Source organism: Gracilinanus agilis, chromosome 2, assembly GCF_016433145.1.
Source record: "Gracilinanus agilis isolate LMUSP501 chromosome 2, AgileGrace, whole genome shotgun sequence".
NCBI lineage: Eukaryota > Metazoa > Chordata > Mammalia > Didelphimorphia > Didelphidae > Gracilinanus > Gracilinanus agilis.
Window position 1 is genome coordinate 593981130 of NC_058131.1, and position 72089 is coordinate 594053218.

General features: G+C 38.4%; 1 protein-coding gene across 2 annotated transcripts; it reads left to right on the forward strand.

The window, feature by feature from the left end:
- Positions 1-5398: 5398 nt before the first annotated feature.
- On the forward strand, positions 5399-41860 carry FAM174B (family with sequence similarity 174 member B). Of its 2 annotated transcripts, none has more exons than XM_044662466.1 (3): positions 5399-5770; positions 27047-27190; positions 40902-41860. In XM_044662466.1, the coding sequence occupies exons 1-3, from the start codon at positions 5451-5453 to the stop codon at positions 40903-40905; spliced, it is 468 nt and encodes a 155-aa protein (XP_044518401.1). In that variant the 5' UTR covers positions 5399-5450; the 3' UTR covers positions 40906-41860. The 2 variants fall into 2 exon arrangements, with proteins under 2 accessions (XP_044518401.1, XP_044518402.1); XM_044662467.1 differs by having other exon boundaries at positions 27047-27178.
- The last annotated feature ends 30229 nt before the right edge of the window (positions 41861-72089 follow it).

Here is a 72089-nt window from a genome sequence, read left to right on the forward strand (position 1 = left end):
TAGAGTCCATACTAAGTATTGGTTCCAATATAGAAGAACAGTAAGGGCCAGGCAATTGGGGCAAAATGACTTGCCCAGAATCATACAGTTAGGAAGAATCTGAGACTACATTTGAATCCAGGACCTCTCATCTCTACATCTAGTTCTCTATCCACTGAGCCCTTAGCTGCCCCTAGGAAATGCTTTTTGATTCATTTATTTATTCTCTCATTAGAGAAGTACAGATTCTAGGTGTGGAGTAGTGCATATGCTATAAGACACAGTTGGGTTGTCGGTTTTGTTTAATTGTTTTTCTTTGATACAAGGGAATGCTCAGTGTTTAGAGATATTCAAGGAAATAATTATGATGTTAAAAAGGCATTAATAAGGCAAACAGAAAAGATGGGATAGTCAGATGGATTTAGAACTAGCCCTATGAATGGATCTTAAAAGTACTATTTATTAGCTTGACATCAACACAGAGAGAGGGATCTTGGAGTGTCCCAGGGATTTGTCCTTGGTTCTCTGTTTTAATCAATCAGTCATCAAGTATTTCTTAAATGCTTACTTTGGGCCAGGCACTATGCCGGTGCTGGGGATCCATTGTCAAAAGTGGGATAATTCTTGCCTTCAAGAAGCTTACATTTGGGTCATGACTTGCAAGAAGGCATAGAGAACATGGGAGTGGAACTTCCAGTTGATTGAAAGTTAGAGGGAAGAGAAATGGATTGGATGGGGGCAGGTGTGTGGCTTAGTAGATAGAGATCCAGGCCTAGAGATAGGAGGTCCTGAGTTTATATATGGCCTTGATCCTGGGCAAGTCACTTAATCCTAATTGCCTAGCACTCTTCTGTCTTGGGACTCATACTTAGCATTGATTCTGAGATTTTAAAAGGTTTAAAAAACAAAACAAAACACATTGTATGACTGAGTAAGGAGCCATAAAGATCTCAACCGGCTAGCAAGATGGGCCAAATCTACTTAGAAAAAAAGGTAATAAGGATTAATATAAAGTTTTATACTTACATTAAATGAATCATTTGTACAAATATAGGATGGGAAAGATATGATTAAAACGGTTTGTATGAAAAAATATTTTAATGGACTTTCAGGCTTAATATGAGTGAGCAGTTAAATGAAGGAAGATTTTAGGCTACATTATTAGAGACACAGCATATACCACATAAGGGAATGTTTGGCTCAGTTCTGGGTATCACGTTTTGAGGACTTTGCAAAGCTAGAGTATATCCGGGGTGGTTGGTCAGAACAGGAAAGCATACCATACAAAGTTAGATTAAGATTACTGGGGATGCTAAGCCTAGAAGAAAGAAGACTTGGGGGGAATCAGAGAGCTATCTTCAAGTATCTGAAGGATTGTCATGTGGAAGAGGGATTTAGGGTTCTTTGGTTTATGCTAAGAGGGAAGAGTTAGAAGTAATAGGTAAAAGTGTCATAAAGCCAAGCTGTGACTTAGGATACTCATCCCTATAAATCTTCAGTTGAAGGCTGGATAACTTCTTGTTGTGGATGACTCCAGGTCAAGGATGGGTTAGAATGGAGGGCCTCTGGGGGGTCACTGTCAACTCTAAGGTTTACGAAGCTAAAATACAGAATCCCAAGTGCCACTTAAATGGAAGTTACTGTTTTCCATAATAATAATAATAATTAGATAGTCCACCTATACCAAATATACTCTGGTCTGTTTCACTTCTGGGACTTCCTTCCTTTTCTGCTCTAAATGTTCACTCTAATCTGATTTCACTTGTACTGGAAAATGGACACACTGATCTGTCTTAATCCTAGACCCCTTTAGGGGATATTTCTACACTCAAACGAAGGGGGCTAGGGTCAAGGAGATAGTTTCTAATGATCTAGCACAGAGTAGAACAGTGATGGTGAATCTTTTAGAGACCTCAGAGACCAAATACCCAAACTGCAACCCTCATGCTGCATGTGAGCCCCCTGCCTTACCCCCAGACAGGAGAGGAAGTGCTCCCATTGGGCTGCTGGGCAGAGGGACCAGTGATGTGAGAAATGTCCTCAGGTATGTGTGGAGAGGGATAGGGGAGCAGTCTCCTCCAGCATGCTTTGGTATCTTGCCTTAGTCTCGACAAAGGGGAGTAGAAGATGTCCCTGGATGAAAGCCATAGGATGTTGTAGCCTAGGAACTTTGGTATGTGATCCTTTAACATCTCAGTTATCCAGCAAATAAAATCCTTGAGAGCAAGGGCTCTTTTTGTGATAAAAAAATCTTTGTATTCCATTTCCATCTGACTTTTAGTATTAGAGAGTTGTTTAGAGTACTAAGAAAATAAAAGACTTTTCTAGGGATTCATAGCCAATTTTTTTCAGAAAGGGAACTTGGACCCAGGTCTTCTTGGATTGGAAGGTGGTGATGGGGGGGGGGGCAGGGTATAACATGGTATAATATGAAATAAGACTGGAAAGGTAGATGGAAACCGAACTGTGGAGGGCTTGAGATTGTGGTAAATGTTTAACAACTGTAATGGAAAATGTATACAGTGCAATCTGTGTTGACCCTGTACCCCTTCTGGTGATACCATTACACTCAAGCAAAGAGGCTGTGGTCTGTGTGGAGAAGATGGTTTCTTATGATCTGACATAGAGTAGAAGATATCTCTGGATGAAATTATATACTAGTTGTAGAATTCACCCTCTAGAAAAAAAACTAGTATGTAGGGCATACTTTTCAGTTTGTCATTTATTAACATTTCCCCTAACACTTCTGTAAGTATAAATAATCAATAAAACAATAAATCAAGACCTGATTTATAGCATTTGTTGAACAATTGTTTCTTTGAAACCAGTTTGAGTTGGCTCTAGTACATCCTTGGCTTTAAATGCCAGACTGAGGATATTATACTATGTTTTAGAGGAAATAGGAAGCTATTGGGGATTTTTGAATGTATGTGTATGTTTATCTGTGTGAGATGTGGCCAGATGTAGGTTGTCAGTGTCAATTTAGCATCTGTGTGGAGTATAGATTAGAAAGGGAAGATACTGAATGTAGAGAAACCAATTAGATGTTATTGTTGGTAGTTCAGTTGAGAGATAATGAGGGCATGAACTAGGGTAGAGGTTCTGTGTGTATGTGTTGAAATGGAAATGAGAGATGCTGAGAACAAGACTTGGCCACTGATTATATGTATGTAGTGAAAGTCAAGGATGACTCCAAAGTTGTAAACTTGGATGACCAGGAGGATGATACCTCCATTATTATAAATCCGAAAAATTGGAGGATGAATGGATGGATTTTGGAGAAAAATGAGTTCTGTTTTTTGAGTTTGTGATGATATCCAGGAGGAGATATCTAGCAATTAACTATGCATGTTTAATAAATAATTAATTATAATTAAAAATAAAAACAAATAAACAAACCCAAGTTTAATAGTTTAATAATAAAGTTGCCAATAAAGGAGTAGATGGAGTTGAAGAAAGAAATTGGGTAAAGATACATAGATTAGAGGTGTGCAAGCAGAATCTCTATGTAGCTCCCTTGGGAGCTAATGAAATCTTTGAAGAAAAGATTGTAAAGAAAATGGACCAGGACAAGCGTTGGAGAACTCCTAGATTTAATGTCCAGGTAGATGATAATAATCAAAGGATATTGAGATAGAATAGTCAGACAGCTAGGAGAATGAATACAAGTTCCTTGAGGGCAAAGACCATTTTGTCTTTGTATCCCCAGCACCTAATACAGTGTTTGGCACTGTGACAAGTATTTACTACAGTAATTGAGGCTTGCTGAATTGCATCAAAACAAGAGAGATCAATGTCATAGAAGGCAAAGAAAATGTAGAAGATAAGGGGATATTTAACAGTGCCAAACACAGTACAGAGATGAAGAACAAGAACTAAGGAAAGACCATTGGATTAAGCACCTGAAATCATTGGTAGTTTTGGAAGGATCAATTTCAGTTTGGTAAGTGGGGTAGGTAGGAATCTAAAATGCAAAGGATCATCAAGGGTTGGGGAGAAGGTGTATCACTGAGAAAATGGTGGCATCAAGTGTAGACAAGCCTTTCTAGCAGTTTGGTTGTGGAAGGGAGTTAAGTCCAATTTCTTTCTTGGTTCTTTGGCTGCCTTCTAAAATAAGGGAAGGTATTATAAGCAGTCTGTCTCAGTTTGTACACTTGGTAAAAGAAGTTAATTGCTGGATTTTTGTGTCCACAAAATCTAAATTTTAATGAGAAAGCAGCATTCAAGAACCAAATTTGTTTTACCCCATTAGGATGTAGCCAGAAGTACCAAAATTTCAGGGATGTGATCAATGCTTGAGAAAAACAGCCCTGCCAAATGTGGTAATGAAAATTACAAAAATTTCTTAAGGGAAAGATAGATGTTTTCCCCCCCAAATAATACACATTCAGGAAGGAGCTGTGATTTCAGCAGTAGGGGATTCCCAATGTTGGAAATTCTATCAAAGTTCAAATCTCAACCCTTTTGTGACTATGCGTAGCCTTTAGTGGGAAGAAAAGTTAGTGTCAGTGATGGGGTTTGAACTCAAATCTGCCTGACTCCAAATACTCTACTCGAGCCACTCTGACAGGCTGTTTTATTTTTACAAGAAATATTATTTATTTTATAATAAATAATACTAAAAATTTAAGACGTCTTTCAAAAGATAAGGCTACGGTCATCCAAAGGTCGTTAGTTCAAGCTGTGTTTTTGGTTTTCGACTATGGGTGATATAGGTCGGTTGCTGGTGTAAGGTATAAGCATTTCCTTGTTTTTGAGGAAGACCCAAGAAAAATACAATTAAGCCTGGCCCATGAATAACATAGATTACTTTACTCTTCCAGTTTTTTTTTTATTCGTTCTGCATTTTTTCTTCTCCAGCAAAGAGGAAAAAAATAGGCAAAATAGGTCATTTACCTCAAAGTAGTACTCTGGGGCTCAGCTCAGACGTAGATATACCTTAATGTTATAATTATTATTACTAACAGTTATCGGCGTTCTGGGCTGGTTGAGAAAAAAGCTGGCCAAGCTAGGACCGAAATAACTTTCTCCAGGGTCCCCATGGGAATTTGGGAGGAAGAAAAGGCGTCTGGAAGCTCCGGCAGGGCGAAGAGCAGTGGCCAGGGGAGTGCCCGCATCGCCGGCACAAGCCCAGCCTTCCCCCTCGCTCAGTTTCGAAGGGAGCCGGGGCGGGGGGACCCGGACCAAGCCGATGCGCAGCTCCCCGCCCCTGCCTCGCCTCCCTTCTCCGCGTCTCTAAACCCGGACCCGCCCACGTGGGGCCGCAGCCCATCGAATGGCTCGGTGCAACGTGTTGGCGGCGGCTGCGCGGGCTCTTCCGGCCTCTGCCGCTTCCTGCAAAGCAGAACCCCCCACCCCTTGCCCGGCCCCTTGTCTCCTCCAGCCTCCGACCCCCGCAGCTCCCGCCGGCCCAGCCCAGCGCTTCCCCGGCTAAGCGCGAGGCTCTCTGGTTAGCTGCGACGGAGAGCATCATGCGAGCGCTGCCTTTCCCGGTGCTGCTCTTATTCCTGCTGGCTGCTGGAGCCTGGGCTAGCATATCCATTCCTTCTCCCAAGCAGCAGCCGCAGCCGCAGCCGCCAGTGCCGCCGGAGGTAAGCCCCAGGTTGGGGCCGGACAATGCCACCCAGCTGGAAGGAGAGGGGGCGGTGGGCGGCAGCGCCAACCGGAGCGAAACCTTGGTCACCCGCATCTCCAGCCTGCTCCGGGACCTGCCCACCCTTAAGGCGGCTGTGATCGTGGCGTGCGCCTTCACCTCTTTCCTCATCGCCTGCCTGCTGCTCCGGGTGTTCAGGTAGCTTAGCCTCGGCCCGTGCTCTAGCTGGCTCTCTCCCGCTCCCTTCTTCTCTCCTCCGACCCCCCTTCTCTTCTCCCGACAAGCAATGAGGTGTCTTCTAACAGAGGGCCTTGGAAAGCACCAGCAGGGTCGTGTCCTTGATCCCGGAGATGCTCATGGGCCACTAAGAGCCGGGCAGCAGCTGTCATAGTTCATTTGAAACTCATCGTATCATGTACTTGATTTTCTAAGGAAATCTTGATTCTTTCCTCCAGGGTAACTGCAGCAAATTGGGATCCCCTTTCCCGGTGGGGTGGATGTTATGTTGTGGTGGTGTCTCGATTTTTTTTTTTTTTTAACCCCTTTCCTCCTATCCTAGAGACAATACCGTGTATTGGTTCCAAGGCATAAGAACAGTAAGGGCTAGGCAATATGGGTTAAGCAACTTGCCCAGGGTCACACAGCTAGGAAATGTCTGAGGCCGGATTTGAACCTAGGACCTCTCATGTCAAGGTCTAGCTCTCTAACTACTGAGCCACCTAGCTGCCGTGTCTCAATTTTTATACGTTTTGGCAGGAACTTTAGGACTGCTCCTTGGACATCTCCATCTTTTTTTTTTTTTTTTTTTTCCTCAGTTCCCTCCTGAAGGAAATGGCTGGGATCTTCAAGGTTCCTTCAGGCTCTGAAATTCAATGATTGTGATCCTTTGCTTTCTGTCTCCTCTCCACCCTCAGTTTTAGTGTTCCTCTCTTTAGTTTCATTTGATGTCCTTCTTCAACCAAAACAAAATCCAACCAAAACAAAACAAAACAAAACCCTTTGTCTTTCAGGCTTTTCCTTTTAGCTACCATTGTCCCTGCCTTTGGTCTCTGATGTCTTTTCTTCTGGTCCACTTTTTTATCCTCTGAGAAGCGTTGGGGAATTAAGGTACCCAGGTGCTACTACTACAGGCTGGGGGATACTGGGGTTAGAGCACTATCCCAAGAGTCTTGAGATTTCTGTGTTCTAGTCGTGGCTTTGACATTGGTTTTTTGTGTGTGACTGGGCAGCTCTTTTTTTCTGTGTAAACAATCCCTTTGTCCCTCAGCTTCCCCATTCCCCTGCTCTTTCCCTCTTCCCCAATACATTTTTAGGAAGCAGTAGGAAGAGCAATCATAATAGCTAGTATTGATATGGCACTTTGTGACTGCTGTAATTATCCTCATTTGGGGATGAGAAAAACTGAGGCAGAGGTTGAGTGACTTGCCTCAGGTGACACAGTTGGTGCTGAGGCTAGACTTGAACTTTCCACAGGAGGACTATTGCTCCATCTGCTACACTATTGCTTAGGTCAGAAGACCTGCATTTGGAACTTAAGATGTTTTGCTTAGTAGCTTTCTGTAACACTTGGAACTTTTCTGAGCTCATTTCCTCATCTGTAAAGTGAGGATAATAGTATGTGTGCTACATATATCACAGTTTTTTTTTTTTTTTGGTTTTTTTTCCTCTACCTGTGATTTCATCTGTGTACAGAACTCACCTTGCAGATTAGCAAATCATTTGTCAAGTGAATTGCCCAAGAGGACTAAGAGAGGGTGACTTGCCCAAGATCACACAGCTAGTATGTGTCAGAGAAAAGACTTACTTAGGGCTTTCTGATTCCAAAACCAGTTCTCTGCTACGCTCTGATGACCTCTCATAATTGGGGGACCATCGATTTAGAAAGTGAAGGGTCCTTATTTTACATTTAAGGAAACTGAGGCCCAAAGTGGTTAATGACTTAACTAGGGTCACTCCCAGGGTGAAACTATTAAGTAACAGCTAGGATTAGAATTCAAGTTCTTCCCTTCCAAATTTAGTGCTCTTTCTGGAGACAAAGATATTGGCAGTAAAAGCACTTTGTGACCACACAATACTACATAAATATAAGCTATTATTTTATTTATAATAGAGTAGAAAAATTGGGATATAAATATAAAAAAATTAAGCAAAAGTTGAGTAAATGAAATAGGCTTGTGCGCTAAGGAACTTTTAAATTAAACTTTTATAGATTTTAGGGCCAAGGTAATGGGTTGATTACATTTCAGGCCACATAGGTGGTGTTGGGAGGGATGCTGAAGGGGCTGGGGGGCTTGTGCCTGAGAGCTTTTGGAAGGGTTTAATGTTCACCAAGGGAAATGTGTATCTGTGTGTGGCCACACAATAATGCGCTGAAGTAGCATTTTGTGTAATGGCTGCAAGATGTTGATTCTGCATGAAGCGTAACAAATGTATGTCTTATTGCCCAGCTGAGTTTAGCTGCCGTTAACCTGTAGGGAGTCAGTGTTTCATGGGTCATGTACCTCCCTCCCTGGGCTATCAAACCAACTCTTTGATGTCTGTTGTATTCATAGAAGCAGGCACGAAACCAGCAGCTTACTACCTAAGACTATGAGCTCTGCCAAAAGAGGAAGAACCATAGGTAGAAATTTGGGGTTCTTGATGAAGAATTATGTGATTTGGTGCTGTAGAACTTTGGGTAAAGGATTTTCCATATGTAGAAATGAAAATAAACAGCACACACCCAGAAGTGAGGGGGCTATGAAAAACAAGAGATGGGAACCCAAGAATCCCAGAATCCTGCAGGCTTTCCAGTTGGAGAAGACTTAAGTGGTTAGAGAAGCAATTGCTTGGAGATTTCAATCACTAGGTTGGGCCAGAACATGAAACCAAAGCCATAAAACTAAGAAAAAAAATTTAAAGAAAATATTTTAACTCTTTAACCAGCATGTTCCTTGTTATTGCCCCAAGAATAGGAAATAGAATATAAACCAGCATGGTTCCAGATGTGAGAGGACTGCCCTGCATATTTGAGTCATGCAGCTTACTCTACCAGCTAGGAAGGGGGTGGATTCTTGTTTACTTGGGAGTGGAATGATAAAAAAGAGATTAGTTTTGCTGAGAAACAGCTGTCATGGCAAACTGATTAGCATTCTCTCCTCCTTTAAACCATTTCTGAATAAGCTGCTGATTCTACACCTGTGGGCAGGAAGAGCTTAATTAGCTACCCATATTGGCAAAAAGGAAACTCACCATAGACTCAGTAAATCTAATACTTAGAAAAGTACTTCTTTTGGGAAATTCCTTTTAAATTTTCTTTGACTTGGATTCTCTAAGGATCGTTTTCATGGCTAGTTGTTAAAAAGCTGGATTAGAACTGATGACATCAATGAACCAGGTTTGTTTCTTTTGCCTTTTTTTTTTTAGAAGGTGATGAGTTTAGGGGTGAAGAGTGGTGGGAAATTCCTCTCCTAGCAAGATCAGAGGACCTCCTTTCCTGGTGTTTTCACTCTATTCCCTTCCCTTCATATAAGTAAATATTTCAGTCAAGCTTGATTGGTCATCATCCCCTATTCATGTCCTGCACTTTCCTGATGCTGTTTCAGTGAATTCTGTGGATCCTGTCAAAATCCTCTGCCTGGCCTTTAATGACCCAAATTATATCTTCTCCATGAAACCTTCTATGATCTTTTTTGCTCTTCTCTCCACGGGCTATGATCTCTTCCTCTTAACTCACTGTACTTTGTCTCTATCTTTACAAGTATCATATTCTATTTTGTTTTACAGATGTTTGACTAACTGCTATTTCCCCTACTAAATAGTAATCTTTTGAAGGCTTATTTCTTTTTATTTCACACACCTACAAGCACAGTGGCTTGTATATAGCAGGTAATGAAGTAATATCGAAAAACAGAGATGCTGTGAAACAAAAATGGAGACAAAATGTTTGAAAAAGTATCATGTACCTCCACTGAATGAATCATCCAATCCAAAAAAAAGGGCTTGGTAACTGAAGTGGAGGGAGATAAAAAGAGGGATTAAAAGAATTGACCAGGGGATAGCTAGGTGGCTTAGTGTATAGAGAGGCAGACCTGGAGATGGGAAGTCCTGGGTTCAAATGTGAACTTAGATGCCTCCTGTGTGACCCTGGGCAAGTCACTTAACCCCCCATGGCCTAGCCCTTACCCATCTTCTGCCTCGGAACCCATACAATGTATTGATTCTAAGATGGAAGGTAAAGTTTTAAAAAATTTTTGGCTAACTGGAGGCAGCAGTGCTTTTGTTTCTGATCTTAAGATCAAAATAGTAGTTCTTGAGTTGCCCCCTAGTTACTTTTCCTTGGACTTTTCCCTTAGTAATTCTCACGTTTTATTCCTTGCATCGAGATCATAGGTCAGAACTTTAGAACTGGAAGGTACTTCAGAGCTGGAGGAATGACTCTGGAATCAGGAGGACCTGAGTTCAAATCCTACCTCAGACTTTATTAGCTGTGTGACCCTGGGCAAGTCATTTAACTCTGTTTTGTTCCAGTTTCCTTATCTATAAAATAACCTGGACAAGGAAATGGCAAATCATTCCATTATCTTTGCCAACAAAACTCCAGATAGGGTCGGGGAAAAGTCAGATTCAACTAAATCAACAAAACAATAACATCCCTTGCTCTTCTAGCCTTACATGCTCAATATTTAATTTATGATAACATATATTAATAGGATGTCTTATTACATGATTATTATTTAATGTAAATTTATCATTTCTCCTGTTTTTCTCAAGATGATTCGACTAAAAGTTTTATGAATAAGGAGAGTATAGTCAGTCTCTGATTTACAAACACTCAGTTTACAAATTACCTATCTATAGCAATGTAGTACTGTTTTCCTTTTTCCATTCCTAGTTTTTCTCATTAGCAGATAAAGTGTGCATTCGGACACGGGCCAAGTGAAGGAGATGGCCGAGGTAAACTGACCTGGTGGCGGATTCTAAGTGAAAGTGGCTTGCCTAGAAATGACCCGTTTCCCTTCTGAAGAACCATCAATCTAGAGCTGGAAGGAGCCTCAGAGGCCAATTCCCTCCCCCCCCCCCTCATTTTACAGATGAAGAAATTGAGATCCAGGGAGCTAAAGTGAAAACAAAAACAACCTTTTATAGATGTGATAGCAAATATCATTATAACCAGTAAGGTTTACTTTATCACCATTTATATTTGATATAAATGGCTTTTGAAGCATAAAATGTCATCACTTGACTCGTCAGAATTTTTTGTCTCTTTGTTCCCATTTACTTTCTGCTTAAATTGCTGTATTTAATGTGTACTTTTGTTCTTGTTCAACCACTTCTTCAGAAGTTACTATAAATTCCTCCTATCTGAAAGGAGCGTTTTCTTTGGCACTTGTGGTTGGGGTGGGCTGGGCAATATAGGTCAGCCAATATTTCCCCAGATTGGATCTGTGGCAGAACTTCAAGGCAGGATTGATTCTTTCCTTGTGGAAGCTCCTAAGACCCTGAGAACTCTGTTTAGAGTGTGTATACCAGGCAGAAGCCAAACAGTAAATACCTCCCCCTCCCCAACCCCAACAGACTACTTTTGCTTATAATTGTAGGACTAATGTCATTTCGATTATATGGGGAAAAATCCCCCCTATATCTCTTTGGCAATGAAAAGGAGCTAAGTTGATTATTCTTACTACTTTAAAAGAGAATATCAACATTGCTTTGGTTTGATTATCATGATGAAAATGCTTTAGAACTGAAACTTTTATTGAGTGTTTTATGTTTCACAATGCAATAAAGTGACAAAGTGTCACCGTAGATAGATGGCTAGACTTGAATCAAGAAGATCTGAGTTTGAATCTTGCTTCAGACAGTAACTATGACCTTAGACAAGTCACTTAATCTTTCTCAGCTTCAGTTTTCTCACCTTCAGGGTAGGGATAATAATAACAACTACTTCCCGGGGACCTTGTTGGGATCAAATAAGATAATATGTGTCAAGTATTTTGCCAAAGCTTAGTTATCATTATTCTTGCTTAATGAGTAAAGGTATGTCCACCTAAATAAACTGGATAAAAATCAAAGTGAGAGTGTGCCTTTTTTAAATTAGAAGTCATAAGATTTAGAAATTACTTCCCACTTGCCTCTTACCCTGTGCCTTCTGCTCTGTTGTGTAGATATTTCACTTGATAAATAATCTGCTGAACTTTAAAATACTAAGTGCTACTCTAATGCATTTAAATTATGATTCAATTTATGAAAATTTAATTTATATTTGAGTTTTATGAAACAAATCTTTTTTAAATTGAGATATTCCTGTACCCAAAATATTTAGATCAGAGCATCTGCCTCCCTAGACTGTTGAACCCCAAGGGTCTAGATTTTTTCTTCCTTTTGAGACCTCACTGTACTTTCCTCTGCTTGGATATTGGATTTCTCCGTTACATCAATAACATGAATTGAGTTTTATGCCCTGTAGTTCTACTTCTTATGCTAAGCAGTGGGTCTGCAGGAAGTGCTGCTTTCTGCCAAGTGGAAAAAGAAAATCTTCCCTTTAATTTGTTTCTGAGCCTTTTGTTTTAATGTGTTTTTGTCTTTATACTATTCACACTGTAATGCTTTTGAGTTTTAAGGTCTCTGTAAGTGCTTGTCTTGTAGATACAACATGAAGTATTAAATAAATAAATACAATATTGTAAAAGGAAAGATGAAAGCGCTGATGGATACGTTTTGCAGTCTCCCCCAGAAATGACAAAATAAATGGAAATAAATTAAGGTTTTAGTGACATTTACTATGATCCAGTGAGATTATCCTCCTTGCTGTACCTCTTATGAGATACCCCGTCTCCCAACTCTAGATATTTTCACTGATTGTCCCTCATACCTGAAATTCTTTCTGTTCTCATTGCTCCCTTCGTTCTTCCCTGCCTTCTTTCAAGTTCTAGCTAAACTCATACCTTTCACAGGTAGCTTTTCCTGATCTCTATGAATTCTAGTGCCTTCTCTCTGTTGATTATATCCAATTTATCCTTTATATGGCTTGTTCATAATTATTTGCATGGCATCTCCCCCATTGAACTGTGAGCTCCATGACAGAAGGGGGCTACCTTTTGCTTTTTTTTTTTTTTTTGAATGCTAACATTGCAGCCCAGTGCCTGGCACATAGTAGGTACTTAACTGTTTATTGACTCACTCTGAAGGCTTAAGAAAGAAAACAAGGGTAGAAGGGCGTTACAGGCAAGGATAATGTTATGAGTAAAGGTTCAGACGTAGAAAGCATAAGACATTTCCAGAGGACAATGTATAGATCATTTTGACTGGAATGATGAGCTGGGGAAGATGGAAATAATGCTGGTAGATAGATGAAACAGATTTTAGACTAGATTATGGAGGGTCTTGAACTGGTTCTTTGATGGAGAACCACTAAAATTTTGAGCAGGGTAATAAATGAAATTGTAAAAGGTATGTATTAGGAGAATTAATCTAGTAATAATGTACTATATAACTTAGAAACTGGATGCAGTGAAAGAGCCTAGCAATACTCCAAAAATGGATGGAATTTGTTGAATTTGAATTTGTAGATGAAGGTAGTAAGGGAAAGAGAGGATTAAAAAGTGACTCTGAGGTGACAGGATGATGACATCCATTAAAGAATCAAGTCAAGAGAGAGCTAGTTTGAGATGTCTGACAATGAGCTAAGTTTTAGGTTTGAGTTTGAGGTGAGTGCAAATGTTGGAGATGTGAGACTAGAACCAGGAGACAGATAGGAAATCATAAATTTTTAGGAATTGACCTTTGAGGTAATCTGATTCAACTCCTTCATTTTATATCCACAGGAAGAGGTCAGAGGGATCAAGTGACTCCAAGGTCACATTGGTAGTAAATAGCAGAGCCAAGATTTGAACCTAGTCTGTGACTTCAAATCCAGTGCCCTTTCCACAGAATGGCGGCATTTTCATGGAGGTGATAGTTAAAGAATGGGGAAGTATGAAATATTCAGGTGTAAGAAGAGAAGAGGGTTAAGAGCAGAATTTTCTGAGGCTTTTCACAGAATCGGTGATGGAGTGGGAAGAGCAGGTTCATGATAAAGATGTTTCTACAGTAGTTTCCACTTTGCTATATGGTTTCTTATAAAGGGTGCAGTGCTCATGAGGTCATATTATATTGGTATATTGTCATAATATATTGTCATAGTATATTGGTCATAATGAATAGAGAACTGGCTTTACAATCAGGAGGATCTGTGTTCTCAAGTCTTGCCCCTAAAACACAGCTATGTGACTCTAGAGAGGTTACTTCATCTCTCAGTTTCCCTAGGAAACTCTCTAAGACTAAATTGCAGGGCAGATACCAAACTGCTTTGGTAGAGGAAGCTTCTGAGATTTCTCTATATTTATGAAATCCCTAAAATGAAAAGTCCAACACGGCAAATAATAAGATTATTACACCATGGAAGTTGATCGGTTTACCCTTTTTTTAGGGATGAGGGTGGTGAAAACTAACTCCTAATGATCCTGCTTTTTAAAATTCTCTTGAGAATGGCCTTCTCATTCTCCATTGGCATCACAAACCCTAATTTGTTTGGCTGAAAAAAAAAAGTACTCAGCCTCTTGTAAACATAAGTGAAAACCTGGAGAAACTTGTCTGACAGAATTTGTCGTCACTCTTTTCCCCAGTGACTCCTCTAACAGATTAAACATAGAGGGTCACTGAGACCTGGCATGATGATGAGGGGAGTTTGGAAAGTTTTCAGGAGAGCTCTGAGTAGTTACTTCCTGGAAGATTAATATGTAATTGTGTATCTGCCTTCCAAAGGTTAAAGGAAGGAGAGTAATGGGGACTATGTGTGTATGTTTGGGAGGAGGAAACCACGGAGTTACAAAGAAAACCTGAGATTTTAACTCTCCTCTCAAAAAAAAAAAAAGGGCTTTTATGTTTTAATTGTTCGAAGTTATTTTACCTATACTCTCTCCAAGACTGTGAGTAGTTGTGGACATATACTTGGCTTTCTCCATCTGTCTTCTGCCTTCCACTCCCCAAACCTACTGTTTCCTGGCATAGCACCACTTCCCTGGTACAGTAACTGGCACCCATAATAGTGTGCTCTGATAGACCAAAAAAAGTTAAGTGATAAAGGATGTGACCTGAAGGTTATAACACTGATGCAAACAGGTGGAAACCATGCAATTTTTGTGATCTAGGGAGACTTTGAAGCACAGAGATTTTCTTAGTATTCTTTTTGAAAGAATTCTTAAAAATTAATGTCATATAAGACAATTTTTGGAGGGTGGAGAGGAGAGGGAGCATGTACTAGTGATTTCATTGGTGTATGACTTCTAGGTTAGAACTTCCTCTATCACTTTAGAAGAACAGAGTTGCTTGGCGTTACTCAGAGGTTTATCAACTTGCTTTTGACTCCTAGGATCTTATAATTAAAGTTATGTAGTGTTTTAAATTTGGCAAAGTGATTTTTCATTTGAGCCTCACAAAAACTACTTTAAAAGAAGAACCTTTATTACCCCCTTTTACAGATGAGAAAGCTAAGGCTCTGAAAGGTTAAGGAGACTTGCCCAGGGTTTTATATCTCTCTCTCTCTCTCTCTCCTACAAATTGCCCCAATGAAGACAGGTTTTCTCCTTAAAATATAAAAATGTGGATAGGTCTGCAGAATTTCCGGAGAATCTTCTTTTTTTCTCTCTCATAAAACTTGGTGGGGAGCAGTTATAGCTTGATTGTTCCTTGTCTTTCTTCCCTAACCCTCAGGGTAGGAAGATCTCCGGTCCAATTCCAAAGTCAAAAATGTAAATAAGCCCGATTGCTAGGAAATTTATGCTCTCATAGCAGTGCCTTTTTGGTTGAATGGAATTTACTAACCCACCTGTCATTGTAGTCTTAAAGGCTCAGGTTCTGACTTTTGTGCATAGTGTATCAATAGCTGCCCTGGAGAATCTGACTGCAGTAACAAATTATTTCTTGAGCAGCATAGATTTGGGACACTTTCCCCCAGCCCTTATCAGATGTGCAGGAAATGGATGTGTTGGGCTTGACAACACTAGGCCATGGCATTCCATTTCCATACATATTCAGGCACTGCTCTCTTTCCTTTGTCACAGGCAGAGAGTTGAAAAGTCCCAGTAAAGTGACTTTGTTTTCAGCTTTTGAAAAAATCTGGCTTTAATCAGGGTAAGGTGAAACGGTGGAGCCCAGCTAAAGAAGAAAATGATTGACACCTTTTGAAAATAGTCTCTCTTTTTATAGTCACCTTCAGTTTTTTATTTATTGTTAACTGTACTGAGTGAATAACTAGCCAAGAGAATGTTATTATAGGCTTATATAGTCCTCTTCTAGGTAGTTTTCTTCTCTTTTCTAAAGCTTTACTTACACTACATGGTCCCATTATCAGCAGGTTGGAAGTATTTGACCTGAGTGTCAGCCACAGCGTAGGAATTGGGTAGTCAGTGATTCTAAGGTCTGTAGCACTTGGTAATTTCTCCTTTCTGTTTGGGGCTGTCTAATATTTCAAAATCTATCATAAGCCGTGTTATTCTGGTAACAGATTAGGTATTAATCACAATAATCATGCTTTACATTTTTAGAATTCCTTATGCCTTTTCAAAATACTTGAATCTATTATTCATTCAAGAGACATTACGTATCAACTGTGAAGATATTAAATTTCTACTGTGTACAAGACACTGTGGGAGGCTATAAAATTTGGAGATACAAACCCCTTTGGCGTCTACCTGCCACCAGATTCTCACTTATGGCTCCAAGAAGCTGTAGCATGCTACCCCCTGGTAAAACTGGCTTGGAAGATGGGCTGAATCAGGTTAAGGGTAAGTGACAGGTTTTCAGACTCATTAGTGAGTTAGATGGGGTGTCTGTGCCAGAAATGTGAAGTTTTCCCTTGGCAGAATGGGTTGATGAAGACATTTTGTTCCAATAGTCATGAAGACCGTTGAAGCTGGTACTATGAAGTGCTTAGAATCTGGGTCAGATATCAAAGCAGCCAAGGGTGTCCACTGCATCCCAGACCATCACCAGTCATCTTGATTTTTGTCTTGCTACAGGACTTTTTAGTTCAGTTACTTTGGAAAAGTGAGTGTGGCTGATGAATTTGTGCAATTCTGCTTCACTTAAATCAAATTCACCCTCAAGTCAGGACATCACCCTGTAATGTCATTGTTCTCCTTCAGAAATGAAGTCAACAACAGCAGCCTTGTCCTCTTTCAGTTTATAATCTAAAAGAAGAGATATATGACATAATACAAATATTACTACAATGCAGCACATTTATGTGACAAGTGCCTTTTAAGTGGTACTGGTGATAAATGCTTAGGGAAACTGAAGGGGTGGTATTAGATGACCTTTAAGACAGTCTCTGGCTCTAAAATTATGAGTCTACGAGTTCTGATGAGGAGAAGAGAACTTCTGGCAGAGGTGATGAGAGATTTCATGAAGTCTGTAGCATTTGAGCTCTCAGTCTTGTCAAGTAGACTTATGGCAAAATTTATTCCCATTTGGCAGATGAGGAAATTGAGGTTTAGACAGGCTGAGCAATTTGTCAAAAAATCATACAGCTAGTTATTAGAGAAGCCGAAAATACAACTTCCAGCCCAGTTTGCTAAACATCCCACTTCAGAATGAATCTTCAGACAAATAAAAACTGACTCGTGGTTGTATTTGTAAAGAGTGCCACTTTCTGAATTGGTTGACTGGTAAATTGTTCTCCTGATCCTTCTCCTTCTAATTTTAAAATCTCCACATTATTATAGGATTTTAGAATCAGAAGGGATTTTAGAGATCACTTAGGACAACCCTCTCATTTTAAAGATGCACAAACTCTGAGGCCCAGTGAGGTTAAATGATAGGACTAAAATCATATATGTCATAAATGTTAAATCTTAGCCAAGATTGGCTTACTAAATTCTCTGCTTACATATTTTCTTCAAGTAAAATTGTGACATTTTAAATTAGAAATAAATTAACTTAAGCTTCAAATATGAAAGAAGATCTTTGGTCATTTTCTATTTTTTATTTTTGCTTTCTTTTATGTACTTTTTTATGAGTTATGTGGCAGAGTCAAGTTTAAGTTGTAATATGAAGAGTGATAAAAGTGATTTTGGAGTAAGCTAGGTGACAGTGGGTAGAGCACCAGCCTTGGAGTTGGGAGGATCTGGGTTTAAATATGGCTTTATTTACTTTCCAGCTGTGTGTCCCTAGGCAAATCACTTAAATTCATAGTCTGCCTAGCTCTTTCCCTTCTGTCTTAAAGTTGTTACTAAGAAAGTAAGCATTAAAAAAATTTTTCAAATGATACAAATGTGAAGACAATACAGTAGTTTCTTGATAAAACCTGTGGGAACAGCAAGGTGGTACAGTGGATAGAAAGATTTCCTGGTCTGGTGCTCATCATGTGCCTGGAGTCAGGAAAATCTGAAGTTCAAATCCAACCTTCAATACTTCATTACTAGATGTGTGACCCTTAGCAAGTCATTTAATCTTTGTTTACTCATCTATAAGATGCAGTGATAATAGCACCTACCTCTCAGGATTGTTGAGAAGATCAAATGAGATAATATTTGTAAAGTAGTGTCTGGCACATAGTAAATACTACATAAATATTGGCCCTAATTGTTACTAAAACCAAGAGGTGAGAAATTCCAGGGAAGAGAGAGGCTTGAATTAGAAATGATTTAGGATACAAGGACAAAGCTGTGTTATCTGGTATCTCTCTCTCTTTCGTTATCTCAGCTTTGCAAAAATGAGCTTCATCTATAGCATCATCTTGCCAGTTTTGTGCATTATTTCTCTCTTAAATTTTTTTTAAAGCATATCAGGTAGATCGGAGAGCGTCTATTTGGTTTCTTTCCCCTACTTGTTCTATTTCTGCTTCCTCATCAATATGCCTAAATTTTGCTGATCTCTAGCCACATCTGTCCACTGGGGAACTCCACTAGATTATAGAACCACTCTGGAAATTAGGAAGACTGAAAATCGGTGAGGCTGGTTATAGGATGGCCAGGTGCAGGTACCATCTTGCTTTGGCTGTCAATGATTTCCTGGTCTGGTATTATCTGGCTCATCAGGACCAAGTCAGACCCATTTCTTGTGCTTGGATTTTTATTGGAAACCTTATTTCTGTCCCTTTGAAAAGAGGGGCTGGAAAAGGTCTTCTTTTCCTCTCTTCTAATTGGCAGCCAGCTGTTCAAGAAAAAAAACCACATATTTTTAATTTGAGAAATATTCGACAAGACTTCTGATCCCAGCTGGAATCTTGTCTCTTCCAGTGGATGCACAGCAGATTTTCCAATGTGGTCTTTCAATCCAACTTCTATTTTCACCCCTTGCTTGACATTACCTCCAGTTGAGCCACAGGCAAGAACTTGTCTAGATGTCATTAAAGACTTCACAAGTTTTAGTTTCACCTTATTAACACCCAGGACAGTTGAACAGCATAAAAATTGCTTCTTTTCCATTAGGTTTGGGAGAATCGGTGGTTAGAAATGTAATTTCTAAAGTTCATTACATCAAAATTGTTGTATAAATCTGCATGAGGGTTTTTTTCTAATAGCCGTTGGGATAATTTCAGTTTTAAATTATTCTCTTAATAGAGACAGCATGCTTAGAAAGAGCTGTCTCTACAGGTAGTGACTTTTCAAGCCCTCTGTGTTTCTCCCCCATTGGTTCTCCTGTGGACTTGGTTAATGTTTAGGGACCTTATTAAAGCTTTGCAGATGGTTTTATTGAGTGTTGTGACTGGGAAATTAATTGAGAAGATGGAAAACAAGTTTAGATTTCAGTCTGAGGCACTTTGCTCTTTTCTGAAGCCTTGGCTGAGCCTTGAGGGATCTCCTCAATGAGAAATTTAGAGGCTTTTTTGAAGCCTTTCCTCCAAGGTTAGCAAGTGGTTTTACCTAGGGGCCATTTACTCAAATAGATGTGAAGTTCCAAGTGTAGCATCATTTAGTGAGTGAGATTGCATTTTCTTGACCATGTGATGCTTTAAAAGCATTAGTAGCTGTATACGGTTCCTTGGACAAGTTTATACCATGACATCAATTAGTAGGCTCTCTCTAATCTCTGAATGCTAAGCCTTCTTTCTTGAGCCCTTGTTATTCCTACCCACTTCCTAAGATCTGTGCAAAGTTTTTTGAAGCTTGAAGACTTATTTTCAGGCTTGATTTGAGATTGATTTGAGAACCATTTTCCCCAAATACATGGGGTGATATAGCATCGAGGAGAGAGCGTTGACCTTTTGTTCTGAGAACTCTAGGAATAACTCTGACTCTCCCAGGGACTACCCAAAGTGATTTCTCAGGGCATATTATAGTGTGAAGGTAAGAGACTGGATTAGTAGTTTGATTTTGGAGATTAGAAATTAGGAATCTGGTAAATTAAAAAAAAATTTTTATTTAATTGATTAATTAAGAAAAATTTTCCATGGTTATACTGGGTTTTACATGTGTCATTGATCAAGACCTATTTCCATATTATTGTTATTTGCAGTAGGGTGAATGTTTAGAGTCTACATCCCCAATCACATCCCCATCGACCCATGTGATCAAGCAGTTGTTTTTTTTCTGTGATTCTTCTCCCATAGTTCTTTCTCTGGAGGTAAATGGCATTCTTTCTCAGAAGTCCCTCAGAATTGTCTTGGATCATTGCATTGCTGCTAGTGGAGAAGTCCATTACATTCAATTGTGACACAGTGTATCTGTCTCTGTGTATAAGGTTCTCCTTTCACTCTGCATCATTTTCCTGGAGGTTGTTCCAGTTCACATGGAATTCCTCCAGTTCATTATTCCTTTTAGCACAATAGTATTCCATCACCAACAGATACCAATATTTGTTCAGCCATTTCAAATTGAAGGACAACCCTTCATTTTTTGCCACTACAAAGAGCACGGCTATGAATATTTTTGTACGTCTTTTTCTTTATTATCTCTTTGGGAAATAAACCAAGCAGTGCTATGGCTGGATCAAAGAGCAGGCAGTCTTTTAAAGCCTTTTGAGCCTAGTTCCAAATTGCCATCCAGAATAGTTGGATCAATTTACAACTCCACCAGCAATGCATTAAAGTCCCTATTTTGCCACATCCCCTCTAACATTTATTACTTTCCTTTGCTGTCATGTTAGCCAGTCTACTAGGTGTGAAGTGGTACTTCAGAGTTGTTTTGATGTGCATTTCTCTAATTGTAAGAGATTTAGAACACTTTCTCATATACTTATTGATAGTTTTGATTTCTTTATCTGAAAATTGCCTATTCATGTCCCTTACCCATTTATCAATTGGGGAATGGCTTGATTTTTTTGTACAATTGATTTAACTCCTAATATATTTGAATAATTAGAACTTTGTCAGAGATTTTTGTTATAAAGATTTTTTCCCAATTTGTTGCTTCCCTTCTAATTTTGGTTGCATTGGTTTTGTTCATACAAAACCTTTTTAATTTAATGTAATCAAAATTATTTATTTTACATTTTATAATTTTTTCTAACTCTTGCTTGGTCTTAAAATCTTTCCTTTCCCAAAGATCTGACAGGTATACAATTCTGTTTGCCTAACTTACTTATAGTTTCCTTCTTTATATTCAAGTCATTCACCCATTCTGAATTTATCTTGGTGTAGGGTGTGAGATGTTGATTTAAACTGAATCTTTCCCATACTGTTTTCCAATTTTCTCAGCAGTTTTAGTCAAATAGTGGATTTTTGTCCCCAAAGCTGGGATCTTTGGGTTTATCATACACTGTCTTGTTGAGGTCATTTACCCCAAATCTATTCCACTGATCCTCCCTTCTGTCTCTTAACCAGTACAATATTGTTTTGATGACCACTGCTTTATAGTACAGTTTTAATATTTGGTACTGCTAGCCCCCCCCTTCACATTTTTTCATTATTTCCCTTGATATTCTTGATCTTTTGTTCTTCCATGTGAACTTTGTTATAGTTTTTCTAATTCAGTAAAAAAGTTTCTTGGTAGTTTGATAAGTATGGCACTGAATAAGTAAATTAATTTGATTAGGATTGTCATTTTTATTATGTTAGCTTCTCCTACCCATGAGCACTTAATGTTTTTCCAATTGTTTAGATCTAGTTTTAGTTGTGTGGAAAGTGTTTTGTAGTTGTGTTCGTGTAATTCCTGTCTTTGTCTTGGCAAATAAGAATATGCTAAATTTTAATGGTTCTTATTTTAACTCTTTCCTTGAGTCATTTTTTTTTAAAAAACCTCTTACCTTTTGTCTTAGAATTTAATACTGTGTATGGTTCCAAGGCAGAAGAGCAGGAAGGGCTAGGCAATGGAGGTTAAGTGACTTGCCCATAGTCATATAACTGGGAAGTATCTGGGGTCAGATTTGAACCCAAGATCTCCTGTCTCTAGGTCTAGCCCTCAATTCACTGAGCTACCCAGCTGCCCTACCCCCCACCTTAAGTAATTTTTTTTGGACAGAACTTTATTAAAGTTTTTACTTGGGGAGGCTAGGCTAGTGATGGTGGTGGTGGAGGGGAAGAGTCAGAGTTTGAGATGATTCTGTTCTTGCCCTCAAGGAGCATTCTAGTTAGGGTGAGAGGGATGTGGCACAAAGTTATTCTTCTGTTACTCTCTATGCAAAGGGCAGCTATAGAGTGCCAAGCTTGGAGTTGGGAGGAGCTGGGTTCAAATCTGGATTTAGATATTAACTAGCTATGTGACCCTAGGGAAGTCACTTAAACCTAGCTGCCTAGCCCTTACCGCTCTTCTGTCTTAAAAATGATACTAAGATAGAAGGTAAGCATTTACCCAAACCAACAAAAAACAGCACTGTATGTCTGAGAAAGGCATACGAAATACTAGATGAAGTTCAAGGAGAGACTGTTGGCGATGGGGGGGAATCAGGAAAGGATTTATGGATAAAATGATATTTTTCTTACTCTATTTTATTTTTTTTCTTTCTTTTTTTCCTTTTTTTTCTTACTCTATTTAAAAGATCAAATGAGATAATAATTGTAAAGGGCTTAATATAGGGCCTGGTATTTGATAAGTACTTTATAAATGTTAGTTAATTATTGTTGTTGTTGTTGTTGTTGTTGTTGTTGTTGTTGTTGTTGTTGTTGTTGTTGTTGTTGAAGGATAGTCAGGAATTCAACAGGGGAAAGTTAGTCTGGGCAGAAAGGTCAAGGAAGATAGACTCCTGGAGTAAGAGTAAAAACAGACCTTTCAAAACAATATTGTCAGAGTAATTAGAGGAGTTTTAACTCACCCAGATTTTTTTTTTGGTACTGAACTAAAAGATTTAGGAATAATCACCTATTTGAAAAAGAAGAACGAATGTAGGGGCAGAGATCTTCACATCTGAGTTGGTAACTACTACCCACACACTTCCTTTTAAACTCTTGTAATAACATCTCTATGGATTAGTGGCCTCCCTGCCACTCTGCCCCTTTCTCTAATTCCCACGTAGAACTTTTCAAGCTTGTTTTGTTTTTATGTGGACTGTTTGAACTTGGGCTTGAAACTGAGTTTTTCTTTGTGCTTTTTGCGTTTCTAAAAGTGCGGATGACAGAATATCCAAGAATGTAGGTCTGGGGGGAAGCTGGGTAGCTCAGTGGATTGAGAGCCAAGCCTAGAGACAGGAGGTCCTAGGTTCAAACCTGGCCTCAGACACTTCCCAGCTGTGTGACCCTGGGCAAGTCACTTGACCCCCATTGCCTACCCTTACCACTCTTCCACCTATAAGTCAATACACAGAAGTTAAGGGTTTAAAATAAAAAAAAAAAGTAAAAAAAAAAAAAAAAAGAATGTAGGTCAGTGGTGCTCAAACCTTAAGATGGTGTGATGCAATAGAAGAAAAGGTGCTGGATTTGAAATCCAAAATCCTAATTTCAAATTCTGGCACCAATTTACCACTTCAGTGACCTTGGCCAAGTCACTTAACCTCCCTAGGTCTTAAATTTTCTCATGTGTAAAAGGAGGAGTTTAGATTAAATGGCCTTAAAAGAGCTGTCTAGTTCTAAAATCTTTAATCTAAGGTCTACTTTAAATAAAGTGCTTATTTTACTTGTATATGTAAATAAAATAAAATTTATTGTCTATTCAGAATACTTAAATATTATCAACTTGGTGGGCCTCTATAGCCTGGCTTCCTTTCTCCCCAAAGGCTTATTATCTCTTTTTCTTTCTGAAGAATCAATGGAATATGTCAGTGCATCTTTATGAAATAGATGAACTCTGGAAGAATTTTGCATAAATACACTAGTGGTTACTTACAGTTTTAGTGCAATCATAGTGATTTTTTAAAATAAAAAATGCTTTTATACAATGAATAATCACATCCTAATTTTTATCTTTATTTGCTTAGAGGAATCTTTGATCTCATCAGTATGGGTACCCTCTCCACCAATGTATTGTGTTCTCATCCTATGCAAATCTTAACATGTCTTTCCATCAATTCTTCATAAAGGAGTTATGCAACATGCCAGAGACCTTCTTTGAGGTCTTCAAATAGCCTAGTGATATCCATTTGGGCTATCCATCTACTAGCTCTTAGTCTTGTTGCCTAAATGACCTCATTATCTATGCCCTAAATGTCTTTCTTCTGGCGGCTTATTACTGTTACTACACCTACCTCACTGTACAACTCTCCATAGCTCTCACCTGCAATTTTCATTCTTCCCAGGTTGTGTTCTTTACATAATTGGCAGCCATACAGCACCAGCAATGATCTCATCAAAGAGATGGACTTTTGTGGAAATGAGCCATTTAAGATCACTGAAAACACTGATGGATTTTCTAAATGCTCTTTATGACATTCTTGTCTTTCTGCTTATTTCTAGTCCTAGCTTGTCCTCCTGTCTTAAGATGTCCATATTAATGGACTAAGATTGGTGGGCTGTCCTTGCACTAGTGTGGTATAGTTTGGGAGTTAGACATTTTCATTCTTTATCTTGAATTTTCATATGTGGTTTACTTAAAAGTGAGTCCATAAAAGCACCTATGATATAAAAGCGTGTCTGGAGGAAGGTGCTAACAAATGAAAAGTACACCATTATTAATCTTATTTCAGCGTGGCAGCAAGAATTTACCAGCTGTGGACTCTGCTTTTTGAGTAATTGTTTTAGAGAGATATTGAAGTCACCGACTACCTTAGCCTTTTTCCATTAGTGACCCACAGTAACCCTCTTCTTTCCCCTAGGTGAAAGTTTGTTACAGCAACTCACTGTCAACATAAATCATCTTCATATTGATTACGTGGATTTGTTTAAAGCATATGGCAGAGCCTGAGCATGAGCATGATTTCCGAGAGTGTGTGTATACAGACACTTGTTTTCTTGTAGGGGTTTATATAAGAAAAATACAGTTTTATGCTCATATTTCTGGCATATATAATAAAGGACCTTGTATGCCTCGCTTGTATTTTGTTTAAAAACAGACTCCCAAATTTCATGTTTATGGGTTTTTTTTTATTATTGCCTTGGGAACATCCTCCTTATTTTCGGCTATAATTGGTCACTTATGTGTTCAAAATTCTAAGCGTAACATGGTGTGCCTCAGAGCAATGTGAGGAAGGTGCCAAGCTTTGTGAAACTAAAATGTGTTTCTTTTGTTTGAAAGGTACACAATTTGTGGTGTCCGTATCCTTGACTATTTTAAACTAAATGAACCATCATCCCTTTCCTTGAAAAGAAAATAGAAGGGGAAAGTCCCATTAATGTAGCAATTGTGAACAATCCTATGATGACTCATCAACAGAGGAGGAATTTCAGCTCTAATGGTCTGAGACTTTGAAACTTAAATGGGGGGAGGTCAGCTAGTTGGCTCAGTGAATTGAAAACCAGGCCTAAAGATGGGAGGTCCTGGGTTCAAATGTAGCCTCAGATACTTCCTAGCTATGTGACCCAGGTCAAGTCACTTAACTACCATTGCCCACCCCTTACCCCTCTTCTTCCTGGGAACTAATATACAATATTGATTCTAAGACGGAAGGTAACTGTTTAAAAAAAGAAAAAGAAACTTAATTGAAAAGGGGTTGATTATAGGCCAATATATTTAATATCTTAAAAAATAAAAAGAAACTTAATTGAGAAGGGGTTGATTGTAGGCCAATACATTTAATATCTTCAGGAATTTGGTGATCTATAATTTTGTAAATAGGCACCCAAGGGCACAGGGGATGGAGTGCCAGCCCTAGACTCAGGAAGACTCATTTTCTTGAGTTCAAATCTGACCTCAGACACTGAGTATCTGTGTGACTTCTGTCAAGTCACTTAACCATATTTGCCTCAGTTTCCTCTGTAAAATGTGCTGGAGAAGGAAATGGCAAACTATTCTAGTGTCTCTCCCAAGAAAACTCTAAATGGGGTCATGAAGAGTTGGGCATGACTAAAAAATGGCTGACCAGCGCACCACCACCAAAGTTTGTAAATGCAAGCACTCCATTTGATAAAATACCTGCTGAATGCAAGGCACGAGGTTTCCTCTTTTTAGTATATAGTCTTGGTAAGTTGCTGTGGCCCATAGATTCATCATTACCCAGTGGGCAACTTTGTGGTGATGAATTTCTCTGAACTTAGTTACTCTGTTTGATCTTGGAATGATAGGGTCCATCATTGGGTCCATACTCAACCTCTTACTAATATGGTGGGACTTATGAGAGTTTTTACTCTATTGGCATAGTCTTAAAGAGAGTCTCTTTTATGCCATGTGAAGACATCAGTATAGGACTTTAATCAAAGAATATTTCTAGACTTTAAGAAAAAATGCCATGGCTGAATGTCTTCATATTTCCCCAGGCAAGATGGTCCTTAGTCATAGTTCTCATTTCAGCTTAAGTTCTTAGATATCACTGAGCTATAAAGGACCTTAGAGATCATGTAACCCAACCCTCTTATTAAGGAGAAATCTGATGCCAACAGAGGTGACGTGATTTATCCAAGGTCACATGGCTAACTGTGGCAGAGCTTGAAAAGGAACCCTGGTTCAAAGTATATTTCTTTACCCTATAATACATCACAGCATCTCTTGACGAATTTTCAAGTTGAACAGAATCATAACTTAGATCATTGGTTTCAAATTTCCCACTTTATCTGAAATTGTTTGTCAGTGTGCTATAAAATTACATTTTAAAGACTCGAATCTCCAAGTTTCCTTCTCATTTCCTCTGACCCTATAGGGATAGCTTTTCTTTCCCAAGCCTGTTTGGTTAGCAGATTGCCAGAGGCCTCCAGCGATTCAGTGCCTTTAATTAGCACAGCCAGGAGATGGCATGTTTGTGGTAGCCCTTGGGAGGTGTAGCAGCGAGGGTGTTAGAAGCAGAAAAATTGCCCTGGAATGGTGTGGTTTATATGAAACCAGGATCCTGAGAATGAGCTCAGTTGCTAGTTCAAGAAAAAGGAATACAGTGGGAATTGGTCTGCGTCAGAAAGCTATTATAAGCCCATTCCTTTTGCAGACTGAGGTGAAAGCAGGGCAACCTATTTTCTTTTCTTTCTCTGTTCTTTAAGTGTATGTTTTTTTTTCCTCCTAGGTCTGGAAAGAGAATAAAGAAAACCCGGAAATATGATATCATTACTACTCCAGCAGAGAGAGTAGAAATGACTCCTTTAAATGAAGAGGATGAGGATGAGGAGGACTCAACAGTTTTTGATGTCAAATACAGGTATATTTACAGGTACAATATCAGTAGGTCTGGTAAAATCTTCTTCCTTGGCATATACTGTTTGACTGGATAGGGTGGACCACTTTTGTTTTTTAAAACCTTTGCTTTCTGTCTTAGAATCAATTGATTCTAAGGCAGAGGAGTGTTAGGCAGTGATGGTTAAGTGCCTTGCCCAGGGTCACACAGCTAGGAATGGATGAGGACATATTTGAACCCTGGACCTCCTGTCTCCAGGCTTGGGTTCTCTATCCACTGAGCCACCTCGCTGCCCCCTGGACCATATTTTATGCTCCTACGTCTTTTACCCTTGAGAGTAACTTCTGCCGAAACCTATTCTTAGTATATGCTTGTTCTCTGTAAGTTTTTGCTTGGGGAACCCAGTTTATAAAAGTATATATAAAGGAAAACTGATAGGATGGAGAGTACACACAACATCATATTTTGTCCTTTAAATTAACAGAGTAATCTTCATTCCCCACCCCTTTGGACTCCACTGTTTCCCAAACCAAGAAATGATTAAATTGAGAAATTTGATCTAAGTGAGGAAATGTAGGTGCTGGGTCTAAAATAATCAACTCAACTCCAACTCTTGTTTCTCCTGCATTTTCCTGAGTATAAGAGGATCATATACATTTATGCCTGTCACATAAATGACACACAAACGGGAATTTCTCTTCTAGCTTTTTTTTTTTTGTTTCAGAAGGTAGATTAATGCATAGAAAAGGGTTTATTGACAAGCTTGAAATGCAGGATGCTTCTTCATTAAATCAAAACAAAATCAGAATGACTGTTTTTTCTAGAACATTTGTTCATTTTAAGTTCTTCCTACCTTCTCAGAGTATCTCAGAATAGATTAGTTGAGTTAGGTAGTATCTTAAGAGGACATCTGAATGTAGTTTGAAACCTTTCTTTTATAGCTGATGAAACTGAGGTATATTTAGAAAGGTTAAGTACCAAAGTCACAGTTATTCCCTGCCAAAAGCTGGGACTGGACTTGAGGTTCCTCCTGATCCCTAGACCAAATAAACATTTGTTAAGTGTATTCTTTATACAAGAAAGCACTGGGCTAAGCCTAAGGGACATAAAGACAAAAATGAAAAACAGTCTCTGTCCTTATCTGGATGATACATGTACAAAATCAAGCATGTGCTAGAAAATAGAAACTGCTTCCCATCACAGGTGGAATTTGGGTTGTACCTTGAAGAAATTAAGAGATAGAAGGGAAGAAAGAAGAGTGCATGCCAGGCATGTAGAATGGTCTGTTCAAAGACTGGAGGCAGGAGATGGAGGATCAAATTCAAGGATAGCAAATAAGTCAGTTTGACCACAGCTTAAACTATGTTATGTGAAGGGAGTAATGTTACATGTCTGGAAGGATAGACCGAAGCTGTATAATGATTAAAAATCAAGGTGAGGATCTGCCTTGGAGCCAATACTTGGCATTGACTCCAAGATGAAAGGTAAGGGTTTTAATTTAAAAAATAAATAAAAGGGAGCAGCTGGATGGCTCAGTGGATTGAGAGCCAGGCCTAGAGACGGGAGGTCCTAAGTTCAAATCTGGCCTCAGACATGTCCTGGCTGTGGGACCCTGGGCAAGTCACTTAACTCCCATTGCCTAGCCCTCGCCACTCTTCTGCCTTGGAGCCAGTACACAGTATTGACTGCAAGATGGAAGGTAAGGGTTTTAATTAAAAAAAAAATCAAGCTGAGGAGTCTGTATTTTGTCTTTTTATTTTATTTTTTAAACTTTTATCTTCCATCTTAGAATCTATACTGTATATTGGTTCCAAGGCAGAAGAGTGGTAAAGGATAGGCAATGGAGGCAATGGAAGTGGGTGAGGCCATATTTGAACCCAGGACTTCCTGTGTTCAGTCCTGGTTGAGCCATCTAGCTGTTCCTATCTATGTTTTATCTTTTTTTTTTTTTTTTTAACCCTTGTACTTCGGTGTATTGTCTCATAGGTGGAAGATTGGTAAGGGTGGGCAATGGGGGTCAAGTGACTTGCCCAGGGTCACACAGCTGGGAAGTGGTTGAGGCCGGGTTTGAACCTAGAACCTGCTGTCTCTAGGCCTGACTCTCACTCCACTGAGCTACCCAGCTGCCCCTATGTTTTATCTTTAAGTCAATAGACACTGAAACTTGTCTGAGCAAATAGATCCCAAACCTCCAAGATTTCTTATCCACTTTCTGTAATTTTTGTTCATATTTTTCCATGAATCTCCAAAAGAAATCTATTGGACAAAGTGAAAGTTTTCTTTTTATCTTTTCGATATCTTGGGGGTTGCATTATACCACTCAGGATGGCTGTTTCTCATCCTTGTTTATTACTGTCTCCCTCCCTTTTCTGGTTGTACCTGTTTTTAGTAATGTATTTACAGGCTCCTGGCATCCTCAAGAAAATGTTACAGCCCTCTTGAAACTATGAAGGGTCTTTATGTAGCCCTTTGGGTTATTTATAATTTAAAAATTCTTCTGAGAGTATGTGGAATCATTTCACAACCATATAATATGTCATGGAGAGATTTTGTTGGATGAATAACCATATGTGGCAAAAGGCAGTTTGGGATAATCAAAAGAAGTACATGATTTCCAAATACAATCTAAGACAATTATATCTTTTCCTTTGCCCCCTCTTCCTGAATCCTGGAACCAGTGCAGTATTTATCTGCCCCAGATTGAAAAGCTAATTTGACTCTATGCATCTGTATGCTATGCTTGGGCAATATACATTTTTCATCCACTTTTGTTTTTACATGTGGATGATTTAGATTAATTTGGAGGGGAACTTCTCCATCAATCTTATTTTAATTGGTAGAGAGTTCCTGAATAGCATAGTTTGTTTATTTTTTTATTTCAAAGACAGGCATGCTTGAAGTTAGAGCAAAGTCAGAGCAACCTTGTGACTAAATAAGAAACAAAAGTGACTGTTTTTTATTTCTTATTTAGTTATAATTCATCCACGGTCCTTGGGCTTCCTCTCAGAAAAAGCTACATTTAATATTGGAAGTGTGACTGAATCTTGACCTTGTGTCTTAATGGTTTCAGCTCATGATATTCCACCTGCCCTTTTGTGCAGTGGGAGAAGGGAGGTCGTGTTTTCTGTACCAGGACAATAATCTAAGGATTATTGCACACACAATTCTTTTGATAACACTATGTGACTGCTACCCTGCTGTGAGGGTAAAGGCAGGTTTAGTTTTCCTAAGGTTTTCTACCAGGTTGGAAATTTGATTAAGAAAGGAGAAGGCAGCCAAGCTCGCCTCTGGATACATCCCCCCTCCCTCGCCTCTCACCCAGCCAAGACATTCTAATCCATGAGATAAAAATCTTTAATTTTTAGGGTCAAATCTGAGGCTATTCTTCCAGAAACACATGTTTCCAACTCATTAGCAAAAAAACAGGCTGATTGAAAGGTGGATAAACTAGCTTGAATCACTCTGAAGGAATTAAAATTGCTGCATGTTACAAAAGGCTAAGACTTTTGTTTTGAGAGTTTGATTGGATGGACTATATATGGTTACAGGTACAGACAGGCACATGGATTTCTTTCCTGAGTACAAATTGATATTGGTAATATGCTACAACCCACTTGTACCCACCATGCAACCAGTGCTAATTTATTGTAGGTTGAGACTTCCGTAAAACCCTTCAGGCTGTTCTCTGAGCATCTCATGGACTCTAAATTCCATCCACACTGGCCTGCTCGATGTTTCCTGTGTACAGCATTCCACATCTCTCTTCCCATGGCTTTGTACAGGCTGTCCCATGGCCTGGAATGCTTTCCCTTCTCACCTCTGCCATTTGCCACCTTTAGCTCTCTTCTAAAAGGTTCAGCTCAAGTGCCACATCCTGTAAAGAAGGAAGGAAGGTAGGAAAAAAAGGCAGAAATATTTGAAGAATGACTTGGGTATATCTACAGAGAAAGAACTGAGAAATATAAATAAGACATAGTTTTATATACACATATATCTTTTTGTCAAATAATACCTTCTCTAATGCAGACAAAGGGCGAGAGAGAGAGAGAGAGAGAGAGAGAGAGAGAGAGAGAGAGAGAGAGTGTGTGTGTGTGTGTGTGTGTTTCCTGGATATTTTAATGTAAAAAATAAAATTTAATTTAAAAAACCATTTATTAAAGATCTTTGTGCCAAGCACTTTATAAATATTATCTTATTTTATCCTCATAATAACCCTGTAAGGCAGATGCTATTTTTATCCTCATTTTGCCATTGAGGAAACTGAGGCAAGCAGAGGTTACATGATTTGCCCAGAGTCACACAGCTCAGCTCTTCCTGACTCCATTGAGACTCTATCCATTTTGCTGCCCTGCTGGAAAGAGGCCTTTGCCTCAGCTGTTAGTACACTCACTGTCCCCTAATGACTTGGTATGTATTTTAAAATTTACTTACCTCTTTCCATGATATATCTCCCCAGTAGTATGTAAATTCCTTGAAATCTGGGACCATTTTTATTTTTTATTTTATTTTTTGCATCCTCAAGCCTACCTAGTGTAGTGCCAGCCAGGCTCATAGTATTTAATAAATGCATGTTGAATTGGATCTCCACATCCAACACGGAACATTTGCCATTTTGACAGCTGCCGCACATACTGATAGGACAAGGCTTTTCTGCTGCTTCTGCCGTAGCCTCCCCTCCCTCCTGGCAAAGGAACTTCTGCATGTTTAAAAATAAAATGACTCTTTTGTGGAGTGATGGGAGGAATGCAGAGGGAGGGAGATGGAGACGGGGTTGGGTACAATTCCAGAAATACCCACCTTCACATCTTCTTTAGGGATGGCTATCATGAATATGATAAGAAACTATTGAGTTTTCTGCTGAAATGGGGGGAGTGTGCCTCGTTTCTTGCTGGTCTAAGAAATGGTATTGTTGTACCATTTGCAGCCTGGGGTTCCCTGGAGTGCAGACTGGGACTGATGTGAGGCAGGCCAATATGCCAGAAACAGAATAAAAAAGATATAACTTGCTAATCTTGCACCCAAGGGCTGAGGATCAGAGCCTGTCTGGGAGCTTTTATGCTGTTGTTGCACAAATTAAAATGGGTTGATGTGCTGACTGTTTAGTCAGCATCTCCTCTTCTAAGGTCTCGTTAATGGTCTTGCTAGAGAGGCTTCATTTCCACCCCCATGCCCACCCTGACAGCAGCCCAAACCATAATAATCTTTTGAGAGTTGGATTGCTTATGTTAGTAGAAGATGGAGCATCATCATTGAGACTAGGGGGAATGGGGATAAATGTGGAAATAGTTTTAAAGTCATTAATTAATGAAGGTTTGAAATAATGACCTCTAGAATCCTAGAAGACATAGGCAGTGTGAAAGAATGATTGGTAACTTAATGGGTAGCTGGAGTGCCCTTCAAAGACCAGAAAATTTATTTTTTTTCCCCCAACTTAATTATAATTTCCACCTCAGATTGGAAAGAGGGCCTTTCAGCCCATTTCAACTTAGACTTCAGCTTAAAATGTTGAAGGTTGATATTCATAAATATTAAATACATGATTTTCTAATATTTCATGGACACTTTTTGTTTCTATGTCACATTAATTTCTTAATATGCCCCTGCTACTTCCCTACCTTTTAAACCTTCTCTTTTAATAAAGATCTAAAAAAACCCTCAAACAGTTCTGCAAAACTCTCCAACTTAATTGAGTTTGAAGTATTTGCAGCATTCCATACCTATGTCTCCACTTCTTTATTTTTATTTTTAATTTAAAAATATTTTTCCTTGTTTACATGGTTTGTTTTCTTTCCCTCCCCCCCTCTCGGAGCTGACAAGTAATTCCACTGTCCACCTCTTTAATAAAAGGAAGAGAAACATATTTTTTTACCTATCCTTCAGTGCCATGGTTGGTCATTATGATCATGCAGTGTTCAATTTAGTCGTATTGTTATTTCCCTTTACATTGTTGTATTCATTACATGGATCACTTTCTATGGTTCTGCATCCATTCATTCATATATGTTATCTCATGTTTTTCTGATTTATTCATTTTGTTTTTTCTTATGACATAATATTCAATTGTGTTCATGTATTACAATTGGTTTTATCATTCCTCAACAATTGGTACTTACTTTTCCCCCCCAGTTTCCCCTACCTCAAAGGGTGTTGTAAGTACAAAGTAGCAGGAGCTACTGTTTTGTATCGGTTAGACTAGTCTTGAAGGGCTTGAGGAAGCTCTTTGGCTTCTTTGCCTCCTGAGATAGAAAATACCCAACCTAGAGGGAATTAGTGCCTGAGGTTTTGGTGGGATTCTTATTGGCTCACAGGAGCATCTTTCTAACCTAGTAATGCTTATTGCCATGGCAACCACATAGCTAGAGAGGAGTAGCATTTTATCTGTGATAGTATCCTTTTTAATTTTAGAGGGAATGTGTCCTTTTTAAACCTCATTCTAGTAGAATCACTTTTATTGTATTATGGTCCATGAATGTCTCATTGCATCAGAAACCTGTGAGTGAATCACTAGACTGGCCCAAGTTAGACCTAGTGCAAAATAGTGTTAACATAAACTCTTACAGGTCCTATTGTATCAACATTTAACTTATTTATAAGGGAAGGTTTGTCTGAAATCAGTAATGGGCATTCTTGTAGTCCCTGTGTAAGCTTTGATTTCTTCCTCTGTCTTTACCTAAGCTGATACACAATTGTGAGCATTGCCCTGGGAATTCAGAGACTTGTATTTTAGTCTCAGCATGGCCTCATGATTATGGACAAGTCACCTAACCTCTGGTCTGCAGTTTCTTCATTTGTACAATGTAGAAACTGGATTAAATTTATTCAGTTTATTCAATAAAAGTTAAAATCTTATATTAATACTTTTATATCCTTCATTTCTAAATTTCTCTCTCCCTATTCCCTGGTTCAGAGAACCATCCTTTGTAACAAAGAAGGGGGAAAAATGGGGAAAAAATCATTTAAAACTAACCCACATCAACCAAGTGTGATGATGCATGTCACATTGTTCCCCGGGTGTCCTCCACCTCTGCAATGGGGTGGGTTTTCTTGTTTTTTTTTAATTTGAGGCCAAACTTAGTCATGATAATTACAGTTTTCTGTTGTATTGTTTTCCTTTACATTATTATTGAGCATATTATTTTCTTAGTTATGCTTATTTCAGTCTGTATCAATCTTGCAGTAGCTCTCCGATTTCTTCATATTCACTGTTTCTTATGGCACAACTATATTGTGCCACATTCAGGTGCCACAGTTTGTTTAGCCATGTCCCATTCTGTGAGTGTCAACTCTGATTAAGTAGTTTGTACAAAAGCGCTGCTATGCTATTTTAGTGTGTTATAGGACCTTTATTTCCAACAATTAGTTGTTACTTAGTGGTGTATGAGGTGTTGAGGTAGCACCTCTGGTGTGAGAGTTTGCTGAACCCTGTCCAGGGCTGCTTTCTTCCATTGGTGCCCTACTACCCCTAGCTTTCCCTTGAGGCTCCAAGAAGCTAAAGAAAATATGGAAAGACTTACTTGAAATGAGCAGAACCAAGAGAACTTTTAAAACATCAATAGAAATATTGTTTGAAGAATAACTTGTGTATTTCTACCTCCAGAGAAAGAACCGAAAAATAGAAATAAGTAAGACTTCCTCCAGGAATGGGCGGATGAGAACAATTTATTCCACTGGCCACGAAGGCTGTGGGAATGGGCATTATGGAGTGCCTAGAGGTTGGGTAGACATCAAAGATGGTCAAGTTCATCTACTGCATCCTGGGCCATCACCAGTTGTACTGATTTTTGTCTTCCCACCAGACTTTGATGACTTTGGAATTAAGAGTGAGACTGATGATTTCTTGCAACTCTACTTTACTTAAATCCAATTTACCAATGAGTCAAAAGACATCATCAGTGATGTCACTTTGATGCTCTTCCAGTAAGAAGAACAACAACCAACTAACTAACCAAGTTATCTAGTATAAGGCACACTTTTAGGTTTTTTAGGAATACCAAGTCAAAACTGAAAAGCCAGCTGAGCTTTCTGCCCTCTGGGAGCTTCCATTCAACATTTATACAGAAAAGCAAAACCAAGATAATTTGAAAAGGGAGAGGACACTATCAATGGAGAATAGGAAGGTGATACTTGAGTTAAGCCTTGGAGAATTCTAAGAGGCAGAGAAGAAGAGAATGAATAACAGACAACTTCTAAGCCTCTTCCAAAGCCTAAAGGAAGGAAATGGAATGTAATCTAAGCTGTTCTCTGAATTTGTGCCTTACTCCAAAATTCTGTCATCCTTTCAAGTTCTCTCTTACAGTATTTCATCAGAAGTAGGTGTGGTTGAAAATAATTATATTAACAACCTACATCAACTTGAACCTTATAAATACATATACACACATATATATTGTATATATATCCCATTTTTAGAAGGGATTCTTTTCCTCTATAGGTTGGACTAGAAGGTCTACAAGGTGTGCCTTTGAATTCTCAGGTTCTGTGATTTTGAATCTATTATGTAAAGCTATGAAGTTGAACTAGGAATCAGGAGACAGATCCAAGTTCTTCATCACTGTTCTGTCCCTAACTAGGTGACATTACATAAATTACTTTATTCCTCTGGTCCTTGGTTGTTTGTTGTCTCTCCCATTAGACTTTAAGCTCCTTGAGGACAAACTGTCTTTTACCTCTTTTTGTGTCTCTAGTGCTTAGCCTGGAACATAGTTGGTGCTAAATAAATGCCTATTGATTGATTGATCTATAGAAAGTATGTTAAATTAGATGATTTCTCAAGTTCCTTCAAAATCTCAACCACTCCAGAAGACAGATTTCCTGTTGAGGAGCTTGGGAATATTGAGGCCACTTATTCTTCTCTGCATTTTACCTTCCTGCAATCATACTGGTATTCCAGGACAGCTTATATTGCACATGCACAGGCTTAAGATCATAGATTTAGAGCTGGAAGGAATCTTAAAAGTCTTGTAGTCCAATCAAGAGCATTTTTCCCCCTGTTATTTTAAAGTCTGAATGTACTTTAGTAGTGCTGTCTTTCTCTTATCCCTGGACTAAATGATGACTTGCAAACTTTTAAGCCAAAAAAAAAAAGAACAAAAAATTCTCTCATTTCACAAATAAGGAAACTGAGGCTCAGGAGGAGCCTCAAAGTCATACAGGTAGTGAGTAAAGAACTAGGATTTGAATTCAGTTCCTGTGACTCCTAAGTTCAGTGGTCTTTCAACTGTATTGCAGTAATTGTTATCACCATATTTTTTCATTTTTCAACAATGGGTCATCCCTTCTATCTGCTTTCACTTCTTCCTGCTCATAAGCTATTAGATACTTCTGGAGGGATCAGGAAACTTTTGAAATTGAGTCCTCTGCCTATACATTGTTAACCTCACCTATGCCTTCCCTGCTATACACTAACCTACACATTTTCCCTTGGTTCACTACCACATTCTTCATGGAGGTGGCTAAATCTTGTTTACCCAACTTCACTTCCACTCTTTCCTTTCATTCTCTCAGCTTATGACCTCACTTTTTCCTAATGATAGCTGTTTCATGAGCTCCCCTCAGATCATATGCCCTTATCTCTACCATCATCTTCTCTGCAGTCCACAAACATGCCCAGATCTCCCGTCCTTAAAAACAAAACAAAATCTGTCCCTTGACCGTCTTATCCTCAGGTTCTATAAATAACCCATCTCTCCTCATTTTCATTCCTAACTCCTAGAAAGAATAATTTGTACTTGCTGTATCTTTTTTCTTACTGTCTATTCACTTCCCAAAAGGTCTTTGCAATCTAACTTCTGATTGCACCATTTGCTGGAATGATTTTTAAAAGGTCACCAGTGACCTCTTACTTGCTAAATCTAATGACCTTTTCTCATTTCTCTTATTTTTTTTTTCAGTCATTCTGTGTTGATGCACAACTTTCTCTTCTTGAATACTTTCTCCTCTGCTGGCTTCTGTAATACTGCTCTCTCCTAGTTCTCCCACCTGTCTGACCACTCTTTCTTGTTCTTTTGCCTTCCCACTAAATGCAGACATCCTTCAGGTTCAGACTTAGGTTTTGTTCTTTTCTTTCTTTACATTTTCACCCTTGGCAATCTTTTATGTGCACGTGTTCAGTTACACTTCTTCAAAGATCTATATAACCAAGTCTACATGTTTGTAGATAGATAAATTTGAACTATTTGTGTATTTCTCCAGTTGGTTGTCCTACTAGGACCTCAAAAACACATTCTTCATTATTGAACCCATTACCTTCTTTCTCCTAGCCTCGTCCTTCCCTTCCTTTCAATTTTATTTTTTTAATTGAAGAGATGGTCACCTAGCCTTGAAATCTTTTAATCATCTTTGATTGATTTCTTTCCTTGAACCTTAATATCAAGGCAAATTTAGACAATTTTAGCTCTATAACATCTCTCACATACTTCATCTTCTGTATACTTACATAACCCCAACCCTGTTCAGGACTTCATTGCTTCCTTTCCATACTATTATAATGCTTTTTTAACTAGTGTTCTCATCTTTTCCCAATCTCTGCCTTTTCTAGTCTATTCTTCATGTTGTGAATCTGACTCTTCATGACCCTATTTGGGTTTTTCTCAGCAAAGATACTGAAGTGCTTTGCCATTTCCTTTTCCAGCTCATTTTACAAATGAGGAAGCTGAGGCAAACAGGGTTGAGTGATTTGCCCAGGACCACAAAGCTAGAAAATGTTTGAGGCCAGTTTTGAATTCAGGAAGATGAGTCTTCGTGACTCCCAATCTGGATCTCTATCCACTGTACCACCTACCTGTCCATCTTTCATGTAACCGATAAAATAATCTTCATATGCAGTCTAACCTTGTCATTATCTTGCTCAAAAACTTTCAGTCGCTCCCTATTGCCCAAAGGATAAAATGCAAACACTTCACTTTGGCATTTAAGGTTCATTTGCAATCTAACTCCAACCTTCCTTTCCATCCTTTTTTTTTCACATTACTTTTGTTTATTCTCTGTATCCAGCCAAACTGGATTACTAGTTGTCCTGTGAGTTGACATGCCATCCCATCTTTTTCCTCTCGGAATTTACGGAGACTTCTCTTTATGTCTGGAATGCACTTCTTCCTCAGATGCTTTCTCTTGCTTCTAGGCTCAGATCAGTAGATGCCTCCTTCCTAAAGTCTTCCCTAATATCTCTCTTTTATCCCTTCTTGCCCAAGATAAAAACATTTTCTCCCTGTTAAAATTTTCCAAACGCACTTTGCATCTTTCCTTTTCCCTATCATGCCCTACCATGTATTTGTATGTGTATATGTTTGTATGCACATGTATACATGTGTATATACACACATATGTGTTTGTGTGTATGTGTATATGCGTATGCATGCATATCTCTGTAGTATGAATTGAACTCTGAGGACAGGGAATATTCTTTTAAAATATTTGTGCACCCATCATTGTGCTTTGCACATAGCAGGTGCTTATTCAAAGAATTGAATTCAACATTGAAGAGAGTTTGTGTGAGTGGGGAAGGAGGGGGAGAGATGAAGGAGAGTGTGAGAGGGAGAAAGAGCATATATGGGATGGGGAAGAAAGAGTATGGGGAGGCTTTAGAAAGGGGGTAAAGAGAGAGCATGAGCTCGAGCTCTCTGTCGGAGAGGCTTGGAACAGCTTGAGCACCTGGAGTGAACACTGTGGAAGCCTCCACAATAAGCAGTTTCAGATCTGGGAAGCAGTAAATTTGAATACCTAAAGGCAGATTTTCTAATGCATCAGTAGTTAAGCATTACATTTATACAACTAATCCTTTTTTTCTTAAAAAAGTTTTTAAGGATATCTTTTGTTTTTGTATCACTTTTATTCCCAAATATATCCCTTTTCCTCTTCTCCCCATCAAGGCATTCTTTGTTACGAAGACAAGAGGAATAAGCAATTCAGCAAAAACAACCATAGCATTAACTGAGTGTGACAGCGTGTGGAATATTCCATCCCTGTATTCATAGTTCCTTTCCACCCCACCCGATCTCTGCAAAGAAGGGAGGGAGGTACATTTTCTCCACTGCTGGGGCCAAGTTTGATGATGATAATTACATTGCATTCAGTTTCCACTTGATGCTTTTTCCATTTTCATTGTTAGAGCCATTTGCACAACTAACTCTGATTGCTACCAGTTCTTCTCAACTTCACCAGGCCCCATTTTATTGGGTGCATTCATATTGAATGTGCATATTTATATATGGCTTAACATACTAGATTCCTGTCAACTGTAAGATTTCTTGACTTGGTATTTCGGAGAAGGATCCTATGCCTCCCAATCAATCAGTCAACAAGTATTTATTAAGTGTTCACCCGTCCAAACACTGAGCTAGATACTGGGGATACAGATGCAAAAAACCAAAACAATTCCTACTTGCAAGAACCTTATATTTTCATGCGGAAAATAACAATTACACATAAAAATATGGCATAAATATAAAGTTAATTTGTCCTCTGTAGTTATATACAAGATAGTTTGAGAGAGGACCCTAGAAGTTAGGGGATTAGAAAAGGTTTCATATAACTTATGAACTTCAATTTAAGAGAAGAAAGGACTCAGGTGGAGGTAAAAAGGGAGTGGGGAGACCTCTGACAAGGCACAGGAATGGGATGGAGTGAGTTGAATGAATACAGAGAGAACAACAGTTTGGTTGTATAGTAGAGTTCAGAAAGGGAAATTGGGTCTAGTGATGCTGGAAAGTTAGGTTGGGGCCAGATTGTATAGGAATTTCAGATCTAAACAGAAGAGTTTATATTTTATTTTAAAGGTACTAGGAAGCACTGAAGTTGATTGAGTGGAAAAATCACAGGGTCAGATCTACACTTGAGGATTACTTTGGCACACACACACACACTTTTTGTGTATAAGATGGATCGGAGTGGTTGGAGGCTTGAAGCAGAGAGATCAAGGAGGAGGCTGTTGAATGATCGAGGCTAGAGGCTATCAAGAACCTGAACTCAGATAGTAGAGAAGGCTGTGTGAGTTGAGAGAAGGAGTAGGATGCAAGAGGTATTGTGAAGATAGAAATGGCGTGATTTGGCAATGGATTGGCTATGTGGGGTATAGAAGAGTGAGGAGTTGAGGATAAAGCTGGGATTATGAACTGTAGATGTTGCAAGGATGATGGTACCTTCCATTGAGGCAGGAAAGTGTAGAGGAGAAGATTTAGGGGAAAAGATGAGGAATTCAGTTTAGACTTGCTGAATTTAAGATGTCTCCAGGACACCTAGTTTGAAATGTCAAATAGACAATTGAGGGTACAGGATTTATGTTCAGGGGAGAGACCCTGATAATAGATAGATGATAGAAATAGGTGATGTTTAAACATCTTCAGTATGACTGTCACCTGTACATAAACTTCCCTGCATTTTGCCTTTGTTTTGGGGTTGGGAGGGGAAACATAGTTGCTTGACTGAAGATATCTTCCAGTTTCTCATCTTAAAACTAACTTATCCCAGATTGAGGGGAAGAGCTATTGGTAGGATCAATGGGGTACTCATTTCCATTGTCTTTTTTTGTTTTTTTCTTCCACAATTTGTAACCCTCCAAGCAGTGGCGTCTCATGACAGGGATAATCTGGAAATAAACAAGTACCAAAGAATAAATATCAGAAGATAGAAGGTTTTTAGGTCTGCTTTTTTCTCTGTACTTCTTTTTCTTATCCTTAAATGAATACATGAATAGAGTTTATGAAGATATTACCCAAAGGTACTAATTCTCATTCTTTATTTTTCCTGCTAGGTAAAAACCACTATTCTGGAGTTGTGGCACACCATGAAAAATCAGTCAGCCATTGAAAGCCCTGCTGAACCCTGAAGTGTGAAAGGGAGGGTGGAGAACATCATCTCTGAAGCATCGATACCAAAACAAATATTCCCTCTGACTCCAGGACTTTATTTATAAACTGTTCAGCAGCAGGCGGGCCTGTGTTGAACTTCTGCGTCAAAATGTCAGAATTAAGCTCTTCCTTTCCAAACCACTACCTTTGGTTAACCTGTGTCACTCCTATGAATATCTCTTTCAAATGCCACCAGCTTCCAGTTCTCTCTTTCTGAAGAGGTTATTTGATAAAGGGGAAGGGCAGAAGCTCTTTTTTACATTTCTCCTCTTAAATCAGGTTTCTGTAAGATGAGAATATTAAAAAAATATATATGCCCAGACCCCAAACACTAAAAAGCCAGAAGAAAATTCAGCTCTACAGTTTAGAATTAGATGCTTTTTCTTGTCTGGCTTTTGAGTCTCGAGATCTGAGGTTGTGCCAGCCTGTTGGCTACTTTAAATTCTGGCCACTTGCCTTAATCTTTTGGTGAGTGTGTTTAATGGAAAAGCAGATTTCAATAATGGTGACTAGTGGCCCTACACTAAACCAGCCTTGCCAGGATTGTGTGTTTGTATGCAACAGACTTATTGGTGAAGAAAATTGTGATCACTTGCTACTGATTTCGACAATTGCACTAGCCCCTATTGAATCATGCTGTTCCTCATGCTCCAGTGGAGCTAATTGGTGTCTGAAATGAAGTAGTTTTTGTTAGGCTTATTATTATTTTTTTTTTAAAGAGTGTGAGTCCAATAGAATTAGGCTTGGCTGGTTTGAAAAGAATTGTAGATTTCAGAAAAAAATTATATTTTTATGATTTTTCCTCCTCTGCTGGGAAAATAAAACACCAGGCAGCTTTTGGTTTGTGTAAAAGTTTGTGCCATTTTTCTTCCCCTAACTTTGCCACAGCTTTCTTTGTGTGTGTGAGTATGTATGTGTATATTTGCATGTGTGCGTGTATTCCAGTTGCCTAAATTTAACTGAGTGGCAATTTTGGACTGCTGAGAACAGAGTTTGGTCAGTGACTGTATCAGGAGTAAATTTGGAACTGGAGAGAGAATTTTTTTTTCATCAAACTGGAAATATTTCTACCACTTTGGGCTTATGAATCTCATTTTGCTATAAAGTATACATCTATGTAGAAGTGAGAGATGTATTTTTGTTTCCTCTTACACTTCAGGAATAATGAGTTTAGGCAGTACATATGTCTCTCTCCAAATTAGATTTGCATCATTCACAAGGATTGCTGAACTCATAACTTTAGAAGTATATGCATCTGTTGATTGCCAGTGACCCAGAAATGACTGAATTTGCCTTTGCTCGAACATTGCACTGAAGTCTTTTAGTGGCACCTTTTGGGACCCAGGGAATTCAATCTGGCTAGAAACAGTTTTCCCCCCTACTCTTCCCTCCCTTCTGCTGCTTCTCCTTCTCTCCCCTCTCATTTCTTTGCCTCACAAGTTTTTACCTTTTTTTCCCTTTGTTTGCTCTGCATGGTCTTTCCAGCCTTTTTGGGAACCATTTCTTTTTATACATTTTGCTGTTGATTGGAGGAAGTCTATTCTATTAAAATATTTCTCTAGCAGCAACCTGGGAAGGTTTCTTAGCAATTCATAAGGCTTCCAGCATTCTGGGGCTCTTGGGACATGCATAGACCTTTTTTATACTCTCTGAGTTTGCTGGTACCATAAATAACTTGTGCAGAGAGGGTGCTTTGAATATAGCAGGCCATGAAGACTCCCTCTAAGAATACCACTTTGTATTGCCATAGCATTTTGAATCAAACCAGAAAAGGCTTTGTAGCTATTGAAACCAACATACAGCATCTCCTGGACCTTTGCCCTACGTATTGGCTCCATGTGTTGACCTTTTTTTCTTTTTTCCTTTTTCCTTTTTTTTTTAACCATCTGCCAAAGTGGGTGGGGATGGGAACATAGAAGGATGTGGTTACTCCCTATCTCTTGAAAATGCACTCTCAGCCAGAGTGGTAGCTATAAATGACACCTTCCTATTTACCATCTGCTCCTTCTGTACCTTTTAACTGAAACTGTGCTGATACACTGCCTTTTAAAATATTCCCTTTCCTCCCTTGCCCCATTCCATTTGCAAGATGGGCCAAAAAAACTAGATTTTTCTCTCCTTTATGAACAGCTTGTCATAATTATGTTCCTAGAATCACTTGTGATCTCTGAAGCAGGTCAATGTGGATGACCCTTTAACTTCTTATTGGAATTTTGAAACTCTAGACATTTAGATGAATCTTTGGCTGAAATGAATTATTTTTGATAGTGATTCTTTTTGAAATAGAATATGGTGCCTTTTTCCCTTAGGGAAATGACTTTAAGCTTTATCAACATCAGTTCCATTGGATGATTTCACAAACCTGGTGAATTAGATAAAAAATGTTTAAACATAAAATAGTGGTGGGGAGAAAAGGTTTTTTCATTTTATCTTATTTTCACACGGGTATGTTGGACAAGTTTTTGGAAACTTCCTTTTCTGGTGTGTAATAATGAAGCCTATTTTCCTCAATAGACAGTTTCTGGGGAAGACCTTTATATTTTTTCTAAAGATTATGCCCCACCCATGTCAAGGTCTCTCACTTTTGACCCGAATTCAACTTTCTAAGGTTGCTATTCTTTAACATTTCATAGGTTTGTATGATGAGGATGAGCTTCAGGAGGAATTCATCACTTTCCACCTTCATTAAAAAGCCAGAAACAAGATGTGTCTAATTCTTTTTCTAGGAACTCCTGTTTTTAATGGCATTTTAGCAATAGTGAAAATTGAAAAGCACATCTTTTCTAAGCTTGGGGTATTTGAGATTTAAATACCTCAGGCCTGGCGTTTGGTTCTGGACTTTGAGACTGTTTAACCTGTGTCCACTATAGTCCAGGGGCATTTTCTTCTCAGAGAAGTTTGTCTTATACTAGTCTATAGATACACTTGTGGAGAAGCTCAGGAGGAGGAAAAAAAGCTAGTTCTGCAGTCAACCTTCTTTATTGATCGACTGAGCCACAGATAGAAAATGACTTTTTTCTGATTCTCCTACTTGCATTTCACTTGGATAATGGATTGTGAAGTGGGAAAGTGTCCTTCAGCATACATCTTTCCAATAAAGAAGATAACAGTTTTTTTACTCCTCGCTATGCTATGTAAAGCCCAAGTGGAAGGCAGAAAAGATAATGACTCAACACTTATCACCTCTTCCTTCTAAGTAGAGAGAATATTGAAAAGGTGATGTTAGAATTGATTATTCTATGACTTACGGTTGGGGAGGAGGGCTTGGAAGAGGAAGGCTTTGGAAGAATATTTTAAAATGACAGGCTTCAATTTTTAACTCTAAAGGATTCTTGCATTGCATTGTTAACCCTTAACTGTTTGATAAAATGCTTACCTTCTAGACATAACTTTTCACCATTGCAAAGGTCAAACTGGCTGGTTGGAGGAAGGGTGGCTTCTGGGAGCACGAATAGTCTACATTTGCCTAAGAAAGGATACTATGCTGTATTGTCACCCAAAGATTGCATTATTCAGACTTGTGTTTTTCTGCTGGATTGTCTGGGCTGGAGGGAAGAAATGGGGCTCTAACACCCTTTTACATTACAAAATCATGAAATTTAAGCCATCTCTAAAGTGTTTTCCCAGAGGATTAAGAAAAGGTTCTAGGTCAATAGCTGATAATTGCTGACATTTTTTGAGGAATCTTTCCTGGTACAATTTAACAGCTTCAGTAAATTGAGTCAGTACTTTTGGGGGAAAAACAACAACCTGGAGGACCTGGAGAAGATGCCTGAGTCACCATACCCCAAGGAGAGTTAGTTAACTCGAATGAAGACTCACTTCATTGCCAGTGGCTCCAGCAGAGGCTTGGGTCCAGTTACCATTTCTTACTGTGCTGTATATTTCTACTTACATAAGTTTATGCTATGTTGATTAAAGAAAAAATTTTAGTTTTTATTGAGCAGAGAATTTAGAGTTCATGAACTCAGTAATATATACTGTAAAGGATTTTTTAAAGATGGAAGTTCTAAGTTGCATTATCTTTTGGAAATGTTTGAAAATGAATAGTCTTCATCCTTTTGAATGACTTGTCATTAACCACTACATGGATGCAAGGTATTTTGTTTGAGTCTTTTGTATTGCAAAGAACCAGTATGGATAGAATTTTAAAAGTGTCTCAATATTTGCTGCTATTTTGTGTTACATTGTCTTTAGCTTGCTTCTTGCAATCCCTTATTATGGACAAGGATCCCTATCTCCCTCCCCCAATCTTCTTTTTAATTTTTCTGAGAATACAGAGCAAAACATGATAGGTAGTACCACACTATGACATGACTTTCCCAGGAGACCTAGGTCACTTTTTAAACTTCATTTTTTTATACCTTACTGGTTGATTTAATGAGACTGGAGGGAAGATTGCTTTTTTTTTTTTTTTTTTTTTTAAGGCCACCCACTATAAGATGGGATTCTAGTGTTCTTGTGTAATTCTGCTGGCATGTCTTATTGTTAACAGAGAAGAGTTGTATGAAGGCCCATTCTTCAGAACCTTCATATTCCTGAAGGAGAACTATAGGTCATTTTAGTTTAGGGTTTGAGGATTTTTTATTTTTTTTGGAGGGGTAGGGGATGGGGATAGGAGAGAACTGCTTATAACCCTCAGAGTGACTGCCGCTTAAAGTCCTTTATAAGGACTTGAGGCATGTTTTGGTCTTCAGGTTTGAAAGACAAATCACTTTCTCATCTGTTTGCTTTGTATGTTTTCTGAAAAAATTTTTAACTCATAATTCAGGGGTGCCAGCCTTTCATGACATTATGACTAGATAATTATTCAGAATTAAATGGGGTTTTGTGGAGTTTTTATTTCTCTTTTTTTTTTCTTATAGATGTCTAAATTTATTTTGCCATAACCTTTGCTCTGAGCTTAGCATTGTTTCTTTTGTAATGATCCTGTTTTGTATGACATGAGATACTGAGAATATTGTTCATATAACTTGTTTTGACAAAAGTCTCGGTTTTGTGGTGTTTCTTTCCCCATCGTGCACAAGATATTTCCCAAAGGATTTGCTAAAGCTTCAGGGTACTTATCTCTCTTCACTTCAGTAGGAAACCCTATCTGTGAGACAAGGCTTGGAAACTTCCTAGAATAAAAATGGAAGAGGACTGGAGATAAATAAGTACACCATGAAATAACTAATGGAATGGAATAATAGCATTTTCATTCAAGAAGTGCACTTTGGGATGTATTATACTACTTCAGGCATCTTATTACAAGTAACTACAGGAGACTTTCTGTAGTCCCAGTTTCGGCATTCACCATTCATTGTGGCAGCCCACTCTTCCCCCTAACAATGATTAGTTTACTGAGCTTGGGAGAATGTCCGTACGTGTGTGTGTGTGTGTGTATTTGAGTTGGAGTCTGGGGAAAGGTTGACAAGACTCACTGGATGCCATTAACTATGGTAATCCCTCATGTTAACCCTGGTGGACTAGATTTTGTAGGGAAATGGTGGCTGCCTCCAGGAGATTATAAGCACCCAAAGGATCCTAGTTCAAAAACACCTCATACATTTGACCCTTAGAAATTTTTTTCAGTTAATTAACTCTTTGGGGATGTAAATACTTCCTGGGAGGGTCTAATTCTGATAAATCCTTGATATATTGGCAGCTTTCATTAGGAAAGATTAAAAAAGAATGGGAGTTTGACTTGGGAAAGAGGAGGAGATATTAATGCAAGTGAGATTCTAATTTACTTTTCGCCCTCCATTTACTGACTCCTGATACCTACCACCACAGTAATAGCTCACATTTATATGGTTTTTTTAATATACATTATTGCTGATCTTCACAACCCTTGGGGTTTGTGCTCTTTTATACATTTATTTCACAGGTGATGTAATTAAGGTTAATTAAACGACTTGCCTAGGGTCACAAAGATTGGAACCCAGGTCTTGACTTCAAGTCCATAGTTGAACTTCCAGTTTTGTCATTATTGTGAGCAATCTTGGATCCCAGAATCTCCAGTGTTTGAGTTAGGTCCTTATTAGTACAAGACAGAAGGAGCCCTTTTCTAGTCATAGAGATCTTTAATTTCAATAGATATTAGAGAAATTTTAACTCTGATACTTTGTTCATACTGTAAAATTGCATTGAGGGGGCAGCTAAGTGACTCAGTGGATTGAGAGCCAGGCCTAGAGATGGGAGATCCTGGGTTCAAATGTGGTCTCAGACACTTCCAAGCTTTGTGATCCTGGGCAAGTCACTTAACCCCCATTGCCTACCCTTACCACTCTTCTGCCCTCGATCCAATACACAGTATTGATGTCAAGATAGAAGGTAAGGGTTTAAAAAATGCATCTAATTGCCCTTGGGGAAGTGATTCTCTAGATGTGTAGCTAACAGCTGGGTGAAGCTGACCCTAAGGTTTATTGCCTCCAAACTCTGACTGTGAGTGCTTTCAAATATTTGCCTGAAACTAGGCTTGAGCTAAAGAATTTCTTAGATGCTTGGCTCATGTGGTTTTCATATTACCTTGGCATGAACTTGGTATTTCCCCTTCCCTGTTGTGCCAAGCAATTAGGTCTTGACTATCTTCCTTTCTGATCCCTTCCTCCTCCAACCCCTGCCAGGGAGCTCAGTGACAGTCCGGCAAATAATTGAGCACCACACACAAAAGGCAGCTGTTGTCCATCTGGTACTTTTAAATTTCAACTGTTAGCCAAATGAATTTCAATTCTTTGCTGATGACAAACCCACCAAAAATATACCCCCAAGCCTTACCCAACAAGTGCTGTGGGTCAGACTGTTCAGTTCCTTGATTTGATTCTTACCCAAGAATGGAATCTCTAGTAAAACTTTTCTGTGTATTAGCCACTAGGGAACATTGAGTGGTGATGAGAAAAACAAGTGGCTAACAAGTTATTCAGCTACCTTCCTGGTCCTTTGCCTTTATTTAATATCTGGCTTATGTGCTAAAATTGGGGTTACTCTTGAACCCTAACCTCATTATTTCCCAAATTAAGCCACTTTCTGACTGGTTCACCAAAAAGCTTAGATATTTCATTAATAATAAATATGGTTCATATAACCTAAAAAAATTTATGTGGAAATTCATTACATGTAAATTGGCAAACAAACAAAAACAACAAAAAAACCCTCCTGAGTTAGAGCAATGTACTACCAGCCTTAGCCTCCTTGGTGTTAGAGGCTACGGAAATGTGCCACCGTGCTCAGCACCTGTTTTTAAAGGAGATAGCCCAGTGATGAGACTGTCAGATGGATAGTTCTATTTCAAGCTTTGCAGTAGTCATCATATACCAGGGATTTTATACATAGGATTTTGGATCTAGAGCTGAGAGACTTCTGAGACCTGGTTAATCCAAACCCCTTATTTTACAGATGAGGAAACTGAGGTTCAGGAAGGTTGACTTGCCCAACTTCAGACAGCTTCAGAGGCAGCCCTGGCTTCTCTATTCAGATGGTATGATCCCATTCTCCCACCTCATGAGTACTGCAAAAGGATTAATGAGCTAGAATCTTTCAGGCTCCACTCTCCTGTCCCCTTCCCCTCATGCATCTTTCATAGCTGCTGCCAGAATAATCTTATGCATAATTCTTGTCATCAGCCTCTCCTTAAAGATCTTCAGCAATCCTTACTGTCCAAAGGGTTCATTTCAAATACCTTTGCTTAACATTCATGCCCCTCCACAGTTCGGCACTACCCTATCTTTCTAGCCTTGTCTTAAATAAGGACAATTTTTGATCTATTTCTTTTTTACATTACTTTAATTTCTTCACAGATCCCTGCCCACTCCTTACCCGGTGAGCCATTTCTTGTAACAAAGATTAAAAAATAAAGGAGGGGAAAGCAATTTGGCAAAATCAGTCAAGCCATTCACCATGCTTCAGAGAATGTGCACTCTGCTGTATCCCAAGTCCTAAGCTATGGAACAAAGGGAGGGAGGAACATTTTCTCAACTCGGCTTTAGTCTCATGTCCTAGGCTTGTTGATGTACTTGAATGCTCTGGTCAAACCCTCAGTCTCTGAACCTTCCCTATGCATTCCTGCCTTTTTACCTTCTTCCCTTTAGTCATTGTGTTTGGAATCCCTTCCATCCTCTTTGCCAGTTAGTTCTTGATCCTACTTTATAGCCCAGCTTTAATGCCATCCCTTACATAGCATCTTAAAAAAATTAATTAATTTATTTAGCACCAATTACATGTTTATAACAAATTTCTACACAAGTTTTCCTAAGTTATATGATATTATCTCCCTCCCTTCCTTTCCCTTCCCCGTCCTGGTGCTGACAGGCAATTCAATCTGGGTTGTACATATATTATTATATAAAACATTTCCATATTGTTCATTGTTGTAAATGACCAATCTTATAAAACCCAAACCCTCAGACATAAACCCAAATAAGCAATTGAAAAATCATATGGTTAGATCTGCATTCCAACTTCAACAGTCCTTTCTCTGGAGGTGGAAAGCATTCTTTGTCATAAGTCCCTCAGAATTGTCCTGGATCCTTGAATATCACCCTTTGTTTTACACATCTCTAGAATGTACTCACATAATATTATGTTAATTGTTATCCATATTTATCTTATCCCCCCTTCTAGACTAATCAGCTCCTTGTCTTACTGATATTCTTTAATGTCCACCTCCCACAGTATTCTTCACACAACAGGCATTTAATACATATTTTTAAGCCCTTAACTTCTGTGTATTGGCTTCTAGGTGGAAGAGTGGTAAGGGTGGGAAATGGGGGTCAAGTGACTTGACCAGGGTCACACAGCTAGGAAGTATCTGAGGCCAGATTTGAACCTAGGACCTCCCATCTCTAGGCCTGACTCTCAATCCACTGAGCTACCCAGCTGCCCCCAATACATATTTTTAAAATGTTGATGGAGTGAATGTTGATATAAATAAAATAATTGGCTAATTTTCATGTAATAAAGTGAATGCCTTAAGTAGGGAAGGATAATTAGCAGATTCATGACTGGTTGTTGCTTTAGCTAAGATGTTATAAGCATCTATATAGTCATTAGTAGTTAGTGATGCTGCAATGTAGATATATGTTTGAATTTCATAATTGTCTTATTTTTCCCTTAAATCCAAGTTCAGTCCAAACTTCACATCTCTGGTTGCTTAAAAGCTTGTTTAAGGGGGCAGCTAGGTGGCTCAGTGGATTGAGAACCAGACCTAGAGATGGGAGGTTCTGGGTTCAAATCTAACCCCAGACACTTCCTAGTTTTGTAATCCTGGGTAAGTCACTTAACCCTCATTGCCATTCTGCTTTGGAACCAATACACAATATTGATTCTACGATAGAAGGCAAAGGTTTTTTTTTTTTTAAAAAAAAGTTTATTTAAACTAGCACTTCAATATAGAGTCCTAATATACTCATAACACAGTGGTTCTGGTATGTCAGAAAAAGTGATGTGTGACAGTTTTTTTCTCAGCTAAACATTGTCATTGTTCAACATTTTGTCAGGCACTAAAAGACACACAGATAAATGAGATTGTCTCTGTCTCAGGGATAATATGCATATATGATATGTATCTTCCACTTATGATATGACTAAAGTCAACATTATATTTGCATATGAGATGCATAATTAAAGGTCTATGAAAGTTTGAAAGTGATTACAGTTGGCTAGAGACGAGGAAAAGGCTTCACAGAGGAGGTTATTATTTCACCTGGGCCATGAATGGTTAGAATTTCAATAGGCATGCTATCCCACATCTAGAAAAAGAAATGTGGGAGCAGAAATCCAGAAGCAAACATATGATTTATCACTTGTTTTTATAGGTATATGATTGGTGTTTGGTTTTAAAAGATTACTCTATTACAAAAATGAATAAAATGGAAATAGGTTTTGAGTGATAATATATGTATAACCTAGTGGAATTGCTTGTCAACTCCGGGAGGGGGGGAGGAAAAAGCGGAGGGAGACAACAAGAAACATGTAACCATGGAAAAAATGTTTAAAAAAAAAACCTAAAAAAGAAAAAGAATTTCAATAGTCAGATATGAGAAAAGAGGGAATTTGGGGTATAGGAAATGGTGTGAGGAAAGACCCAGAGGTGAGAAAATATTGGATTGTATTAGCAGTTGATATGATAAAGCTGTTCTAAAATTCCATCAGAACAGCTTTTGAGGCAACACAGCAAATCGGAGAGAATCAGATTTCACACGTGAGTTGGTTTGGGTTAGGGCAGTTTGAGTGTTCAGTACCCAGGATTCTGGCACCAGTGTCAGAGATGGCTTCATTGTCTACTCAGGGTGGTATGATGAAGGGCACTAGGTTAGTGTGAGTGATCAGAATAGTTACAGGACTCAAATATAGCTGTAGAAATCTGAGAGACTGTGTTCCATTTACTGTTTACAGAGCCTTTCTTGTACCATTTAGAATAAACTGGTACATCTTCAATTTCCTTATCTTTGACTAGTTCTTTCTAGCTTCTCTCTGTCACTATAGTCCCTGATTGTGCCTCTTCCTGCCAATTTACTTTATTGTATCCCCAAAGCACTGGACCCACTTCAGCCCAACATGGAGCAGCTGCTGGGGAGGAACCCTGCTGTCCCCTATTATCTGCATGTCAGTGACATTTATTGAATGCCTTAGTCTTCCACATTCATCAAGTGCCTGCTGTGAGCAGAGCCTTCTGGTGGGGCAGCACTGGTGGATGAACTGCTTTGCAGGCTTGCCTCTTCTTAACCCTTTACAATCTGGCTTCTGACCTCATCATTCTTCCAAAATTGCTCTCTCCAAAGTTACCAATGATCTCTTAGTTGTCAAATCCAGTGACCTTTACTCTCTTTTTTAAAAAGATATTTTATTTTCCCAATTACATGTAATATCAATTTTCAACAAATGTTTTCTGACATTATAAGATCCAAATTGTCTAACTCCCTCCCTCCCTTCCCCACTCTCAAAGATGGCAAGCAATTTAATCTGGATTATACATGCATTATCATGCAAAACACTTCCATATTGGTCATTGTTGTAAGAGAATACTCATATAAAACCGAAACCTCCAAATAAAAACATAAACTATTGTGAAATATGGTATGCTTTGATTTTCATTCTGACTCCAGCAGTTCTTTCTTTGGAAGTAGATAGCATTCTTTGGCATAAGTCCTTCAGTACTGTCCTGGATCATCGAATTACTGAGTTACTAAATCTTTCAGAATTGATCATTGTACAATATTGCTGTTACTGAGTACAATGTTCACCTGGGTTTTGCTTCTTTCATTCTGCATCAGTTTATGTAGGTCTTTCCAGCTTTTTCTGAAATCATTCTGCTCATTATTTCTTATAGTTCAATAGTATTCCATTACCATCATATACCACAATTTGTTCAGTTATTCTCCAGTTGATGGGCATCCCCGTAATTATTTGCCCCCACAAAAAGAGTTGCTATAAATATTTTTGTACAAGTAGGTCTTTTCTCCTTTTTTTATGATGTTTTTGAGATATGGACATAGTAATATTACAAGATCAAAGATAAAAAAAATTACAATTTTATAGACCTTTGGGCATAGTTCCAAATTGCTCTCCAGAATGGTCGAATTAGTTCACAACTACCAACAATGTATTAGTGCCCCAATTTTGCCACATCCTCTCCAACATTTGTCACTTTCCTTTACAGTTTTATCAAGTATGTCCAAAGTAGTTGAAATATCCTAGGAGATGATATAGCATTTGGTCACTGAAATTGTTGTTAAGCATGATACTCAAGACAGAGAATAATGGTAAGGTCTGGGAAAGGAGAGGAAAGAGTAGGTAGCCTGTGGAATTCAAAGGTGGCCTTGAGGTCAAGGAGAAAATGTAATGAGAGGATGATGGCATCTGTATTTGAATAATTAAGTTTAGCTTTTGGAATTGGTTTCTAATTAGATGGCTTTTCAGTCATTACTGAATTCTGTTATAATGCTAGCATAGAATTCAGAACTAGAAGGTTTTTAAATGACACCTTATCAAATAGGTCTTGATTGATGACACATGTTAAAACCAGTGGAAATGTGTCGGCTATGGCAGAGGGGTTTGGGGGTGTGTGAAGGGGAAAGTAAAAACATGAATCATGTAACCATGGAAAATTTTTCTAAAAAATAAAATAAAAGACACCTTATCTTCAAAATCCTTTATCTTTTAGAAGAGAAAGCTAAGAACCAGAAAGGTTGAATGATTTGTCCAAGGCCATATAAGTATTTGATTCCAGAGCCAAGAAGAGAAATCATAACTCTTGAGTTGAATGCTCAAATTGACCCACATTTCCACTTCTCTGTTTCTGTGGGAGTCCTCTAAATGCTCAGCACCCATAAGTAGTGCCATTTCCTTCTCCTTAAATATTGTGTTTGCTAGTTTTTCAGAAGTATGGAGTAAACTTGTGTTTGGGGGACATTTTCAGATGCTTTTTCATTTCATTTGATGATTTACAACACTGGTGGTCTGTTTTAGTGGTTTATAACATTGCAGGTTTCTTTTAGTAGTGATTGACTTTGATTCTGTTGCTATGTTTCCATATTAACTATATCAGTATTTCTCCTAATCAATTTGCTTTTATATTCACCTGGAACTCATAAAAAACTACACCTTCTTCTTTTGCTTACTCTGATAAGAACAATTTATTTCAATGTCCACAAAAGTGGCTGGAGCAGGAGCTGTGGAGCGCTTAGAGCTTGATTATGCTGAAGATGCCAAGGTCATCTACTGCATCCCTTGCCATCATTGGTTATCCTGACTTTTGTCCTGCCCCTGGATTTTGATGACTCTGGAAGACAGAATGAAGCTGATGACATTATGCAACTTAAATTATGCAACTTAACTCTGCCTCACTTAAGTCCAATTCACGCACAAGTCAAGACATCACCAGATGATGTCCTTGGTCTTCTTCTAAAATAAAGGACACACTCTACCATGCCATTTGTTATCTGCTTAAGCTTTTCCCAGAGAAGAATTGTTTAGTTCACTTAACGTTTTTGGCCATTTTCTAAATCTTAGTTGTCTTTGCCATCTTTACTGTTGAACCACTTCCAACTGAGGAGACCCTTGGGAGTTATAAGTTACAAGTGGCCATTATTAGGAGCCTACCTACTCAAGAAAGGTCAGGCTGGAAATGAAGGTTTAATAGACCATGTAATAGATAGACTGTGCCAAAGTAGATAGGACTGGAAGAATCTGGGAGATTGTGTCCTTATTCCCATCTTTATCTGCGTTTTATCATCTCTTCTAAATTATAAGCACCCTGAGGGCAGTTTATAATTGCTATTTTTGTATCTTCCCCAAGTACCTAGCACAGTCAAGCAATAAGTAGAATTCCTGGTAGCAATGAAGTCCTAGAAACCCAGAAGTCTAGCTAGCAGTGCCTAGGAAAAGAGAATCCAGGGGGTAAGAGATTACGAAACAGTGATGTTAATGAATAGGAGACCTCAAGATGAGCTCTGCAACTAGGACAGAGGCTATCTATTTTCTGCCTGGTTATATTTCCTGCCCTATGTAAGTCAGTGCTTATATAGTAGATATGCTTACAAATAGAGGAAAAGTCAGGTCTTTGCAGTCTTTTGGTTAAGCATCTCTCCTTAAAAGACTAAGAAATACCTTATCAATGCAGCTAGATAGCACAGCGGATAGAAAACCAGGCTGGAGTTGGGGGGACCTGGGTTTAAATCTGGCCTCAGACACTTCCTAGCTGTGTGAGCCTGGGTAAGTCACTTAATCCCATTTGCCTAGCCATTATCACTCTTTTGTCTTAGCAATGATATTAAGATAGAAAGTAAGGGTTAAAAAAATTCCTTATCCTTTCTAGGGTATCAACTTTAGAATATCTGTGAAGAGGGAAATCCTTTTTTACTAAAACCTGTTACTAGTTTAATATTTTCCTTTTCCCCTCTAAATTTCCATGAATATTTAGACTTGTTGCTGGGAAGAAGAGAAGAGGGAGGACGTGTTGGAATGGAACAAATACACTCACTCATTTTCCTTTTCCCCTCCTGACCTAGGATTCTGATAGGATTGCATATTGTCTCATTTTCTTTCCCTATCATCCCAGCTGTAGCCACTGCACTGAAGAGGAAAAATGAAACTAGACCAGGGCTGAATTGGGGGAGGCTGAGCTTTGTAGTTTTCCAAAACAGTTTGATAAAAAAAAATCAATCAGAAAGTAATGAACCCACATCTACATGCACAACGCTTACCCCATCTTTTTCACTTCTTGCAATGGCTTTATAAAGCATCTTAAGAATGGATTGCCTTGGCATTGTGTAAATATTTGAATGGGGGAATTTTGAGAGTTTCCCACATAAGGGATATTATTAAAAGAAGCTTCACATTCTTCATTTGGGTTCCAACTGTCACCTCCTTAAAAAGGCAAGCAATTTGATATAAATTGTACATATGAAGTCATGTAAAACATTTCCATTTTTTTTTACAACTCAAAGTCCCCAGAAGATGCAAGCACTTCTGTGACAAATATGCAGAAAAAGAGAGAGATCAACACAGAACAGTCATTTAGCTTAAATGAAGGGAAATCTCTCTACTGTTATGACAACGTACTCTTTAAACATATTCTTTAAAAATAAACACCAAATTCTATGATCCATGCCAGTTAAACACTAAAACCAAAATTTACATAATAATAAGCACAAAAGAAGATGGAGTTATTAGTTATGTTTTCTGTCTGAATAGTTCAGAAGAAAACAGATTCCAAATACAGCAGGCAGACTGACTAACTGACTGAGCTAAGACAGAGATGGGGGTGACTTTCAGCCTCAGTGGGGTTGCTAAGTGCTGAGCACACTTTGGCACAGTTTGGTCCATGATGGTTGCTGATGCAGACACAGATCCTAATTTATTACACAAACGTATTGACTCTTATAGCTTTGTAAAAAAAGATGCCAGGTATACTTCCTGATATTTTTCATAGGTTTTTCCCAAAGCTGTTTATGAGAAGTAATCAAGAGTGTACTGTATACAGGAGGTCCTCCATGACAGGATGTGGGGTCAAACTGCAGGAAGGAATATTTTAAAGTGTCACCAAGTTCCATGATAGCTGTCTGGTTCCCACAATGGTAATGGTAATTGGGGGTACTAAAAATGGCAACCTCATTCCAATCATGACACCAGTTGTGCCCCTCCATCATAAGCTGGTGAACATGGGAAACCAGTGTGAGGCCATTGGTGGGGTTAAATATTTCAGAAATGGCTTGTCTGAGTGTGTAACCAAAGCCTCATGGAAAAATGCCCCATCCACCACGATCATCAGGATCAGACCATAACAGGTCACACATCAGGTCCATGTTGCAAAAGAAAATACAAGCAAAACAAAATAATAAAAATAAGGAAAGCTTAAAAAAAGATATGCTTAAGTCTGCATTCAGAGTTTATCAGTCCTCTCTTTGGAGGTGGATAGTAATTTTTATCATGGATCCTTTGGAACTGTCTTGTTGATTAGAGTAGCTATTATCTTTTCACAGTTGATCATCCTTACAAGATTGCTGTTACTGTGTACTAAGCACTTCGGGTTCTACTCACTTAACTTTATTTTTTTTAAATCCTTACCTTCTGTCTTGGAACTGATACTGTGTATTGGTCCCAAGGCAGAAGAGCAGTAAGGGCCAGGCAGTTGTGGTGATGACTTGCCCAGGGTAACACAGCTAGGAAGTTGTCTGAGGCCACATTTGAACCTAGGACCTCCTGTCTCTAGGTCTGGCTCTCTATCCACTGAGCCATTTAGCTGTCCCTGCTCACTTCACTTTGCATGAGATCATATAATTCTTCCCAAGTTTTTCTGAAATCATCTGAAATGGGAAATTAGGGAAAAGTAGGTTTGAGGTGGTTGGAAATGTAGAAGTTCACAGCTGAAGTTGGAGGGGGGCCTGCTGTACTTCAGCAGTTGGGGTATTCAGAAAAGTTGGATAGGGAGAATAATGAGATGAACTAACCACCCCAGTATCTTTGCCAAGAAAAGCCCATGGACAGCACTGGAGTGATTTGGTCCAGGGGGGTTCACAAAGAGCCAAACATCTTTGCATTTTTGCTGACTTGGAATGACTGTCAAATGCCTGCTAAAATCCAGCAGAGACGTGGTATGAAAGAAAAGAAAATTAGCTGGATTCTTTCCTGATTAAACTGAAATAGTATTAGTAGTAATCTTTGCCAATCTATAGTGAGGTATATAGAAAGGGTGACCCAGGGACCTGTCTTTGGCCCTGTTTTGTTCAACATTATCTGTACTTGTTCAGTGATTTAGGTATGTCCAACTCTTATGACTCCATGGACCATATCATGCCAACACTGTCCATGGACTTTTCTTGTCAAAGATACTGGAATAGTTTGCTATTTCCTTTCTAGAGGTTAAGTGACTTGCCCAGTGACACACACCTGATAAGCGTCTGAGGCTGTATTTGAACTTAGGTCTTCTTGATTCCAGATCTAACATTCTATCCCCTGGTCCACCTAGCTGCCTAATTAATAAGGCATAATACTACAAATTTGATAGGCTAACAGAGCTAGAACAACACAATAGATAGAGTCAAGATCCAAAAAGATTTCAGTAAGCTAGAAAAATGATCCAAATCAAATCAGATGAAATGTAACACAGAAAAAATATAAAGTCCTGAACTTGGGTTAAAAAAAAATCAGTTGCAACAAGAATGAGGGAAGTGTATCTAGATCTCATGTGAAAAAGGGTGGATATTTCAGTAGAATGTTAGGTTATTTAATGAGTCAACAACAGCGTAACATGGCAGGTAAAAGCCATTTGCAATCTTTGGCATCATTAAGAAAGGCATAAGGTCAAATAGAAGTGAAGTGATAATTTATGAATTTATGAAACAGGGGTAGGCATTCCTGGTTCTTTGGGTACTTGGCAAGAAAGACTACAACTGAGAGTGGGAAATGGGGTGGCAATCACTCTTTAAATAGTCATAGAGGGTGTTTAGGGTCAAACAATCTGCTGTTTGCTGACAAGCAGCAAAAAGTGTATAGAGGCAGACCGAAGGAAAATGGGAGAATGGGATGGCAAAGGAAAGCTGGCAGCAGTGAGGAAAGAGGAGGGGAGAGACAGACAGTATAATTCACAAAAACCATTGATTAGAGTTTGAAGTCTTATTTTTACGTTTTTTTTTTTTGTGATGAACAGATTAACTCTTATCTATTACCTTGGGGTTATTGATTAATTAATTAACATCCCAATCATTTCATAGTTGTTAAAACCTTAAAGTTAAACATGTCCGCATCCTTACAAAGTTATTTGTACCATTTGGTATTCTGCTGGTCTTTACAGTGCTCTGGAGATTTAGAATTTGGGATTTACATGACAGCAGTACTTAGATGGCTTCTGTTGATTCAGCATGTATTACCAGGCTGTTAATTTTGGCTAATATATGATACAATTTATAAATTATATTCCTTTGATCTTTGTACTTTGAGGTAGACTTCTGGGTTCCCCTTTTGCATTCTTATTTCTTGCAGTTGTCTCTTTATATTAGTTACTCATAAACTTACTATATGGAGTAGGACAGGGTGGTATTCAGAAGTACCAGAACAAGATATAATTTTAACACAAGTACAATGAGGATACTATTGTATTTTACCCCGATGAAATCAGAGAATTATAGGTCAAAAGCTAGAAGGTTTTTTTTTTTTAAATTATCTGGTTCACCCTCTCTCATTTTATAGATGAGGAAATTGAAATTCAGATAGAACTAATGCTTGAACTCAGACCCATATGAGTCTAATGTTGAAAAATATTTTACTTAAGTGGGGAGATAATATCATATTTAGATTAAACAGTAATCATCTTAGGTAAAAATTGGTGAAGGCATTACATGTTTCTTTTAATAGTTTGCTCAAAATAACCTTTGACATAGCATGGTTTTCATTGGTGTGAGAACACCCATGATCAACCCATATTGAAACCCATCTATAATTTAGTAGATAAGTTTTAGAGGGTTCAAGTGACTTAATCATACTAACAGAGTTTGTGAGAAAGACCAAATTTAATTCAGTTATGAAGTACAATCTCTTGATTATTGGCTAATATTGTTAAGATCAGATAAGAATGGAATAGGGTGCTAATATCTCTCTTGACAATGCTTGGACTTAAATAAAGGAAAGCTGAAACCTTTATCTAATGCAGCATACCTCTGGTTATGGGTTCATTTCTTTGGGGGCAGTGAATAAACCTCTAGAAATGGGATAGCAAACCTAATCATGTAAACTGAGGAGATAGGCAGTGCAATTTTTTTTCTCAGGAATATTTCAAAAGGACAACATTGTTCTGGGATGATAGGTGGAGAATTTTTATCAGATGACAATGAAATACTTTTCTGAAGGCTCATTTTTCCCAATGAATTAGGTATTATAAAAAATCTCTAGCTTTTTTTTTTTTGTTGGGGTGAGGGATGTAAAAGGCAAAGTGCTCTCTCACTCTTTCTTCACTTTCTCCTCTTTCTCTCCCTCTTTCTCCCCTCTTGTCTTTTCCTCCCATCTCTTTCTCCCCCTTCTTTCCTTCCTTTTCTCTCTCTGTTAGACTTCTGCTTATTTTAAAATAAGCACTGAAGTCACAGAAAATTTTTTTGGTGGGAGTCTAGAATATAAAATTATGGACATTGTTTCCAATCCCTGGGTCCTTGGCTTGGTAACTACATACCTGGAGGGGTGGCAGATTTCCTTAGAGGGAGAACTTACCATCTTTGTAATAAACTATTGAAATAACATGACTATTTCAAATTTTAATTTAAATGTTCAAGACAGATATATTTCAGTGGAATGAATAACATTTCTTATGGCCTTCTGGGCTTAAATAAAATGATGATTAGTATAAGTCAGGATACATGAAATTTTGTTGAAACAGCTGTTATTTGCTACCGTTCTCATTGATAACTCATTTAGTCTCTATACGGTTTTCCATATGTGTAAATTATAGTTATGACATGTTGTTCGTGTTCAAAGGGACAAATGATTTGCTTTTATGTAACAACTATCAGAAGTAAATTATTCAGTATTCATTGCTTGTATGTTATAGAGAGAATCTAAATTTATTTTGACTTTTTTTTTCTCTGTAGGGCATGCTTTTAATGTTCCCATCTCAGAGAACTTGTAGAATTGACTAATCGTGTGCTTTGCATATTTATAAACACTTTGTTATTTATTAATGAACCATTTCAGAGATAAAATTAGCATTTTATTCACATCCTAGATATTTCTCAAAGAGACTCTGACTCATGTCAAAGAATTTAAAACTGAAGTTGAGTTAACAGAAATGTAGGTGATTATTACCTTCTAGGTGAACCCTAAAGAGAGGGAAGAGCTCTTTCCTGGGATACAGTGGCTTTATGGGCCACTGTGTAAATACCTCAATTCAAAAATATATCATTCTACAAACTGATTGAACTGAAAAATGGAGAGTTGAAAGACTGATGAATCCTTTCTAATTTAGCAACAAAAGAATACACATGAAGAGAAAATGGCCTCTTCTGAACCCCCATATTCCCATTGACTTATTTAGCCAATCAACCAATAAAAATGAAGAAGTAGATATTGACTCCACTGTTCCTTTTCTAGCAACCTGCCAGAATAGGACTTGGACATAAATGGGAAAGATGAAAAGATGAGGTTTTTTTTTTTTTTTACATAGGATTTATCTGAGGTAATGGTAGGAGAGTCAAGTGGGTTTATAAGGTAGGGAGGGGCAAATAGGGAGTAAACTTCTGAAAAAAAGTTGAAGTTCAGAGATCTAATTTGGCAGTTATTACCACATAATTTGAACACTGATCAAATGGATGGACTAAAATATAGGTAGAATAATTGAAGTCTCATAGCTGAGTCTTGGGGGACACACAAAAGAAAGGCAGAGGGGAAGAAGATTAGAATTCAACAAAAGAAACAGATATATGTGGGAGAGGCGCATTGAAGAGAATGCACCGAGGAGGAAAATCAAGATAATAAATTGCCCCAGAAGTTAAGAGAGGAGAAGGTTTGAAGAAATAGGGTACAGTTTAGTATACAAGTGACAAAATTCAGGGAAATAAGATGAAGACTGAGAAAAGCCATTGATCTGGATAGAAGTAGGTTATTTGTGACCTTAGAGCAGTTTCAATAACATGGTAGAGCTGAGAAACCAGATTGCAAGTCTTGAGATGGAAAGGAATACAGGAAGAGGAAGGGGAGACAGTAGGTGCAAACCATTCATCAGAGAAGTCTGACAATAAGAGGAAGGAAAGAAATAAAGTGATAGCTCCAAGGGGCAGTCAGGACAAATGGAAGCTATTTTAGGATACAGGAGATTTGGACATGATTGAAGGAAGAAATACAGAAAGAGAAAATGAAGTATAAAGGAGGAGATAATTGAAGGAATGTTAGAACTAGATGGGACTTTAGTATTCATATAGGCTATCCTTCTAATATTAGAGATGAGGGCCCTTAAAAGACTTGACTATCATTGCACAGCTAGTAAGATGAATAGGCAGAAGGTTTCAGTTGAATTTCTGGTAGGTCATCTAAGACCAGGTGATGTTTTGTTTCTGACTTAGGCACATAAGTGTTTGGTGAATTTAATTTAAATTGAACTTTGCAACAAATTGGGAAAAAATCTTAACAAAAAACTCTGACAGGGGTCTAATAACTGTAGTATACAAATATACAAGGAATTAAATCAATTGTATAAAAAATCAAGCCATTCCCCTATCGACAAATGGGCAAGGGACATGAATAGGCAATTTTCAGATAAAGAAATCAAAACTATCAATAAGCACATGACAAAGTGTTCTAAATCTCTAATAATTAGAGAAATGCAAATCAAAACAACTCTGAGGTATCACCTCACACCAAGCAGATTGGCTAAAATGAGAGAAGGGGAGAATAATGAATGTTGGAGGGGATGTGGCAAAATTGAGACATTAATGCATTGCTGGTGGAGTTGTGAACTGACCCAACCATTCTGGATGGCAATTCGGATCTATGCTCAAAGGGCTATAAAAGAATGCCTTCCCTTTAATCCAGCCATACCATTTCTGGGTTTGTACCCCAAAGAGATCATAGATAAACAGACTTGTACGAAAATATTTGTAGCTGCACTTTTTGTGGTGGCAAAAAACTGGAAAATGAGGGTATGTCCTTCAATTGGGGAATGGCTGAACAAATTGTGGTATATGTTGGTGATGGAATGCTATTGTGCTCAAAGGAATAATAAACTGGAGGAATTCCATGTGAACTGGAAAGACCTCCAGGAACTGATGCAAAGCAAAAGGAGCAGAGCCAGAAGAACATTGTACACAAAGACCAATACACTGTGGTAAAATAGAATGTAATGGACTTCTGTACTAGCAGCAATGCAATGACCCAGGACAATTCTGAGGGATTTATGGAAAAGAACGCTACTCACATTTAGAGGAAGAACTGCAGGAGTGGAAACACAGAAGAAAAGCAACTGCTTGAACACATGGGTTGAGGCAGACATGATTGGGGATGTAGACTCGAAACTACCACACCAATGCAACTATCAACAATTTGGAAATTAGTCTTGATCAATGACACATGTTAAAACCAGTGGATATGTGCATCGGCTATGGGGGGAATGTTGGCGGGGTGAAGGGAAAAGTAAGAGCATGAATCATATAACCATGTTAACTTTTCTAAAAAATAAAAATTATTAAATGTTAAAAAAATTGAACTTTGTTTCTAGTCCCTCACCCTTTCTATTAAGTTATTCTTAGAGGTACAGTTAGTAAATTTTCTTTATACTGAGCCAAAATCTTCTGTTCTACAATTCCCCCCAATCATCTCTCTCCACTTCTTCCTCTTAGCTCTGTCGTTTCCTCCCAAGCAGAAAGTTTCTAATTTATCATCTGTCGATCAGATACTCAGAAACATCACTTAGGTGGAATCCAAATGATAGTCATTTAATTGTTTAACAGACATTCAAGGCTTTTTTCCCCCCTAGGAAAAACTAGCCATGGAGAATGAGCTTTAGAAGATTTAAACCCACTGACAGTCTCTTCTATAGACTAAGCATTGCATTTTCTCTGATTTGTCTGACATGTTCTCCAATGACCCCAACCCTAGTTTTCCAACTCTGCAAAGGTTCCAGGTTAGCAATATCCTTCCCAAAATGTGGCAGTTAGAACTGAATGCACATTTCTGGATGTGGCCTGATTGGGGCAGGATACCAATTTTGATTTTACAACTCCTTCTTTGGAATATGATGGGGGTGGGTATAGATGCATATTGGATACAGTTAAGATATTGAAAAGAACTGTGGGTTTAAAGAGACAATAAGGCAACATGGTTATTGAAATAGTATTCTTGTTGACAACATTGGATAGGACTTAGGTAAGCAGGAAAGGAGGTCACCTGCCCCTTCGAGATAATTTTCAGGAGAAAGCATGCAAGGTCTCTTTTTAGACCTAGAAAATCAACTTCCAGAGCTCTAATTATTAAACAAAATCCTCTTTTTGGCTTAATTAGGGGCTAAGCTTGCTTACCATGATCTAGTGACTCAGAATTTCTGCAATGAGCTTATTAAGCAGACAGAAAAAGCCCAAATTCCCTCCCACCAACAGAAACAATGCCACCATTGACACCCAGAAAATTTTTTCCCTATCTCCCCATTCCTACTTGAAGGTGTGGGCAGGTTAGTGGGCTTAAGTATTCCTGACTTGCTCTCCATGGCTGGTTTTTCTAGACAAAAGGCCCTGAATGCTTGTTAAGATATAAAGTGGCAGTCATTTGGATTTCACTTCAGTAACCTGTCAGCATTAGCTCTGCCTCTCCTTCTACGATGACTTGTGGCTGGAAGCCAAAGCATGATAGGAGCATTTAGAAAGTCTCTTTTGGACCCAGAGTGACGTGAAAGAAAAGCTTAACACAAAGGCATGTCTGCCAGCGAGTGATGGGGAGGTGGCATATCCGGATTAACAAGTTCATGTTTGCAAAGGCTATAGAATTGCAAAGTGTCACCATTTCTATTATTATTCTCCACCACATTTTTGGAATAGGTTACATGGCTTCCCACTCCATCCTCTTAGTAGCAGAGTAGGCAGAAGTGTTTTTCACTCTGCCTTCTTCTGGATGCTTTAAATTTTCCAAAGGGCAGAACAGAATATGGCTTCTTGACAGGACGGAGAAAAGAATCCTTAAGCACTGTGTGGTGGTGGCTGAGATTGGTGGTGGCTGCTCAGCAGGGAGTAGATGGAAATTGTTTTATTTTTTATAGCAACAACTCCATTCAACCCTTAGCCCAAACTATTGGCCTTATAAATTTGGCTTCTCAATATGGTTCTAGGAAAAACATATTCGTTTTGAAATGTACATGTTACCCTTTACTTGTTCCTTCTCGTGTCCTTGGTTTCCATCAGTCAGGGTGAGATTTTTAAGGTGCTTTGGGACAGAATTCTTTGGGTCTCACACAAAGGACAACACAGGTCTTCTTAGCTCTCAGTTGTGAGACAGACAGTGGAAGCAGACAGATTTTTCTTTAAAAAAACTGTTTTTTAAAAACATTTTCTTGGATGACTTTTGTTCTGACACCACCTTTATTTCCAGCTATATCTTTCCCCATAGCTGGCCCCAGTAACAGAGAATCCAAGAAGAACAAGGGAGGAAAAAAAGTTTGGCAAAACTAACATATCAATCAAGTCTGATAACACACACAATGTTCCATACCCATAAATCCCCAGCATTGTAGAGGAGGAAGAGGAGTACATTTTTTTAACTCTCCAACGTGGTCATCCTTTATCATGCTTATACAGCATCCATCCAGTTTTATTCAGACAGGAGATTCTACTGAACCAGAGGGAAAGACAGCCTAATTTTTGGGAAGGTTGTTGACAGTGTCATAGTAATGGGTGTTTCATTTTCCCCTTTGAATTATAGCCTTATTATTATGATACTTTCCCCCAAAGCTTGTGGTGCACTTTCTTTTTTTTTTTCCATGTTATTGATATTCTAAAACATCCTGCCTTGGAAGAAACATTTCCAGCAACAAAGTATAATAGAAAGATCATTAGACTTGTGGTCATAGGCGCACAGATTCAGAGCTGCATAGTTGTGTTGGAGCCAGTTTTGACTGGCTTAGAAGAGCTGATTATAAAATTTTTAGTGTGAGCATTTATATCTTGGAAATCAGCAAATGCTACAAATTGGTATGTTGTTTGTTGATTGTCCTGGCTCAAGAAAATGAGTGAGAAAATGTTAATAATACAGATTAAACTTAAAATGTGTTTTGTCTACAGAGAGCCAGTTAAATATTTACTAGCACATTTGTGGCTAAGAGATCTTAGAGATTATCTAGTATAAGTCCCTCATTTTACAGAGGAGGACACTGAGGGCCATAGAAGTCAAATGAGGGGGGCAGCTAGGTAGCTCAGTGGATTGAGAGCCAGGCATAGAGATGGGAAGTCCTAGGTTCAAATCTAGCCTCAGACACTTCCTACCTGTGTGACCCTGGGCAAGTCACTTAACCCCCATTGACTACCCTTACCACTCTTCTGCCTTGAAGCCAATACACAGTATTGACTCCAAGATGGAAGGTAAGGGTTTAAAAAAAAAAAAGACATCAAATGACTTGCCCAAGGTCACATAGGTAGTAAATGGAAAAGCCAGGATTCTTAACTTATGCTTCCTGACTCCAGATTCAGTGCCCTGTGATCTAGTTTATATGCTGAACTTCTACTTACTGTGTGATCTTGAGCAAATTACTTCAGTTCTCTAGGAATCAGCTTCCTCATCACTAGAAGGGCTCAGATTATGTCTAAAGTGTCTTTTAGCTCTAGGTGTTCAGTACGTGGCTAACTTACTCTGAAACAGTTTGGAGACTCATTCTGATTATATTTTTTCAGTCAATACTATCCATTTATAAAACTAGAGGATATATTTATGTGGCAGTGAAATTGGAGTAACTCCAAAGTCACTGCTGATTCAAGCAGAAAGTTATAAGACTCAACATTATTGCTGGAAAGGTCCTTGAAACTATTCTGCTCACTACTCTGGTAGGTTTGGCCACACTCTCTCTAATGTATAAGTTTACTTTGTAAAAAAGATTGTTTTTCCCAGTGGAATTGTGCGTCGGCTAAGGGGAGTTAGGGGGGTTTGGGGAGAGGGAAATAACATGAAACATGTAACTATGGGAAAATATTAAAAATAAAAAAAATTTTAAAAAAGATTTTTTTGTCCCTTATTTCTTTCAGCTATTTTTGGAGAGAGCTCTATGTATATGTGTGCATATGGGCTATAGTAGTATGCAAAATTATGTATGTCTCTTAAGAAGTAAATGATTAAATGTAAAAATAGATACATATTCTTTTTTTCTGTTTAAATATTTACTTTCTCCAAGAAGTCCCTCAATTAGCTGTCAGGTTGTGAGCCATTGTGGTAATGAAACTCTTTTGGAAGCCTGGGAAAATCTCTCTGCTATTTAACTCACTATACTGGGGTCTGTCTCCCAACTTGTAAACTTGTCAGCCACAATGTAGTAAAAAAGAAAGTTGAATTAAAAGAAAGGAAAGTGAACAGACCTGTGATATGCTGCCAAAGATATACTATGATAGTTGAAGGTCCCAATAATCTTTCTTCACTTTCCTGTTGGCTCATATCCTTTCTTGATCACCCAGAGCATCAGAAAAACTAAAGAATAAAACAAGTTTCAAGTTAGAAGGGACTTCAGCAGGTATTTAAATGAACTTGTCCCTGAATAGAATTTTAACCCTTTGCAACATCTCTGCCAAGGGGTCATCCAGTTGATGCTTGAAAATTGCTCACTTCAGGATAATTCCAAGGGACTCGGGATGGAAAAGTCTCTCCACCACCAGACTCTGACCGAGTCTGAATGCAGATCAAAACATACCATTTTCCACATTATTTCATCCATGTATTTTTCTCTAGTGTAAGCGATATGTGCCTTCTTTCAGAATATGACGAATATGGAAATATGTATTGTACGACAACACATATCATGTTACCTGCTGTCTTTTGGAGTGGGAGAGGAAGGAGGGGAGAGAGAGAACATGGATTGCAAAATGTCAGAAAACAATTATTAAAAATTCTATTGACATGCAAATTAAAAATAAATAAAAAATTAGCCTGCTTTGCTTTTGAATGGTTCTCTTGATAAGAAGTTATTCCTTATACTTCTATAGAGACACAGAATACAACCTCCAGACAAGTGTTTTTTTTTTCTGTTGTAGCTGACAAGATAAAAATAGAAATGTAGACTAAGAAGGAGAGCAATGTTCTAAACTTCACTTAGTTTTTGTTCTTTCCAGTAAACTAATAATAACTAACATTTTTAGATTGCTTTAAGGTTTGTAAAGTGTGTTACAAATATTATCTCGTGTGATCCTTATAACAACCCTAGGAAGTGGGTACTATTATTATTCCTCTTTTACAGATGAGGAAACTGAGGCAGAAAGTAGTCAAGGGATTTGTCAAGGTCACACAGCTAATAAGTTTCTGAAGCCGAATTTGAACTTGTCTCCCCAACTTTAGGATCACTTCTTTCTCTACTACACCACCTAGCTATCTCTATTTAGAATTTATTAAGCACCCACTATGTGTAAGGTACTTTGCTAAATGTTGAGGATTCAAAGAAAGGTAAAAACTACTCTCAAAGAGCTCAGAGTCGAATGGGGGGAATTATAAGCCAACAACTATGAACAAAAACTATATCTACATCGACATCTATTTGTACTATGTATTATATAATACACATATAAATAAAATAGCTTATAAAACATATGTATATGTGTTTATGTGTATTACATTTACATATATGTATAGTTTTAGATATGATATATTAAAAATTATCAAAGGGAGGGCACTAACATTAACAGAGTTCAGGAAAGGCTTCTTGCAGAAAGTTAGATTTTAGTTGAGATTTGAAGGAAGCCAGTGAAGCCAGGAGATGGAGATGAGGAGAAAATTCCAGGAGATGAAATGTCTTGTGCAAAGGAACAGTAAGGAGCCACTAGCACAAGTTCATAGAATATATGGAGAGGAAAAAAGATGCAAGAAGATTGGGAAAATAGAAGGGGTCCAGGGTATGAAATTAAACAGAGGATTTTATATTTTATTTTGGAAGTAATGGGGAGTCACTGTTGATTGAACCAGAGGAGACATGGTTGTCTTTGTGGGCTTTGGGAGGATCAGATTTTGCTTGATTTCATTTGCATGCAAATCAAAGAGCAAGTATTTTTGAACCTTTTTTGTCATGGACCCCTCTGGAAGTCTTGTAAAACCAATGGACCCCCTCTCAGAATAAAGTTTTTATTTTTATTTTATTTTTTAAATCTTTACCTTCCATCTTAGAATCAATACTGTGCATTGGTTCCAAGGCAGAACAGTAGTAAGGGCTAGGCAATGGGGGGTTTAATGACTTGCCCAGGGTTGCATAGCTAGGAAGTGACTGAGGCCAAATTTGAATCTAGGACTCCTTGTCTCTGGCTACACTCTCAATCCACTAAGCCACCTAGCTCCTTCCAAGAATAATGTTTTTAAATGCATAAAATATGAAGGATCACAAACAGTTATACTGAATGATAATGGTCATTATATTAAAAAAAAAACAAGTTTACAGATGCTAGGATAAGGAGTAAAATGGCTTCTTCATTTCAGATATCACATAACTCCTATTTGGTTGTGTTGTATGTTTGTTTTAGACAACCTCCAAACTCACCCAAGTTTGTGTGCCGTATGGACAGTCATTATTCTTCATCGTTTTTTTTTTCAGATATCTTTAACTGGATGACCAGGAGACATCTTAAACTAAACATGTTCAAAATTTAATTATCTTTCCCCCCCAAACCTTCCTTTCTTTCTTATTTCCCTTTTATTGCTTTTTTTTAAAACCATTATCTTCTATCTTAGAATAGATACCAAGTATTGGTCCCAAGTGAGAAGAATGGTAAGGTTCAGACAAAAGGTCCCAATTCCCTATCACCATTGAGGGCACTATCATCCTTCCAGTCCCCCAGACTCTCAACCCTAGGTGTCACCATAGAATCTTCTTTTTCACCTTCCTACCTTCAATCTATTTACAAGGCTTGTTGGTTTCCACTTTTTTCCGCCACATCTCTTAAATCTCCCCACTTCTCTTCTCTGAGATTACGTCACAAGTCTGAGAGACAAATGTTATTATTATCCCCACTTTACAGATAAGGAAATGGGAGCATAGAAAAGTTCAATAACTTGTCCAGGGTCCCAAGTAAGCTTGGCCTCACTCTCCCTCTTGTGTAGATTACTTTGCAAAAAAGATTATTTTATGTCTCTTTTCAGTTATTTTGTGGAATAGGTCTATGTATACACACATGTATGAGCTATATTTGTATGCAGAATTACATATATCAATTTATCTATAACTTAAAAAAAGTAAATGGTTAAATGCAAAAATAGATACACATTTTCCATTGTATATTTGGGAAGTTGGTAATAAGTATCTGAGCCTGGATTTGAATGCAGATCTTCCTAACCCCTAGTCCAAGGCACTATCTGCTTTCCTTCCTAGATGCTTAGGACTGACTTCATTCACCCACTGGGTGCTTGAAACCTCCCTGCAACTCTGATGTGCTTTTTTTTCTTGTTTCTAGTACAAGTGATTGCCCCTTTTTCAAAGGATTTCCCCAACTCTCTTCCAAATTTCTCTCTTCGGTGCCAGGAAGAAAACAGTCAAATCTTCGTTGATGAGTATTTGCTATCGCTAGCCATCCTAGGTCAAGGTCTCTAGCACTTAGTATGGTATGCATGTTTTCTTTTCCCCTAAATAAATCACAGAGAAGGAATGGTCAGAATCCTTGTTCTTGCTCTGCAGTTATATTTATATTAGATAGAGACCTAGCAAACTTCAACCTGGGAAAAAGGTTTCTATTTAGAGTTCTGAAAATAGGCCACCCCAAAGACCAGTGACCTACATTTCCTTGCTTTGGAAATTTAAGATAAGGTGGCAGTTGTCACGCTCTCTGCTTGCCCTGAAAAAATCCCCATAATCTAGGAAGGTGGTGGAAGAAGAAGTACATTTTAGAAGCTTTAGTATTTCAAATCCTTTTTTAACAAGCTAACAAGATTACTAATGGGGAAAAAAATTAATATCCTAACTCTGGGTATGCTGCCCTGGATGTGCAAAAGTTGGTTTGCTCTGGATTCTTTAAGGGGGAGGCAGCCTTGGATTCTACTATAATTCCTGTCTCGTCAGGAAATGGCAAATCATCTCCCCAAGTTCCCCAAGGAAGGTTCTCCCACTGGCTACAGGCCTTTTGCTTTGACTACTAGGTTACTGTGCTATTTATCTTTTTTCTTATTGATCATGACCCTCACACTAGAGCTTTCAGAGAATCTAAGATTAATTGACTTTGGAGGGTCTGAGTCACCTTGAATCCTGGTTGTTTGGCCAAGTCTGTAATAGAGGAGGAAAAAAAAATAACATCTCTGCCCAAAGTTATACCTTGCAACTTTATTACTTGGGTTTTTGAATGTTGATGAGAGCCAATGTTTTGTAATAAATAGATTTCAAACAAAGAGCACTAACTCTGAAGTCAGAGACTTGGGTTCAAATTCTACTGCTCATGTTCATTACCTGTGTTACCTTGGACAAGTTACTTAATTTTTTTAGGACTCAGTTTCCTCATCTGTAAAATGAAAGGGTTAGACTAGATGGTCTCTGAGGTTTATTCTAACTCTGTGTCTATGAGCCTATGACTTTTTTTTTTCAAACATGTATTAATATTCATTTTTAACATGGTTACATGATTCATGCTCCTCCTTTCCCCTTCACCCCCCGCACTCCCCCCTCCCCCCATGGCCGATGCACATTTCCACTAGTTTTGTCATATGTCCTTGATCAAGACCAATTTCCAAATTGTTGGTAGTTGCATTGGTGTGGTAGTTTCGAGTGAGCCTATGACTTTTCTCCTTCAGTCTTCTGGGTTTTTTTGTGTAATTACTAACATTTGAAGGTAAAGGGATTGGTGAATCAATAGCAGTTTCATCCTTTTTTCCTTTAAAATTGCATTACCCTGGTTTGTTTCTGCAATTCATGACTGTTTCCAATATATAGCCTCACCATTAGTTTTTAGTTGCACTGTGGGGTAGAGGTTGGGGGAGTGGAGTAGGAAAGAAGATGGACTAATCTTTATGATTAGTATTAAAGCCAAGTACAGTTTGAAATCAAACTGGGAAAAAGTTTCTTAGGTTGTTTCAAAGGAATTCAATTGTTATTAATTCTGAATCTATCCAAATGATTAGAATGAAAAATATCATAGAAGATAGGACTTCCTGGAGAGAGAAAATGGGAGTTCAATTTTGCTTTTATTTTTTAGCTTATACAGAATTGTACAAAAGTAATGGTTTGAAAAGTTATTAACAGTAGCATAATACAAAATAAATCCACAAAACAATTGATATGTATTTATATAAAATATGTACATATATATGTAAACTACCATATAGTTGGTGCAACTACTAGTGGAACAGTTATGTGGCTCAGCGGATAGAGTACTAGGTGTGCAGTCAGGAAGAACTGAATTCAAATCCCATCTTTGTACAAGTCCCAGCTATGTGACCCTGGGCAAGTCATTTAACCATTTTTGCCCATTTTCTCATCTGTAAAGTGATGTGAAAGGATTTTTTTTATTCCCTTTGTCTATTTTGAGTTAATCAACCAAGAACTAAAAGTACCCATACTTAACACTTAGTAAGTCACTAAGTAAGAGAGTTCACAAGTCACTTGCTAGAAAAAAAAAGTTCACAGCCTCAAAGGCCACAAGCACTGCCTTGGACAGTTCTAGGCAAATTGGGGACTGTGATTGGTTTCTGTGAAGTGGGAGAGAGACAGGAAGTGACTTGGAAAAAGGGCTATCCTTGGCTCTTAGGTGAGGACTCTCTCTTGCTGGCACTTTGGTGGGACACTCTCTTCAGTGTGAGCTCTGGTGAAGACTCTTAGTAGTCTTGGTCTCCTGTGCTCTGAAGGTTCTCTGTGATTTTTCAGTGTCTCCTGGCTCTTTGGATTTTGACTTCCTGATTAAGACCTTGGATTCTGGTGAGATTTGCTTTCAGAGTCATATTCTTGGTCTGGAGGCACTAGGATTAAGACTTAGGGCATTTGTAGCTAGATGATT

Excerpts from the sequence above, each read along its gene's own strand:
- FAM174B (XM_044662466.1), top strand. The coding sequence starts at position 5,451 with ATGCGAGCGCTGCCTTTCCCGGTGCTGCTCTTATTCCTGCTGGCTGCT. Across the intron at positions 5,771-27,046 it reads CTGCTGCTCCGGGTGTTCAG|GTCTGGAAAGAGAATAAAGA; the intron begins GTAGCTTAGCCT and ends TTTTCCTCCTAG.